Source organism: Setaria viridis, chromosome 2 (genome assembly GCF_005286985.2).
Source record: "Setaria viridis chromosome 2, Setaria_viridis_v4.0, whole genome shotgun sequence".
NCBI classification, from domain to species: domain Eukaryota; kingdom Viridiplantae; phylum Streptophyta; class Magnoliopsida; order Poales; family Poaceae; genus Setaria; species Setaria viridis.
The window spans coordinates 33558391-33630056 of NC_048264.2; the positions used below are offsets into that span (position 1 = coordinate 33558391).

The 71666-nt window shown below is 47.9% G+C and overlaps 3 protein-coding genes and 1 pseudogene across 3 annotated transcripts; 1 reads left to right on the forward strand and 3 right to left on the reverse strand.

Annotated features, from left to right (window-relative positions):
- Positions 1–17358: 17358 nt before the first annotated feature.
- LOC117846043 (protein mago nashi homolog 2) lies at positions 17359–20152 on the reverse strand. The gene is made up of 3 exons (XM_034727140.2): positions 19836–20152; positions 19539–19715; positions 17359–17767 (listed from the first exon to the last, which is right to left on the reverse strand). Exons 1-3 carry the CDS (start codon positions 20052–20054, stop codon positions 17702–17704), a joined length of 462 nt encoding a protein of 153 aa, XP_034583031.1. The 5' UTR covers positions 20055–20152; the 3' UTR covers positions 17359–17701.
- A 7613-nt stretch (positions 20153–27765) lies between these two features.
- Positions 27766–31117, reverse strand: LOC117844288 (stellacyanin). Its single transcript, XM_034725028.2, has 3 exons — positions 30913–31117; positions 30535–30763; positions 27766–27841 (listed from the first exon to the last, which is right to left on the reverse strand). Exons 1-3 carry the CDS (start codon positions 31115–31117, stop codon positions 27766–27768), a joined length of 510 nt encoding a protein of 169 aa, XP_034580919.1.
- A 7910-nt stretch (positions 31118–39027) lies between these two features.
- LOC117844289 (uncharacterized) lies at positions 39028–42364 on the reverse strand (annotated as a pseudogene).
- A 1782-nt stretch (positions 42365–44146) lies between these two features.
- Positions 44147–46166, forward strand: LOC140222000 (uncharacterized). The gene is made up of 2 exons (XM_072291968.1): positions 44147–44361; positions 44895–46166. Exons 1-2 carry the CDS (start codon positions 44356–44358, stop codon positions 45888–45890), a joined length of 1002 nt encoding a protein of 333 aa, XP_072148069.1. The 5' UTR covers positions 44147–44355; the 3' UTR covers positions 45891–46166.
- Positions 46167–71666: the final 25500 nt, after the last annotated feature.

Consider the following 71666-nt stretch of genomic DNA (forward strand, 5'->3'; position numbering starts at 1 on the left):
TCTGATTCTATCCTCTGATCTTTTGTGTTTGTTTCTAAAAATTTTTCCCTGCCGCTACCAAAAGTCCAGGACCTGAAACAATGACTGATTTGACGTCCTTTTTAGTCAGTTTTTCCCTTTTTTTCCGTAGCAAAAATTTTCAGACCGAAAACAACAGGTAGTTTTGCATGCACTTTCTTATTGTCTATATATGTTAAAAACCCTGTCCATATGTCACATATATTAGCCGGTTCTTCATTTTTCTTTCACTTTTATTGTAATCCTTGTGATAATTTACTCCCTTTTTCGTTTTGTTCATTTAAAGGGTTAGGAAAAAAACCTAAATCTATCAAAATCAACTCAACAATTTCAACCATTTTAAAATTTTGTCTCAACAAATTCATAAAAATGTTGAAATAGGTCAGCATTTTCAAAAACTTTAATAAACATTGTTTTAGAACCTAATACAATATTTAAAGTATAATCTACAATATTTTGAATACAACGTTGAGATAATATATGTTGAATGTTCAGCAGGTTCAGCTAGATTGTTAAAATAGTATATTCGATGTTTTGAATTTTTCAAGAAATAAAAATATATTCATATTGGATCTCATTCAGTTGCATTTATCCTAAATAACATCATGCTACAAACAAATTTGAAAAGAATACATTGCATGAGAGGAAAATGAGTTCCGAAATTTGAATCGTAACAAATTTCATCCACACATTTGTCCGATATCATTGAGGCTTACATTGCCGGCTCAAGTCTTGTATTTTTGCGTACTCTGTTGGCGAAGCCGCTACTTATTTTGATATCTCTTTTAATTTATCTAGAATTATGACTGAATTGACTCAACTGGTGAGAACATCAAGAGTGACTTCAAACCAATCCCCTACAAAAGCACATTGTAATTGAGTTTTTTTATTTCTCTTTTCTTGTTCTTGTTTAAATCCGCGAAATTGAAGGTGGAGTCTTGACCTTTTTGCAGAAACTTTTTGTGCGAAGAGTTGCCGTGTAGTGCACAATTATAATAAAAATTTCATTGGATTTGGGTCACGTTTGCTTGAATTTCTAGTTTGGAAATGGCACCTTCCCTAGAACTGTTTTCTTGTTACTCCAATGTAACTTCTCTTATTCATGGTTAATGATAACTTGTCTTATTCATGGTTAATGAAGAGGAAATAGGTGGCGATGACCCGCCTGTTATTCAGTAGAAGCTTGATCAACCAAGAGAAATGAAGTCATAGAAGAAGCATATGATGCATTGTTGATGACATGTATGTACCGTAACCCAAAGTTGTCACGATAACTGGTAGCGCCGAGTGTTGGCGAAAATAAGCCATGGTGACAATCCTTAGCGGTCATGCTAAGTGCTTCCTAAAAACTTTATCCGTTCTCCCTCGGTGCAGGATTACAAGAGCTCTTCTCGGTGCATGCTAAGGCAGTGGCGGGCCCAGGACCCGGCAACCCTGGGCACCTGCTCGGGTGTAACATTCCAAAAATTTAAAACATTAAAAAATCAGAACTTGTTAAAATTTTCTTCTTTTCCCCCTAATAATTAGAATTTATTTCAACATATGCCCACTGTCGGTGCGAAATCTGACCGACAAGTAACTATTTGTAGTTTTGCCATGCGTTAGATCGGATATGGCCTAGCACGTAATGATACAGGATGTATACTGGTTCGGACAACACGCCCTACATCCAGTCGGGGGTTAGTCAGTCGACTTTATTCCTAAGCCCAGGTGCTCAAAGTTTGCAGTGGGGGTACAAACAAGAGGAGTAGAAGAGGAGGGCGCCTGAGTCCTGGCCTTGTTCTTGTCTTAGTGGAGGAGAGTGGCAGGAGCTCAGGCTAGCGCTAAGTGTGTGTGTGTGAGTGTCTGAGAGCACGTCTCTTGTGCCTATCTAGAAGCAGTGGGGGTCCTGTCGAGGATACATCCCCAGTACCCGCAAGGAAGGAGGAAGAAAGACTCCTACTAGAATTCCCCTATAATCCGACTAGGACTAGTCCCGAGTACTCCTACTAGGACTCCTCCTTGTAATCCGACTAGTACTCTGCCCCCTAGAGTATATAAAGGAGGGCAGGGGTACATAGCTCGGCAGGTCAGACCTCAAGGTCATACCTCAACACCCAAGCCCAGGACACCCAAGAACAACTCCAATCCATCAATCCCCAACACACAGGACGTAGGGTATTACGCGATCTAGCGGCCCGAACCTGTCTAAATCGTGTTCCTTGCGTCACCATTGATTCCTTGATTCTCGACGACCCTTACCGCATAAAAGACCACCTAGGGTACCCCCTAGGCGGGTTGCCGATCTAAAACACCGACAGGTCCGTCCCAAAAGGGGACCGTCCTTACAGGTCGGGGAAGGATAATAGAGTGAGTGTACGAGCGCTGCCTAGTTTTATCGAATCCCACGTCGGTGGATATGATATGGCTTCCGTCCTCGGTCCCTGTTCTCCTTGTCAGGCCACTACGTCATAGCGGGTAGGTTTATGGTGCCACTGTGCAGACGTGCGCAGGGCGTGGCGTGGTACGGCTTTGCGTACAGCCGGCTAACCCGGGCACCGCCTTGTTATCTGCCCCTCCTGCTCCTTGGGCCCACTTCGGGTGGGCGTCCCCGGTTGGGAAGATCAATGCAAGTGGTACGACGAGTCCTCAATCGGGGGATTAGGTCGGGAGCACTCAGTCGGGAGTACTCAGTCGGGAGCACTCTGTCGGGAGTCCTCAGTCGGGAGCACTCCGTCGGGAGTACTTAGTCGGGAGTACTCAGTCGGGGTCGGACTGTGACCCCACCCCCGGCTGGCTCCCTCTAGTCGGGGCGTCGACCAGGCCTCCTGGTTGGAGGGGTCGGTCGGCAGCCGGATCGTGGTCTCGCTTGGATGCGCGTAGCTAGGCCGGCCCAGGTGTACGTTTGTTGTTATCCCCTTTATTGGGCCAAATGTCACGGGAAAGTAATCCCGTTGGGGACCCCGGGTCTATGGACCCGTCACCCACATTATGCATTGTGTGCTCTAGAGTCTTAGTTGTGATTCAAAGCTCATACAACAATCCTCAAATTTGAATTTACTTCAAATTTGAATTCAAACTAAATCCAAAACCTTTCAAAACAAATAACTAAACCCTCCTATTTCTAAATGGGCCACCAACTCCCTTTCTTTCTCTTGGCCCGACCAAACTAGGCTCGCTCCTCCCACCAGCCTTGTCCACCACCACCTCCACCCTCCCGCACAGCCTAGTGGGCCTAGCCAGCCCGCGATGCCAGTGTCGTCATCCTCCCTCCCCCTCACGCACTCGGCCATCCATCCCCCCTCTCCGGTGAACCTGATCTCGCCGGATCCACCTCCCCTGGCCACTTCCCTGTTCCAGGACGAGCGTGTTGTACTGCCACGGCCACACCTCACCCACTCCCTCTGTCAAAATCCCCCTTCCCTTCCTCACAACCCCGGCCGCTCGCGGCTGCACGTGCAACGCCATGGCATGGTCGCGACGGCCGTCGCCCTGATCTCCTCACCTCGTCCTCTATTCACTACTTCGAGCAGCGCCTAGAGCCGCCTCATCATGGCAAGTCACCCCAGCTCCTCAACCACGCCTGAAGCACCTCCCTTGCCCCCCTGCACACCCGCGCCAGAGCCCCTGCCGGCGCATTGCTCACCCGCCTGCCATTAATGATTGGCGAGCTTATCTGCTCACCTCCGGCCTTATCTGCCAACCCGAGCCACACCGCGAGCTCCTCCCAGGGCTATAAATAGTCTCCTCCCGGCACCTTCCCACATGTGGCACCACCACCTCGCTTCCCTTCCCTTGCCGGAGTAGGAACCTAGGCTCGCCGCCTCCACCCGCCACTACGCTCTGTCCTCCAGAGCTGGGACGGGTTGAAGTCAAGGTCGACGCGACGTCCTTAGCCTTCTTTCCCACACCACAACGCCACTTTGCCTACCGCTCTGCGTGGACCTGCCACTATCGCTCAACCCCGCAGCCGCCGCATGTCGTCACCTTGCTTCGGCTGTTGCGCTGCCCACAGTAGCACCGCAGGTAACCTCATTATGCTGCCAAAATTCACGCTCAAGCTCCGCCCCCCTCTCCAGCCGTCCCTGCCCATAAATGGTAAGGAATCCATTTACGAGTTCTACATATAAATTAAAAGGTGATAAATATATAAAGAATTCCATATGAAGTTTGTATTTGCTATTTCTCATGCAATATACAATTTACCATTTCACAATTTTCCACACAAATCACATGCATGCATCCCTATTGAGAATTCACATTTCAAAATTTAAAATTGAATTGACATTCACAATTTCACAATTCACAATGAAAAAAATTAAAGAAAAGGAAAAATTCACTATTTAACAATTTATCAATTTCACTAAGTACAATTTCACAATGCACTAAGCACAATTTTGCAAATTCACATTTTCACAATTCACTAAGTGTAATTTCAAAATTTACCAATTTCACAATTCGCAGGTCTACAAAGTACAAAATGAAAAGAACAGAAAATTAAACAAAAGTGATGGTGTACTAGATGGAGGCGGCACGCACGGAGAGGAGGGCCCGGCTGGCAGCATGCAGAGGAGGGCCCAACCGGCAGTGGAGCGGCATGGGGAGGGGAGGCATCGCGGGGAGCTAGGGCGCAACGGCGGCGGCACGGAGAGAAGGGCCCGGCCTCGGCGGTGGAGACACCACAACAGGAGGTGCCGCAGCGGCGGCCGGCGGAATGGGACACGCCGTGATGGGAGGTGGCCGGCAGGGGAAGGAGAGGCCACAGGGAGGGCACTACGACAACGGCTCGTAAGTGGACGGGAGGCGCCCGACGCGGGGCGGTTGGCAGAAGGGGACGCGCTGTGATAGGAGCTGGCTGGCGCGAGGAGGAGAGGCCGTGGGGAGGGTGCCGCGGCGGCGGTTCGTGAAAGCAGGCGCCGCGGGAGGAGGGGAGGAGGCGAGGCGTTGCGGCCCGACGATGGAGGCACTGTGGTGGCGGAGCGGATGGGGGAGGGGAGTGGTGCTGGAGTGGAGGAGGGAGGGACGAGGAAATTTTGGCAGCCTTACGGCGTCCCGCTGGCTTCTCCAAAAATTTGGCTAAGTCCTAGCGGGCGCCACCATATATAGGCTGCCATTTAGCAGGACCGGGTGATGCCATTACCCGCCCTTGGAAACGATTTCGGTTATAGAGAATCAGTATTCGAAAGTTGTAACACTCAACAAGGTCTAAATGTATATAATTATATATAAATAAATGAGTATATGTATGAGCACATGTGTGACTACATATGGATGTATTTTTTGAATACAAACTATTTCATTTCATCTTGGATGAATACAAACTTTATATCAAAATTGTAGAGCTCAACGAGACATCAAACTTTGCAATTGACAACTTTTGCCTTTGAGATCATTTAATGGCTCCAAATTACATTTTAGAAGAAAAATAAAAATGGAGAAATGATTCCAGGTGCGGGTGATGGCGTCACCCGCCCTGGAAATCCTTTCCAAGGGCGGGTGGTGGCGTCACCCGCCCCTACTAATGCCACCCTGTACTTAGCCAAATCTTTTGAGAAGCCTACGGGATGCTGTTAGGCTGCCAAAATTTCCCCAACCCCTCCCTCCGCCCCCGCTCCAGCGCCACTCCCCTCCCTCGCGGGCTCCGCCGCTGCAGCGCCTCCCCGTGATGTCTCCACCGTCGTGCCACAACGCCACGCCCCCTCCCCTCCTCCCGCAGCACCTCCATCCGAGCGGGCACAGCTGCCGCCACCGACTTTCCACGACGCCAAGCTTCCATCAGTGCTGCCGCAGTGAGGCTACCACAGCTTCCGCCACCGCACGCCGCCATAGTTTCCGCCACCACAGAGGAGGACAAGGAAGGTAAGGCAAGCTGTCAACCTTCTCATCATCCTCTAGCTCCTCGACATCCGTCGAGAACAAGCAAGTAAAGGTCATGTCGAGCAGCTGCCCATCGTCGGTACCAAGCCACAACTAGTTCATGCCACTCCCTGTCGTCAACTGCCATAAGTGTGGAATCAGGGTGATTTGGCTCAGGAGCAATGGAGGCTACATCTTCTACAAGTGTCCCAACAACATTAAGGTAAGATTGCAACCCTAACATCATGGAATCAACCGTGTTGGAACCATAGGGTTGACTTGCATTTGTGTTGTTGGTGTAGGGAGATCTAGAACATGTGACCATTACTGGTTTGAGCCTCAGTACTTGAACCATTTGAAGGAAAAATTTCCCCATTTGGTGCCTCCAAACTATCAATTGGCAGGTACTGCTTCAGGAACAACAATAGCTCAGTCAAGTGTTGGATTTCAGCCTCCTCAGCTGTTGGCAAGCACTGGTTTGTTGAATGAGATAAGTCAGATAAAGCTAGCAAATTGTGATCTGAAGATGGAGATGTGTGAATTGAAGATTCAGTGTGGAGAAATGAAAAGGCATGTTAATGAACTGAAGTTGGAAGTGGGAGAGTTGAAGCATCTTCTGGGGAAGAAAAACAAAGCTGCTGGGGGTGGATGCAACATGGCTGCCATTACTGTTGTTGTGACCTTGATTGTAAGTGTCATGCTTAGCTTAGGATCTTTGCCTCAGGAGTAGCTAATGCTAAGTGAAGAAATGGATAGTGTAGTAGTGCTATTTGTCAATGAATCTTGGTTCTGTTTCTATTGTGTGGAATTTGTCATTTGGTTATGTTGAGTTGTGATCTATGAACTTCATATATAATGTGATATGTCTTATCTGTTGTGAGGGATGGCTGTGGGTATGTTGAGTTGTGACATGACTTATCTGTTGGTTTATATGTGACACTTATTTTTGTGAGCTACAGTTTATATTTTTGTGAGCTTATTTCTTGCCATAGTCACATTCAGAAAGGCAGTGAGGCACTATGCCAAGTGTTCTGCTGAGGTTGTCCCTGGTGCATTGATCTAGTATTGTACCCATTTTTAGGGACGGGTCACGTCATCACCCGCCCTTTGAAATAATTTTTAGGAGCGTGTGATGCCCTTACCCATCCCTGAAAATGGGGGCTATTTCCAGATGCGGGCGATGGGGTTCCTCGCATCCTACAAATTGTGATTTCCAGGAGCGGGTCACCCCATCACCCATCCTTTGAAATCATCTCTATTTCTAGAAGCGGTCATCCCATGATCCACTCCTGCAAATGGTTTGTTAAGGAGCCATCAGTCGACAGAGCTTTTCATACACATAGGAATTCGATCACTGTCTCATGTTTTGACAACTAGCTAGTGATCAACAACTAGGAACGGGGATCCATACTCCAGAGAGTCCCTTAAATAATCCTAATATTAATCCATGATGACAACCTGCATGCCAGCTAGCTAACGCATGCGTCGAGCTCTAGCAGCTGCCGCAGCCACCGCCACCACAGCCTCCACCGACGCCGCCACAGCCACCACCGCCACCACGTCCACCTCCGCCGTAACAGGCCAGCGCTAGCTGAAGCTCCAGCTAGCGCAGCGAAAAAAAGGGCGTCATTGTTACCACCAGTCGTCGATGGCGTCGACGAAGTCGTAGTTGTCGCCGCGCACGGCGCGGTGTTAGCTTTCTGCCTTGTTCTTCTTCTTCTCCGAGCGCTGGCCGCAGAGGAGGACGGCTAGCGAGAAGGCCCAGACGGAGACCAGGGCCACGCCCAGCACCCCGAGCCACGGCGGCAGCGGCCCGAAGCCGGCCGCTACGGCTGCGGCTGCAGAAGCACCGGAGGCGAGAGCTCGTGGCATCGTGAAGCGAGCAAGCGACACTCGGCACACCAGAGGCTAGCAGAGAAGGCGCGCGCATTGATACAGTCACACAGGAACAGGATCACTTCACTGTCAAGGCTGTAAACAATTGGGAAGGTGCGCCCTAGAACATAGATCTGCCGGTTTCTATTTATGTGGCAGAGCTCATTACAGATCGAGTCCGACTTATGGGTTACAAACGGGACGTGATTATCACGGACTCGGAACATGGCCGTGTTAGAATACAACTCGTGATTTGCATGAACATCGATCTTGCTAGAGACGAGCTCTACCTGACATACTTTCACAAAGGCTATATATACGTAGATTGTTTGATATTATCGATGTTAGTATATTTTTCTATAATTTTATCAAAATTATAAAAGTTAATTTGATTTAGGACAATGATAAAATAATTTGTAATTTGAAACGGAGGAAATAATAGGTGTAATCCTCTGGTGCTGTGGGCTCTGGCTTCGCTGCACCCAGCGGGCCGTCTCTGCTTGTTATTGGCCTTGGGCTTGTGAATAGCGGCCGCTCGCGGCCCAGTTTGAGCACAGACCACCAGCATCTTGCGACTGCAGATCCATCAGATAGATCATGCAACAGGATTTGTGAAGATCAACGTCGATGCATCCATATCAAAAAACTCGAGCCAAGGCTCAGTGGCAGCAGTGGCACGCGACATAACTGGAGCTTTCCTGGGAGCTTCGGCTGTGGTCACGGAGGGGACAACGGAGCTAGAAACGATGGAGGTTGTGGCTTGCAGGGAAGGGTTGGCCCTTGCTAGTGACTTCTTCTGTGTAGGATTCTGATGGCAAGTGATTGTGCAAACGTTGTCAGGATTGTTCAAGAAGAAGCAATGGGACCATCCGGGAAATCAAGGCAAGATCGACTAGCTTTCAAGCTGTCGAGATTGTCCAGGAAGGGCGGAGGTCAAACATCGATGCGCATGGGCTGTCGAGAAGCTCATTTTATATGCAAACATAGGCAGACGTGTGGTTGTTGAGTCCGCCAGAGGGCGTTTGTATCAATCCTACCAGTGCTGGCCTAAGCTTAGGCAGCGCTTGTAACTCAAAAAAGAAATCAGATAGATCATGCATGGTGCGTCGTCAACGGATGCTTTGCTTATAGCCAAACATGCATTTGAATTTAGGTGACAAGTGTCTCTATAGTTTTTTTTACTGACACAAGTGGTTTAACTTAACACCCTACCACACCTAGGTGTCATAGCATGAAAAGTAAATCCATGACCACATCGGCAAGGACACAAGGTCATCCCATTCATGGTTATTCGTTGGTCAGATGGAAACGAAAGAGTGATGAAGCACACACTTACCTTAACAAAAGTTCAGATAGGCATTTTAGTATCCTATATAAATCTATTCATTCACCTTTCTCGCTGCATCATATCGGCTCTGGACCGCTTGCTTGTGAGGTGCAAACTGCAAAGGAAAGAAGATGTTGCAAAAACCAGCAATTCCTCACATGAATGTGCATTTCATCGTTCCAAATACAGACACACATGACCTTGTTGCAGCCTCGTTCGTCCAACAACGTCTTTTGCATTGTGCAACTGCTCAACTGTACTGTGCGAGTGTGCCTGTGCGGCACAGGTAGCTGGAAGTAGAAGGGGGTGGACGACGGTTCACGGTTGAACCATTGCAGCGTGGCTTTCACCAATTTGTTTTTTTTTTGAACGAATGGGCACGGGATAGTGCCTATTTCATTGAGATAGTAGATAATTACAGATTGTTACGAGAGAGATACAAAAGTTTCCTTTTCCTAGCTCGATTACTCTCTGGATAAGAACAACGCTAGTGCTCTCGCCCCTGCTAAAATCCATGTGTCGGCTTCCGCTTTGATTTGTGCCAGCAGTGAGGTTGCGGCCATCCCTTGATGGTTGAAGATTCGTCGATTGCGCTCCTTCCAAATTTCCCATATGACCAGCAGGCCCATAGAGCAAACTCCTTTCCGAGGAGCTTCGGTCCTTGTAGTCATATTTATCCACCACTCTAGAGCATTGGCAGTTGGGGGCCATTCCGAAGGGTGTAGGCTGGGTTGCGAGGCCCAAGTGGTAACAAGATTCCATATTCGCTTGGTGTATCTGCATTGTGTCAGGAGATGATGTGCTGTCTCTTGTTGTACTCGGCATAGAGGGCAATTTGGTGAGTGCGGCCATCCTCTTCGCGCAAGTCGATCAGCTGTCCATACCCGGTCCTGTAGTATCAGCCACGCGAAAAATTTGCATTTCGGGGGTGCCCAGCATTTCCATATTGTTTTACTGTGCGGTGCATAAGTGGATCCTAAGAACTGTGCCTTGTATGCTGACGCCGCTGAGTATTGTCCATTTTGCGTGAATTTCCAGCGGATTGTGTCTTCCTGTTGTGCTTGGAGGCTTACTGTCGCTACTAGTCGCCATAGTGTGACGAATTCTTGTAAGTGTCGCGTTGTTAGTCCGGCATGGATGTTTATGTCTGTCACCCATCTATTGTTGTGTAATGCTTCTGCGAGAGTTTTATGTTTCCCCCTAGATAGCTTATATATGTTGGGCGCAATGTCCTTCGGTCGGGTACCCCTTCCCCAAGCTGAGTGCCAGAAGCTTGTTTTGCATCCATTTCCCACTGTGATAATTGTGCAAGCCGCGAATAAGCGTTGATCAGAGTCGTCGCATGGAATGTCCATCCCGATCCATGTTTTCCCCAGGGACTCCCACTCATGCCAAATCCATCGTAGTCTCAATGCTCTAGCAAAATTATGAAGGTTCAGCACTCCTAGTCCGCCATTTTCTTTTGGTAAGCAGGATTTGATCCAGTTGACCTTGCATTTGCCACCTGTCAGCAGATTGTCTCCGGCCCAGATGAATCGTTTCCTTATTTTGTCTAGTTCTTCCAGGACTTCGCATGTTGGTTTTAAGACAGTTAGCAGATACAAAGGTTGCGCAGAAAGCACAGCTTTGGCGAGGCAGACTCGGCCTGCTTGTGTGATGTTGCGATTGTGCCACCCAGATAGCTTCTTAGCTGCTTTGTCTATTAGGGGTTGGAAGTCCACTTTCCTTAGGCGCCTGATCGCAAGTGGTAGCCCGAGGTATTTTAATGGAAAGCCGGTGCGAGTGATTGGCCATTCGGATAGGATTTCGTCGAGGTCTACGTTATTGCAGCTGATGGGAGCCACTGTTGTCTTTTGTAGATTTGTTTGGAGTCCTGTAGCCTCTCCGAATAAATGCATGAGTTTTGTGACATTTGTGATGTCTTCCTTTGTTGGCTTTATGAAGATGGCCGCGTCATCAGCGTACATAGAGATGTTAGTGCGCGGCGTACGTCCGCCTAGTTTTTTAAGCAATCCCATTCCCGTCGCCGTGTGTATTAATTGGTACAGTGGATCTATCGCCAGGATGAAAAGGAAGGGAGATAGGGGGTCTCCTTGTCGTAGGCCTCGCCCATGCACAATTGCGTCGGAGGGAATTCCATTTATTAGGACTTTGGAGGTTGATGTGACTAGTAATGCCGTGATCCAGTTACGCCATCTTGCAGGAAATCCTCTATGTTGCAATAATTCAAGCAGGTAGTCCCAGCGGACAGAATCGAAAGCCTTTGAGATGTCCAGCTTCATTAGCAGTGTCGGCATTCTGTGCCGGTGAAACCTTCTTGCCATGTGCCGAACATAAAGGAAATTGTCGTGGATGCTTCGTCCTTTGATGAAGGCACTTTGGCTTGGCGAAATCAATTTGTCCATGTAGGGCTGAAGCCTAGTTGCCAGCACTTTGGTAATGATCTTTGCTATTGCGTGTATAAGGCTTATCGGTCGGAAGTCGTTGATGCTTTCAGCTCCGTCCTTTTTGGGTACCAACACAATGGTTGCTGAGTTAAGCAAATTTAAGTCGTTGCATCTCCCAGCGTGAAAAGCGTTTACTGCCGCTATAACATCTCCTTTGATGATACCCCAGCATGACTTGAAGAACAACCCAGTGAAGCCATCTGGGCCTGGCGCTTTATCTTTGGGCAGGGCAGTTATTGCATTTTGTATTTCCTTATCTGAAAAAGGGTTGTCAATTCCGGTTAAATCCACTGCTGGGAAATGTAGCTTTTCCCAATTGAAGGTTCTGGTGTGAGTAGGAGGAGCAGACATCACGTTGTCGAAGTGGTTTTGGATTATTTGCTATTTTTGTATGTGCGTCACGGCCCAGTCATTTGCCCTCTTCAGTCGTTGGATGAAGTTTTTCCGCCTCCTCCCATTTGCCTTGAGGTGGAAAAACTTAGTATTCGCATCACCTTCTCGTAGGTAGGTTATCCCAGAAGTCGTTTTTTGAGTCTGCTCCGTATATTGTGTTCTGGTTCCGTGAGCGTTCTTGTTTCCTCAGCTACGTCAAGGCGTAGGATGACTTCTTGAGCCATATGCAGTTTTAAGCGAGCGTCGGAGACATGCATTCGGCTCCATGATCTTAGTGCGTGGGCAGTGTTGTGTAGTTTACAGCCCAGTCTATGGAACGGCTCAGTATGGGTAGTCGGCTTTGACCATTCCTGGGTGACAATTTCGTAAAATCCTGGTAGCCGTGTCCAAAAGTTTTCGAATTTGAATGGCGTCGGTTTGCGAGGTCCCGAGTGTTGCGCGAGTACTAAAGGGCAGTGGTCCGAGTGCGAGGAAGAGAGGGCGTGAAGGACGTGATCGTCAAATTGTACATCCCAAGAAGCATTACAGAATACTCTGTCAATTCGCGTTAGCGTCGGCTGATGTCTTGCGTTGCTCCAGGTGAATCGCCTGTTCTGTAGTTGAATTTCTTTAAGTCCGCAATAGTTCAGTGTTGCTCTGAAGCTCCTCATAAGCCTCCGATTTAAGTTGTTATTGTTCTTGTCTCTTGCGCTGTATATTAAGTTGAAGTCGCCCAGTATTAACCATTGAGTGGTGTCATCAGGCGCCATTGCTCGTAGTTGGCGTAGGAAGGCAGGCTTTGCTGAGTGCCGTGATGGGCCGTATACTGTCGTGAGTTGGAACCGAACGTTACTGTGCTTAACTATTGCTGTTGCTGAGATAAAAAACCGACTTGTTTGGATATCCTGTATGTCAAAAACTCCTTCATCCCAGAGTAGTAGTATACCGCCTTTTGTGCCTGAAGCCGCTTGGTATGTAAACTTAGTTAAGCCAGGTCCCCCTAGGAGGTTTGCTAGTGCCGCATCGATATTTTGCAACTTTGTTTCCTGCAGGCATACGATGTGGCATGTTGTCGCCGCAATGGTTTCACGAACTGTGAGACATCTTGCAGGTGCGTTTAGCCCTCTCACATTCCAGCTCATTATTTGAAAATTGTTACTCATTGAAGGTATTTTTGTGGCACACGAAGGTGGAGTGGCCGAATTGCAGTTTCTGTAGCAATTGCTGCAGCCATGGCATTGTGACTTGTAGAGTGGTAACCCCGTGGGTGTGCTTCTCTGTGCTCGTAGTTGCTGGCGTTGGTGACTCATGTTCATTGGCGCATTTTGTAGTAGTGAGAAAGGGCGGCGCAAGTTTAGGTTTGTCGTGGACGGGGCATAGTTTGTAGTTCAGGATTTTTGCCCGAAGGTCGCAGCCAGCAGGGCTAGGGTGAAGTCCTCCCCTAAGGTCGCAGCCAGCAGCGTGAGGAACATAATTATAAAGTGCATAAAGGTAGCAGTACATAAACGGGTAATAAGACGCTTGACGCAGTTGCCGTGGCAGAAACTCATGCAGCCGCATGGTCCATCTGCTGGAGCTCACCCACATCAGCGCCTGCCATCTGTAGAAGCGCTTCATTTGCTTGGTCCGCCGCTTCGTCGTCAAGGTCGAAGAGAGCAGTCATGGCAGATATGATGTAGTCCGGCAGCGCCCCCTGAAACATATTAAGAAAGTCCTGCAAAACCTGTTCAATTGGCATCATCTCATCATTGCCGACACCTAATTTTCTCCAAAGGTTTTGCTGCGCGCGTTCAACTGCTGGCATAGCTGGCTTTTTAGCTAGGCGTGCACTCCGCCGCACTTTGGTCATGTCAAAGGTGCGGCCCCTACGTGTGCGTTGCGGTGGGGGTTGCAGTAGAGCTGGTGGCGGTGGTGTTGCAAATAAGTCATCAATTTGTGGCGCGGGCGTAATCGGGCCTGTCAGTGGCGCAGTGGGGATGGCTGAGTTGGTGTGGGCCGCTCCGGCGGTATGGTATGGGCAGGCATTGATCGGTGGTGGTAATGGACTGGTGTTTGCAGTGTTTGATGGGCCACAATGGCGTGCTCGGTGCTTGGTTTATGGGCCAGCTTATTTCTGTCCTCCAGGCGAGAGGCCATGTGCTCTGGTGCGGGTCGAGATGGGCCGTCGAACTGATCTGGGGCTGCATACTTTTCGGCCGTCGCCTGTTGGGCCTTGTCAGGCGAATCGCCTGGCTGGGCCGCGGCCTGCTGAGGCTGTTGGCCCTGTCCGGCCTCAACGCACAGCGCATCAAAGGCACGGTTGACATCTTGGACTGTCGGAGAAGCCGCCGTCGCCGCCGCCGCCGGTTCCTGTAGCAGCGCCGTGCGGAGCGTGTTGAAGACTTGTGGCAGTGGAACTGGGTCGGACCAGGCCTTTTCCCCCGGCGCCGCCTCCTCGATGCCGAGCCGGTCGGCGAGCCAGCATGCCTTGCGAATATACTCGTCGGCGCCGGCGTGCCAGAAGCGCGTCCTGGCGTCCAAGGTGGAAATGTCAGTCGAGGGTGGTACCTCAATTACCTGGTGCTGGATGTAGCTCTTCAGAGTTGTTGCTTGCGCCGCGAAGAGTGCTTGAAGCTATGATGGGGCTAAGTTGGTTAGCCCTAGTGCGCCGGCTTCACGTCGCCGTCCCTGCGGAGGTGCATAGTTGCGCCGCGGGGGGGAGCGTGTGCGGTCACGGCGCACCGTTCCCGCACACCCCCAGTAGTCAGAGTCGATGTGCCGCCCCTGTCCTGGGTGGTAGTAGTCGCCTTCTTGGTCGTCGTCATCGCCGCCACGGCGGGACGGCCAGATGAACGGCCAGTCATCACAGCGCTGCCGCGCCGGCCGACGCCTGGGACGGTCGTCTCTGTTGCGCTGATCTTGATGGGTGGAGGTGTCGCGCCGATGTCCGCCTTCCCCAGCATCGTCCACAACTCGGTCGCCATGTTCTGTTCTGTAGCCGCCCGCAGGAGCGCGCCGTCCCCCGCTTGGATCCGCACGGAGCGGGTCCGCACTGGTGTGTTCTCTCGGCGGGCGAGGAAGTCGCGCCGGGAAGCGCGACCTTGCATCTGAGGGCGCGCCGTCGACGAGGCCGTAGCGCCATTCATAGCGACGCCTAATGGGGACGATGCTCTGCGGATTGTCGATGGCCTGCTGAAGATCCCGTGCCGCCGCCGAGTAATCCTCCAGAAGGGGCAAGTGGATGAAGACTTCATACCGAGTCCCTTGCTGCCAGGGCAACTGCAAGGGCTCGGCCGAGACTGCAAAGGTGGATGATTTTGCTGTTGGGTTATGAGTGAAAGCTAGCCATACCTTCTTCGGAATTTCGCTCGGATCGACCGTCCAAGCCCACAGCTCAATGTGTCTGGAGTCCGCCGGTTGAAGGAGATCGGTGACGATGTGCTACAAGGCGCACTTGTGGCCGATGACGCGCTCGACGATCTCCGGTGTCCAAGCGTGTGACGGGATTCCGTCGAGGCAGAGTCGAACCCTGTAGAAGATGCGGAAGCCGAGGGCGTGGGTTGGGCTTCGCCAGGTGCGGAGGCAGATGTCAATGCCGGCGCCTGTGAATCTTCCTCTCCGTCGTGCCTCCGCCGCGTGCTCAGCCTGCTCAAACCTGATGAGGTACGGCTCGGGCTGGTGGAGTGTGACGGCAACGTCGCCAGGCCGCAGGTGGAGTTCTCTGGTGAGGAGATCGGCAATGTCCCTGGCGCCGGCATCCGGCGGCAAGTGTAATGCCCACGGGACAAGCGCATAGGCTTCCCAGTCCCGCGCATCATGTTCAAGGTGGAAAGTTGTGGAGACGAACACAGTCTCGACTTCCGGCCGTGTGTTTGGGTCGCCTATGGCCATTTTGGGTGTGGTGGTTCTTGGTTGCAGTGGGTGGTGCTCAGCAATGGGGGGGCGGCGATTGGAGGAGTGGTGATGTGTGGAAGGGCGGGTGTTGTTAGGCGGCGGCGGTGGCCAGAAGCAGCGTCGCTCGGCTTTGCAGGTGGTGTGGGTGTGCGAGGAGGCCCCCGGAAGTCGGATCTCCGTTGAGGTTGTGGCCGCGCTGCTCTGCACTCGCGCTCTCTATGCCCGAAGCGCCGGCATCGGAAGCAGCGCACCGGGTCGCGGCACGCCGAGGCGAGGTGGTTGGGGGCGAGGCAGCGGAAGCAGCAGCCCTCGGTCTCCCGTTTGAAGGCGAGCAATGCCCGGCTTGATGGCCATCTTGAATTGTCTCTGCGGCTCCGGTCGTGTCCGCCGTCGCGTCGCGGCTTCTCGGGCCGCGCTTGCCGCCGCATCCGTCGACTCCTCACAGGTTGCCAGGCATGGAGATCCAGATTGTGCTGCGATGTTCCCATTACTCCGCCGTACGGAGGTCCGGGGCGCGGAGTCACTGGCGTGGAGGTTTGAATGCGCCGCGTGGTTGTCTTGTCGTCGGATTTACTCCATCTCCCATGGGTAGGAGAGCTGTCTTCCCCGTGGTGGCGTAGAGGGGCTCGGGCAGTTGGAGTATTGAAGGTTCTTCCTCTGACGACCTCCGCATAGGACCGTGTCCCGCCCTTTGCGATGGGAGAGGGCCTGGAGTCGGCTGGTAGCAGATCTTGCAGGGGGATCTTCAGATCCAGCGAGGTGACCTGCGGATCCGGTGAGTCCGGCACCCAATCGACCTCGGGCGGCGGCCGCCGGTGGAACCGCGGAGGTGGCGGTGGGGAAGCGTTGGCGAACTGCTCCCAGGCTCTCTTTGAGGGTGGGGATAATGGGGGTCGGGGTCGCGGGTACTAGTTGAGGTTCAGGTTCGTCGGGGCTCCTCGGAGGTGGGCTTGTGCTGACGCCGGCGGCGGTGGGCGGCGCGGCGGCGGCGGAAGGAGGGGTCTGGCGGTGGGGAGGGGGGGGGGGCTCTCATCGTGGACAGATGGACCTTTGCACTAGTGGCTTTCACCAATTTGGAGCTGCGGCTTGGCCGGGCTTCCTAGCCAAATGTATACAAAAGGTTTATTGTGCACAGCTGCTCAAAATTTCCTTGGTAGTGATGGTAGTACTACAAATTATTTTCTTTTTTTGAAAAACCATTCCCCATTTTCTTCAAATAAGTGGTGCACCACCCAAGACATCCTTCTCTCGTGTCATTTCCCATGTCGTGTGTCGCGCTGGGGTAGCGGGTGGCCACTGACATGCAGAGCAGGAGCTCTCTGCAATTCTGTAGGCAAACAATGACCGAACGTTCGGGCTCAGAGATCAGAGACTAGGCATGTGTTTGGTTATGGTTTAGGTATGGAATGGTTTATAAAATAATAATGATCATTTTATTTGGTTATGTGAATTGTACCAACCCATCCAGAATGAAGTCATTCAACTTGATACATTATTCTACTAATAGGAGTGAACCATATGGTACAAATAAATTGGTTGAATCCTATCATCCAGAATCATCCATACATACATCAAGTGATGCATGCAACCAAACACACCCTAGACAAACGGTGCGCCACCAATCTACATTCTCTGATCAAGTTAAAAAGGTGTTGTAGGATCTTTACAAGCAGCCAAACTTGCAAATGAATACTCTATTACGCAATTGGATCGACAAGATAAAAGAGTAAGCGTGGCAAAACCTTAATTAACTCATCATAATAAACTCCACCCAACTGAAAAAAAAACAGGAATATCAGAACTCGCAGTCTGTACAATCCCAGCAATAACCCCAGGCAGGCTCAAAAGGTTGCGCCCAGTGCTCAAGTGCATCATGTCGCTCACAGGATTGTACATGATACAGGGTTCCCGAAAACTTGCAGTGCCAGAACAGAATTAGGGGAGGGAATGTAGCTCAGGACTGAATTGGCTTGATCTTGAAGTGGAGGCTGATCAGTGAAAACACGTAACACTTGAGATCCTGCACGGGGGAAAAAAATGGGGAAAGAAATTAGAATTTAGAAACAAAGATCACATTTAGAGTGTCGTGTGCTGTGCACTGCAAAAATACAAGCACTAACAGAATTTAAACCAGATATAGTCAGGATGGGTTAATGCCTCCAAATCACTACCTTTGGATCGGATGAAAACTACAAAATCCCATGACTGTGACCCAGAATTATAATGCCATCAACCACGAATAGTGTCCATTAAGCAGAACCAGCAGAAGTTTTAAGGATGATAAAAATTACTCGACCAACAACCTAAAAGGAACTGGGTGGCTTTGCGTATTAGAAATAGCACCCAAATTCCAAGTTGAAGAGGACTTGAACTTAGACATGTGGGAGTGTTTTTTTATACCCACACGTCCCACCAACTGAGCTAGGCTCAGTTCCTAAGGTGTACTTACATCTAAACTAGAGGTGTGGATTTGATAAATTAAGGGGAGACATCAAATTAAGATGCACATAGCCAGTGCAGGAAAAAACATGACCTACAGAGTCATGATGAATATATCTTAGCTGCACGCCTCACAGTTGTGAGTTCTTTACATATCCTACTGGCAAATTTCACATACAACAAACCAACTAGCTAGGTAGATGTTTTCTAACCTCAAACAAGTATTGCAATGTAAACGATGCTTGAGCAATGAGAGCTCAATCAAATCTTGGGTGTAAAATTCAGAGCATCTGGCTAAATTTCAAAGAAACAACAGTCCATCCATCATTGACTCTACTTATTGGAGCAACAGAATAATTCCACTTTTACATCTACGTAGATTTTTAGGTTAGGAACAGTAAAGTGGCTAAGTTTCCGAAGTGCTGATACTAAGAAATAACCTGAAGTGCCTATTTTTCCACTGCATCTTATTTGCATTTTTGCAGGATCCAATATCATCTGGGAGGTGCAGTTCAGAATATGTTGATGAAGAGTGGACAGATAGTTTCTTGATAATAACAGTTATTTCAAGGCTACCGAAGGCTCATAGTGCAAATTACAGGGGTGGATAAGACAGCTACTTTGTCTTAGAAAAAAGTTATTCTTGATCAGTGTCACCAAACTGACAAAAAAGAAACATGTGGTACTAGAAATACAACAGCTTTTCAGACCACCAAGTATGTCACATTCAAACAATTCACAGTTCTCTGAAATCAAGCTTTTTAGAACACAGTTTGCTCCTTGTACACCAAAATAAAACAACGCATCCAACCAGGCAGAGCTAAGGTATATTCGTTCACAAAACAAATAAATTCTCAAGTAATCAGGCAGTCAGCAGTCAGCACAGATTGTTGGCTGTATCATGTATGGCAATAGTGCTGTCCAGTGTCCGCCTCAGGGAGCACTCAATTCTTGTTCAGCATTAACTTTCTACGGGTTTTTCTTCATATAGCATGCATTATCTTAGGACTAACTGTACTCCAAGGACACAAGACTCACTAAAGTCATTGACTCATTGCTTATTCGAATACTGAGTTTCTCACCGGTCACACTAATTCAAAATGAGCAAAGGAATTCAATTTATCCCAATGACCACGATCTGCAATTAACTTCCCAGATTTGCTCATACACACATTGCTAACCAGTTGCTTCTTCAGTTCGATTTAACTATTTAAGAACAAGTATCTGCAGCTGGCATCAGGATATTACCCGCATCAACTATCTTACACGATGTATATAGGTGTATTTTTACTTAATTAAAGATCAAGTAGCATCGAAAATCGTAAGGCACGGCAAGGGGATGAGGATAAAACCTGGACGAGGTAGTAGAAGATGCGTAGGCCTTCGGGGTCGTTGCTTGTCTGAATATCGACAAGGGATCCAATCTTGGAGGTGGCGAATGAGATGTGCTCGTTGCCCATAACGATCTCGAGCTCCTGCCTACCAATGTGGTCGGGCTTGGGCCAGTTGATGTCGTCCTCCTTCATAATCTGAGATGCGATTAACCAGTCAATGCTCGCCTTTTCCCTTTCCACGCAAATAAACCCTAGTAGACAGACCGAAAAATCGAATCAGGGGAGGAACAAACTACAAAGAAACCGCAAACAAACCTCCGACTCCTCGATGATTCTTTTGGCCTCGCGGACTACGGAGGGCGAGACGAAGACCTCCTTGCGGATCATGGTGTCGTTCTTGTAGTTGGAGTTGTTGGCGTACCGGAGCTTGCCGTCGGGGCGGAACTCGAACTCGAGGAACTCGTGCCCGAACTTGCCCTTGTGCCCCACGTAGTACCGCAGGTAGAACTCCTCATCGCCGCCGCCCTTCACCATTGCCGCCGGCACGACTGATTCGGTTGGCTTTTTCTCCCAAGTCGAGGGGATTTGGGGTTTTGGCCGCCGCGCCGTGCTCCCTTCTTCTCTTCTCTCTCTCTTCGCTTCCCTTCTCTCCCCTTCTTTTTATATTGGACCTGGGTTCAGTTCGATTCCGGCTTTGAACTCGGCCGGCCCCGTTGACATGGGCCCGTTAATTACAGCCCGAAACGGAGACAAAAACCACACGTATGTCACTTAGATTTTGAGCTGCACTCATAGCCCGTTTTGTTGTAAATATTTACTACTCTACTCAACTCTATTGCAAAAGCCACTCCATTGCGCAAAACACTTACTTGTTTTCACAGATAGTGATTAGTCTTCTTCATCAGTTTTTGCAGTGATTTTTTTTATCATTTAGCAGAACTCGGTGCAACAACGCGTAAACTACCATGGATGATTTTTTTTTTTGTTGGATTAGTCTCCACACTACAGATCACAAGGGAAACTTAGCTCATCAGAAATCGTAGTCCTTCATATCCTTTTTTGGATTCGGCTAGTTCCATTCCACCGTGCACTCCTCTTGGTCTTGGTTGAGGGTAGAGAATCCGTGCACTCCTTCATTGAAGTTCAAAATATGTGTTTATCTAGAGCTTATGGTGATTTTCTGAAATTTGAATTTCATCTCATACGAAAAGAGGTATTTTCTTGTGGAAGTCTTGAATTTTGATGAACCGTGATGATTGTGGCACCCATGAACATGAACATATCCAATAAATTCACCTTATATTCCTGGAATGGGATGGAGGGAGCCTGCATGTGAGGTGCAAAGGAAAGACAAGATAAGGTTGGCATGAGCTCATGAGCATGGATGTGCATTTCATCCTTCCTAATGCAGGCACACATATCAGCTGCCGCAGCCTCCTGCCCCAAGAACGTTTTGATGCAAATGCAATGCAAGCCACCACTGGCACACAATAATAGTTCACAGCGCGCACCGTGCCCTGCAGGCTGCAGCTGCAAGTGTCCTAGCTGTACATGACTACATGTGCGTGGACCATGAACTTGGGAGCTCGAGTGCTCGACCGCTTAAGTGACTGCTAGTTGATTTCTCAGAGCGTGAATCGCCTCAAGAGGAAACAACACGAAAGGGAATTCAGACCGGCCGATACCAGCAACCAGGATGTCAGAGCTAGAACATTTGATGGAACTGGTAAGCAGATGGTCAGTGCTACACTTCATAAAGATCAATAATGAAATCAACACTTGTAACAGTGAAATAGATTGACAGAGAGATGTCAATTGACGAGCTGTTACGTAGTACATCAAAGTGGAGTGGAGGAGTAATGCACATGAACAGGAATGCATTTCCGGGTCCTAGCTAGAAATTTAATCAGCTGGATGAATGAACTAAGCAGGCACGTACACAGCACGGCGCATCACATTTCAGGACTTCAGGTTCAGGTAACTAGACGCTAGCTAGCTCTCAGATGAGTTCCCAGCTCTCTGGGTTGTTGGCTAGCAACATTGATCGATCCCAGTCCTAGAGTCTAGACCCTTCCTAGCTCGGTAGCCAATGCTTTGCGGTACTCCACTCTAGCTCCGAGCGCGCCTATGAACGCCGTCGTCACCTTGGTTTGCTCGTTGACGCAGAAGACGACGATGCCCATGAGATGAGAAGGACGAGGACGACCCCCACGGTCGCGATCCACAGCCATGCCGACGGCGTCAGCTTGAACACGACGATGGTGGCCACCGGCGACGACGCGCACGGCCATCCGCTGGCCCGCCTCACAGCACCCAGCATGCCGCTGCCTCCCCAACACTTAGCCGCGACGTCCCTGCTTCCTCTCCGTATCCTCCACTGCCACCGCCCCGATCAACGTACTCCCTCGCCGCCGCTGCCGTCGCCCCCAGCCCACCGCGCCCGCTACCGCCGCATGCCCTCATCATCAGTGCCGCCTCCCAGCTTCCTCCCCAACACCGGTGCCGCCCCTTCCGACACCGGCACTGCGCCGCCCCCCTCCCCGTCAGCATACACCGTACCGGCACCGCCCCTATGTCCACGCGCCGCCACCTCCCGCGGCTTCCTCCCCGACACTGGCGCTGCGCTGCCCCCCTCCGTCGGCGCTGCCCCTATGTCCACGCGCCGCCGCGTGCCTCCCACGGCTTCCTCGACACCGTCGTCGCCGCCCCTCCCCGGCCCAACACCGACACCGGTGCTGCCCCGCCCCCTCCCGGCCAGCGCCTCCCCACCGCCCGTTCCCTACTGCCGCACCACGCTAGCCGCGGGCCTCGTCTGTGCTAATATAAGCCCGCAGTCGGATGACGTCAGCTTTTTTTATTTCTGAAATTCGCTAAAATAGTATTTTATTTCTAGAATACGTTAAAAAAGTTTAAAATAGCAAGAACGAATAGGAAAAATGTTAGAATATAGAGAAAATAGTTATAAATTGTTAGAAAAACCTATTAATTGTAATTTTTAGCTACATATGTACAACATTGATTGTGCCATGGTAATTTATAGAAAATTCTAGAAAAATTGTAAATTTGATCTATATATGTAGTGCTAGGAAATTTATAAATAGTGTTAGAAAATTGTAAAATTAGTGGAATAGTGCTAGAAAATTGTAAAATTCATACTGCTTCTTAGAATAATTCTTTTTTTAGTCATTTATTGTAACAAGTGTTATTCCTACTAATTCTTAGAATAAATCTTTAAATTCCTACTACTTCTTGGAATAGCTTGTTATTTATTGATTTAACTATTAGTCATTCATTTTTTAGACATTTTTTGTAATTATATGTATAAGTCATAGCCATTCTTTCTACAGTAAATGTGCATAAAATATTAGAAAATTGTTGATGATGAGCAATTCATTGTAACAATTTGTACAAGTGTTTAATTCTTTATTGTAGTCATTCTTTTAATTGTTGCGGCATACTATTTCTTAGAATAATTCTTTTTATATTGTATTAGTTACAATGGCACGATTAGAGGACGAGCAGACTTGATTGGATGAGGAATACCAAATGAACTTGATTGCTCAAGGTTGCACGAACGATCAACCAAATGAAGAGGTCGATCACAACCAGACTGACATCTACCTCAACATGCCTGGTGATGGCAATTAGGAACAACCAATTGCCGAGGGAGGCAACGATGGACAACAAGGTGAGGTATAGCAATTATTATACGTAAACATGATTTGAATTCTCTACTTATCAAGATTGTTGGGAATTAATAGTTCTTTTATTTTCAGCCATATGGATCGAGCAGGCCTAAACAGAAACGAGGCCCGAAGAAGAAGTTATAGGACGGTATCACCATCACGGAACTTAATAAAAAGGGTGAACCATCGGCTCCAAACAATGCTAAGATCAAATTGGTGAATCAAATTGGGTTTCTTGCTAGGGATAACATCCCAATAAGCTTTCAGAATTACAAAAGCCCTAAAATCGATGAGAGCGTGGTCCCCACAAGCAGGGTCCCCATAAGCATGGTACTCGAGAGAGAAGGAAATGATATGGGAGCAGATAAAAGAAAATTTTACATTCAAAGGTGTAGATGAAGAAAAAGTGAAAGATTGGAGCTTTCGGAAGGGTGCAATTGCTTTTCAGACGTACAAGAACCTGAATAAAAACTGCATAAAGAAGGGCCTTACACCAGATTTCACGAAGCACCCGAAGTTAAGAGATCACTGGGATTCATTTGTGCAGTTCAAGCAGTCGCAAAAGAGCGCTAAGGCAACTAAAACCAACACCAACAATGCTCGTCAGAAGAAATACTTTCATAGTCTTGAGCCAGGCGGTTACAAGAAGGGGATCACCAAATGGTAGAGGATGGAAGATGACATAATTGCTAGGGAATAGTACCAGTGACTCTCGAATGGTCGGAGCGAGCAAAGCATTGGTATTATGCTCATGGCGGCACGCTCAATCCCGAAGATGGATCATTTGTGTTCAGCTAAGAATTAAGAGAAGTGGCTACAAGGCTTGTTGAGTTAATAAAGTCTACGGCCGAAGGATCTTCGGCCTTTCGTGCCTGATTGAGAGAAGGATGAGCTAAGTATAGCACTAGATAATCTAGAACACCCTGGACGTTGTCGAGGCAAAGGAGTAATTCCATGGAAGTTTTCCTCTCGTGAGAACATTGATTCCTACAGAAGTCACCAAAGAAGTAAGGCCAAACACACATGACAGCTGCGAGAGTTGCAAGAACACGTAGCTTTGACAGAGGCAATAATGGAGGAAGCAATTGACCAGCATGTGGCTCTAGCTCTTAGCAAACAAGCTAGAGAACAAACAGCTACATCATCAGGGGCTAATGTCGACGTAAACCCCTCTCAGCGTCGAAGCAGTATCACTTCCACAGAAGCCCCAGCTGGAGGATCTTCTGACATGGTTGAGGACAACCAACACCATCCCATGGACGACATCACATGGAGGGCTCCTTGTGAGCTTGTTACTCCTGTGAAAAACAATCTCATCATGGTGGCTTATGGTGTGGCTGAACAACCGACGCAAGGTCAAACAATTCGTGGCGTGCAGGTTCCAGCTCGCGGTTACGCCAAAATTAGGGTGGACCTAATGGTCGACGATTGGGATGACCTCAAACTAGAGGTACTTGGAGGTGATGGGGAAAAGAATCTAGGAGAAGCCATCCACGGTTGGATTCTCTGGCCCAAGCGCTACATAAGGATTCCGCAACCGAATTCCCCGACCTTGGGATCATCTCCTCAGGGCTCAAGGGCAAGATCACCTACACCATCTGCTAGGGCACCCTCTCCAATAGCTAGCAGGGATCCTAGCATGAGTCCACTAGCTGATAGGAATCCTAGCATGAGTCCACGCTCTCCACCAGCTGATAGGGATCGTAGCATGAGTCCACCTTCCCCTATTATGAGCAAGGCTACACGGCAAAAGACGCCTTCAGTTCCACCTACTGCGGCTCCATAGAAGAAGCAGAAGAAGCCAAAGGAGAAGCAACTAGAGCCCAAGAAAGCTTACGAGAAGACTGATGTGGAAATCAACGCAGTAGTGGATGCTGAGGTTAAAGTTCACTTCGCACCAAAGTCTCCCGTGTAGAAAGATCCACAAATTTTGGGCTTTCATTAGAGGCATGAAGTTGGAGAAAAAGAAAAAGTCAGAGAAACCACCGCTATCTGACTACAGCCGCACAATAACAAAGGCTTTTCAGAAGAAGAAGAAAAGTGGGTCAAGTATTCCACAGCTTGGAACCTAATCCAACCAATCGATTGCCCCGCTCTAGGTACCAAAGATACAATTCTTACTGCAGCTCAACTTCAAGGGGAGCATCACATCCCAAACCACGCTGGGGCTGATAAATGGAAATTAGAGTTAGGGAAAGAGCTTGTGTAGCCACAGTTGGTGAACCGTCTTCTAACGAAGATGTACAAATTGCACCAATGGTACATGGAGGCTTTAGCCACCGGTTTACTCATGCTAGGAGTTTGGATTGGAGATCAACATTATTTCCATGGTGATGCCATTATAAATGTGCCGCTCGAGGAACTTTATTTCCTTTACAATCAAGACGCACTTGACAAATCACTCATCAGTTCCTGGGTTCTGTAAGTGTTTAATTTGCTCTAACTTCAAAATCCCCACTTTAGTCATTATGCAATGTCTTATCTCCTATTTTATTTTGTATCGTGTAGGATGGAGATTCAAGCTTGCCGGAAGAAAGGATTCTATGACGTTGGCTTCATGGACCCAAATGTTATAAACAAGGCAACCGTAAGAGATAAACCAAATCAGACTTTGAAGAATATATAGAATTTCTTGGACAAGCAACATTACAAGAAGTACATACTTCTGCTGTACAACTTCAAGTGAATAAGACTAGCATATATGTACAGCTTTTCACTATGCATGTTTCCCGTCTCTTTTATTTTTTGAACTGGCAATTAAAAATAAGACTAAATAGCTTTTCACTATGCATATATGTACAACTTTCACTGGATACTCCTTGTTATCGTGGTTGATCTAAGCATGGTCTATATCCTGGACTCTTAGAGGAGACCAAGAAATCAATACACCGACCTCATAGACATGCTTAACAGAGCATGGGCTCGCTTCCGTCAACATCACTCAGGTGAATTCAAGGAGCAACTTCATATCCACTCTGAACTCCCGGTATGTATTGAATTTGCACATCTCGTGTCACTTACTTGAACACAACAAATATTCCAAAACTTCTTTTGCCACATATATACATAATCCAAAACTTCTTTTGCCACATATATACAGAATCCAGGGAATAATTTATGCGAATACTACGTATGTGAGTTCATCCATGGATTTGTAGGTCCCAAGCGTATAACCGACCACGAATTCAGAGTACGTATACAAATTTCTTAACAATAAATTAATTCTAATTGTGCAGATCCATTGATCTAATATAATAACCTTTGCTAATGATATAGATTATGCACATGAAGGAAGAATTCCTCGAGACGAAAAAATCAGGGCAATTCAAGAACAACTCAGTGGATTACTTCTGGACGAGGTAGTAAATCCAGCAGGAGAGTTACATAATGGTGGATCAAATCTGCATCACCGTCAGGACTCGAGTTCAGAATAGTTGATCCAAAATGTTGAACTTGGAAAGTTGATGCAATGTAATATTATTCATATATGTGTATGTACAATATGTCTATGTATAATATTATCTCAAATGTAATATTATAGATTAAATGCAACTTTATATATATTGCGTATTAGAAGTAGTATACAAATACGAAATACTAATATAGAATAAAGAAATAGAAAAGAAAATGAGAAAAGAAATAGAAAAGAAAAAAGAATTTAGTACCGGTTTAGGAGACCAATCGGTACCCCAATCGGTACTAAATTGGCTGCGAGTTGGTCTCCCCAACCCATACTAAAAGACCCTCTTTGGTAATGACTATTTGAACCAATACTAAAGCGACTTAGTAATACTAGTTGCACTACGATAACGGTTTGGACCGGCAGCGAACGCGCTTTCCCAGCAGTACGAGCCGTTCCAGCGCTTGAAGTCTGCGCGCACACCACGCGAACGCAAGAATACGCACCGGTCACGTTGCTATGAAACGTAAAGGCATGCAAGAAACAAGAACACGCGAGCCAAAAATCGGCGGTGGGTCAGAGCTAGGCCGGAGTTTGTCTTACCCAGGACGTCGCCGACGTGCACGTGGAAACGCTGCCTCTCGGCCCACTGGGTGAGCGTTCCTCGGTGCCGTTGCCGGCCGACGGCACCGTGGTCCACCCCATCTCGTCGCCGACGTCGCGCTGCACCACCGGCGGCGGCGGCGACGCCGAGGCAGCGAGGAGGGCGCAGGTGGCAGCGAAGAAAGCGAGGCGAAGGCTGGCCATGCTGTGCTAGTGTGCTCAGCGCTCGAGCTAGGCTAGGTGTGTGACCTGCTGACCTGTGTGTGGAAGGATATATGTAGAGGGTTCAGAAGAACTTGAAGCGTGTAGGGAACGAGGAATTGGTGCACGTACCACGTCGAATACGTGCAGTCGTGTACTGCTCTGCACTCTGCAACTCTGATTTTAACTGACCCTCTGGTACTCTCTCTTTCAAAAAAAAAATAAACTGACCGTCCGGTCCCACAAGCTAGAGACTAGTCAAACGGTGTGCCGCCCATCGTGCAAGCAATGGCCCAACACATCTTCCCACAGGAACAGCTACCTGAAATCTTCAGTGCTCCACCACACACATCCTCTACTGCAGCCTGCTGAAAACCTGCAACTGACACCTTACAGCAACCTGATCATTTTTAGACTGTAGCGTGCTGCACCTGGTAAAGGAAAATGATGTTAATTGACAAAAGAAAAAAAATGGAAGCCCTTGAATAATTTGCTCACCAGTATCTTTTGGCTCTATGAGGTTGCAACGTTTGAAACTGGTACTTTTTTGTGCTAACTGTAAGTCGCCTGGACTTTTTTTTCCATCTCTTGGTTTCACCCAATTTTGCACATTGTTTAGATGGAAAACAGTAGCACTGAAAATATGCAAATTAGCCACAAAAAAGATATGCAGTTCAAGATTGCTTGCTTATGTAAATAACACAGAAGATCGAGGTTTTAGTGTTGAGATAAGCTCACTGATGCACTTTGAGAGTACCCTTTCAACTTTTTTCCTTTTTGGTGAAAAGTGAACAGGCTCCTTGCTCAGAGAGAGGGCTTCACTAGACTGCGAGCTCCAACAGGAGAAGACGTGACAAACACACAGCACATAGCCGCACACAGCGTACGTATAAGAAACAGCTGCAGGTAAAAAACAGTTGTTCAAGATTTTACTTTACTACTCTAGCTTTGGTGTCGTCCTCACATGATGGTCCTGAATCCCTTGCGGCGTAGTACAAATCTATCTGCGATCTGCTCGGCGTAGTGCAGGTTCTGAATCCAAAATTATCTATGGGACAAGATGAGCTTAGATATCAACGGAAATGGGACACCCGGAGGCAGACCTCGTGTCGTGCAGGATCAGTGCCATACTAATTCAACATCTCGAACTTACTACTAATAAGAATTCAATTTCTTTAATTTTAGCTAATTAAGAAACCATATTTTTCATTTTTAGTTTCTTTTATAGCTTCACAGTTGAAGCATGGGAACTGCATGCTTTGTGACTGTTAAGAGGAGATCAGGAGAGAACGAACAAGCTTAGATTCTGTTACACTAGTGTCCATCAGACTCCAGTACTCCCAGTCACACAGTCCCTCTCACCACTCTCACCACACTACCACAGCTATGTACATTTTGGCACTGGATTGGGCCATGCTAACTGACTTCCCTTCCCCGAGCTTTTCATTTTCGGAAAGTTTTAATTCCCACAACTTTCTTTTTAAAATATCATAACTTATATAAATAACTTTGACGCATAACTTCGTACTACCAATTTTATGGGATAATTTTCAATAAATTTTGATGTCATGCAAAACTTAATTGTACGTACAACTTCTATGTATAATTTTTAAAAGATAACTTTTACTATTTATTTTTAGAAAGTTATAACTTATGCACACGATTTGTACGCACAAATTTTTCCTAACAACAAGTTACGTGATAAATTTTGTAGTATAATTTTCATAATACAAACAATTTGTATGCATAACGTGTATCACAATTTTGACAGATAGTTAAATAACTTATCTACCTAACTTTACCTGAAAAATAAAACTTATCTACCTAACTTATACATGTAAACGATACTAACTTGAGTACAAATAATGATATAAAAAAGAAATAATCAAATGGAAAAAATTGAAAAAGAAAAAAAGTACAATCGCACGCAGCGCCGCATCGCGCGTCGCAAAGCGAGCTGACGCTCGCGTGCGGAATCAGTTTCGCGCACTGGATTGATCTAGGGGTGCATCTCCACCGCGTAGCACGAGAGCCGGAAATGGAAGGACAGGGCCACGAGCCTCTTCGGCCCCTTGCTCCGTGGTTTATCACCGGTTGGGAAATGCAGCTTTTAAGCCACGCGAGGCTTCGAAGTGACTCTGGGCCAGAAATCAATTTTGGTTTCCTGCTGCACACAGTAGGTACATGATATAAGAAGGCTATACGTTCTCCACAATGATGACACTACGAGCGTGCTTGGTCTCCGGCCACAGCTCGCCACACCACAATCTGTGACTGCTGTGACGGAGTACTTTGGCACCATAGATTGTGGCGTGGCCAGCTGTGGCTGGCCACCAAACAAGTCCATACATTTCCTCTCTCTTTATATTTTTTAAAAAATAAGTGGTCTACTATTTTTTTAAAAAATCGAAGTGGTTCCTCATAAGATCACCCTTAGTCTTAAGGATCGGGCCGAATGAGTGATCTATTTGCTTTCTCCATCTCTCTCTACCTTTTTCTTTTCTTAAAGTGGCCCTTCATCTATTATGAAACGCTAACAAAATTTAAATATGATTTGAAATAAACCATGAAATTTAAATTTAATTATTTTCCTCATGCAACTGCATGCAATGTACGGTTTCCTCTTAGAAATGTGATAGTAGTACAGTTTCTTTTAGGGCGATACTAATACAGTTAGTCACGTAGAGGTAATCATGTTTCTTCTTTTTTTAGAGAGAGCCACTGATTAGAACGTACAGGAACCACCTCTTTTTCTGAACACAGTACAAAAGTCAAGGAAACAGGACGATTTCAGAGAATTTAACCTACCAGATCCTAAGAACCAACAGCTACCAAAAGTGCTAGAGGTAGAGACAGAAAGATTTCAATCAGGGAGCAGCACTAGCGTACTATTGGAAAGAAAAGGAGGGAAAAAAAATCCAAGTTCTAGCGGCCACAGTTCACACACAGCCATAGGACCAGCCCTGCCAAGAAACATCCGCTCACAAACCCTAGCCCCGCCGCCACGAAGAGCTTGAACGCGACGGGGATCGGGCGGTCCCCGGACGGTGCACGGGAGGGCTCGTCGTCCTCCATCCCCCCCGGCGTCGGCGCCGGGGCGGGCGTCGGAGCGCCGCCGCCGAACGAGCCGCGCGCGTCCGCGACGAGCACGACCATCCGCAGGCCCGCCTCGCAGCGCGCCGGCACGCCGCTGATGAAGAAGAAGATCCCCGGGTCGCCGAGCCTGAACTTGGCGCCCCCGCAGCCGGCGCCGCCGCCGCCCTTGAGCCGGCTCACTGGGCTCGCCGCGCTGCAGCCGTCGTAGTCGCTGGGGCGCACCAGGAGCACCGAGTCGTTGTTGGAGTACTTGAAATCTGCGCGCACCACCCAGACCAAGCGAACGCAATTCCATCAGGCACGCGCGTCGAGAACAGGTGCACACAAAGTTGTTGGTAGGATGCTAATAAGCTGCATTGGCCAGCTTGCGGTTGCTCGGAGTCGTCGGAGTTCAGAGAGAGCTTACCCAGGACGTCGCCGACGTGGAAGCGGTGCCTGAATGCCCACCTGTTGAGCGTGTCGGTGGAGTTGGCCGGCGGCACCGCCCACCCCATGGCACCGCCGACGTCGTACACCGCCGGCTGCCGCGACGCCGCCGCCGAGGCGCCGAGGAGCAGGACGCCGTAGGAGGCTGCAAAGACGACGGCGACGAGGGGTACGCGGCTCGCCATCCGGTGGTGCAGGTCTCGAGCACGATCGACTCGCGGTCGCGCGCAGCAGGCCACCGAAACTCGATCGATCCAACTAGAGTGCTGAGCTGACAGCTGGGATGACTGGCGCGTTTCGTGTCTGAGCCGGCGGGCCGTCTCCTAGCCAGTAGACCCTACAGCTACGTGCACGCTTACAAAGAAGGGGATGGGAGAAGGCGAGAGGGCACGGAGAGGACACGGGAAATTGCAGAGAAACTGCGCCGTGGTCTGGTCTCCGTGCACCGGCTTCCGGCTATCATTGCACAGAGAGTATTTCGGTGCAACGGCTCTTGCAGCGTGCAGTGCCGCCGCAAGCCTGGAGCTGGTAGGTGTAGGCGGCAGCACATACGCGTTCCGGCCGGGCGCGTGCGGACAGTGTATGTGAGGTGAGCTCAGGCTCAGCTCCAACGCGTGCATCAGGACGGGGTCGCTTTTGCACCGGCGTGCGCTGCTCGGCTTCTTGCATGAAACTTGGAAGGCGGTCACCGTCAGGTGTCTGTCATGAACAGTGCTCGAGCTAGGCACGCCGCACGATACGAATACGATGTCAGTTAGGACAACCAGCAGTAGTTATTATGCTAAAAGGCCGTGTATTGTATGCTTCAGTAATCAGTAGCAACGACAGCCAGCAGGTATAGTGTAAGCAAAGACGGACCATGCGTACGTGGTGTGGTCTCGCTGCTTACTGCGCTAGTGGTAGCTTGAAACAATTACACAGACTAATTAATCGAGATCTACTGCTCGACGCGCACCCCGGGACTTCCTGTTCCGGCACGGCGGCCTTGGCGTGCGGGTGTGCCCCTTCTGTGCGGATGCCCCAGAGGATGTGGAGCACCTCTTCTTCGCCTGCCCCCAGCTCCAGGCCTTCTGGGTGGTCCAGTGCCTCCCGTTGCCGCCCGGCCCAGCTCGCCACACCGCCGTCCTGCTGTTCCTCTGGGTAATTTGGAAGAGCCGGAACAAGATGGTCTTCGATGCCGTCGCACAGCCTGTCGCCTGCACAGCCACGGCGGCCTGGGAGCACGCCGCCCTCTGGATCCACCGTCCCCCCCGGCGCGTTGACACCTCCCCCAGGAAGCTTGGTGCACTGCTCTGTGCGTTTCATAAACGCCCCTGCGAGCGCTGCCTTCCCCCCTTTTTTCTTCTGTAAACACGGCGCCATGGCCACCCTGTAAAAACCTCACCTCCGCGGCCGTTCCCGGCCGTTGGGGTCTTTCCGTCTTTGAATGAAATGTTCAGGTGGGCCCCCCGTTGCTTTCTTCGAACCAAGCACTGCGCGCAGATGGTGCAAAGCTCCCGGAGGCCGTCATCATCAGCTCGGCCAGAGTTCCGCCCGCCGCCGTCGCCCTCTGGCGCGCCCTGACCGCCGCCGCTCGTGGCTGTGGGCGCGTCGGCGTTGTCGCTCCTGACGGCGCCGGCGGCCATCATCTCCAGCTCCTGCCGCGGTGCCTCGTCGCCGCCTTCTTCCGGCGGCGGCTGCTTTGCCGAGCCGCCGCCGCAGAGGAGGACAAGCAGCGACACGGCCCAGACCGAGGCCGCTGCCGCGCACAGCGCCGCGAGCCACGCCGGCCAGACGCCACTGCCGCCACCCGACATGAGGCCTAGGGGTCTCAGACATCGATCGTACGTGAAGAGGCGCAGCAGCGTATGAGACACTAGGACTGGAGGAGCAGTCGAGCTTGCTTTTGTAGAGAGCGCTGCTGGTCGGTCCGAGCCGTTTGTGCTTTTTCGTGTGTGCTTGCGTGCGTGCGACGCCGTTGCCAAACACGGCAACCTTGCTTGCAGGCGGACTTGATCCAACGGAAGCGAGGTGGAGTGGAGATGAGAGATGGGACTAGCCGACTAGCGAACCGAGATCCGGTCTCGGTGCGCCAAAGATATGATCCTGTAGCTGTACGTTGTCTTCCACTATTCCTCCCTCTGCACCAAGCTTTCATGGACATCAGATATTCGCAGCACATTGTGCTAGGCAAAAGCCTATAACTGCTATATGTTCACACGTACGTGCCCAGCAGGGGGCACCCGGCTTCGGTGCAAACACGGATCCTACCCACCCCTTAGTATCCAGCGTCTGATCGAAACCACTTGTTCGGTATTAAATATCACGTCATTTAGTATCAACTAAAATGTCTAGTACTAAATGGGTTAGCCGGTACTAAATGGGCATTTAGTACCGGTCGGTAGTACTAACCAGTAGTAAACTACGAGACAGGTCATGCTGTTACGGACAACAATTTAGTACCGGTTGGTTTTACCAATGGTACTAAATGGTTATTTTTTTTCCTTTCATTTTAATTCGTGGGTTGGTTAGCATTCGTATTAGTGTAGAAGATCCCTTTATCGTATAGTAATATTACACTAATATATATATATATATATATATATATATATTGATCTAGCATATAGTAAAGTTTACATATTATATTTATACAATTTATACACACTTCAAATATTACAAGTTTTCCGTATATGCACTATGCGTTGTCATCCGAGTCCTTGATTGGATGAAGTTGACCCACACTTGTTCTATCGTAATAGAATTCTCCCTTTGGATTTACGACCTCCTTCAAAAGGAATCCACATAGTTGTTCTTGAATTGCCCTGAGCATTCTGGGGCGATGAGATCTTCTCTCATTTCAGCAATCTGTCATGTGCAAATTAACATCATCATTTTAAACCAATATATGTGCAGATTGAAAAATATTGAAATTGATCTGAATTGTGTTTACGTACTTGGTGTTGATGGTCCCTGGCTTTCTTGGGACCCACAATGTTGTGGATGAACTTACAACCAGTAGTATCTACATAAGTTGTTTTCATCCCCCTACCTCAAACACTAAATATGGAAAAAGGAGATATGAAATATTCAAGTAGTCGTGGTTTTTAAAGAAATGACATGCACTAGATGTCCAAATTGAAATCATGCCGGAAAGTTATTGCTGATATGAAGTTCTTCCTTGAACGGTCATGGGTGTTTTTTTTTATGAAGTGAGCCTATACCCTGTTAAGCGCGTTTACGAGGCTTTGGTACTCTGCTTTTGGTTTCCTCTTCGAGCTCAGTACTGTGACGTGGCTTCAATCAATCTCGATAACAAGCAGTATCCAGTGGAACTTGTTCATATACATATACACATGCAATGTTAGATATACTTATTATTAAGTTGAACGGCTGATGAAAAAAGGGATGAATGACTCACTGAAAGTTGTACGGCAAAAGTATGTATTGCATGTGATGCTTTTTATCCAGAAAGTTGAAAATAGTCTTCATGGTCCGATTTGGCCATTGCATTAAGCATTCCTCATTTATAACATGCGGGTCCATGAAGCTGACATGATAGTATTGTTTTCTCCGGCAATGTTGAATCTCCATTCTGCATGATACAAAATAAAAGAGAGGATAAGACGACGCACAATTAATGTAGGAGGTAGGAGTAGATATCAGAGCAAACACTTACATAACCCATGCACTAATGAGGGACTTGTCAAGGACGTCTTGATGGTACAATTACCATAGACTTTCAAACTCAATCCATATGTCATCTCGCCCTTTAAAATAATCACAATCTTGAACCCGAGCAGCGAACATGATCTGTCCATGTGCAGCTACCTCCATGTACCATTTATGAAATGCATATATTTTCGTTGGTAGGTGAGGCACCAACTGTGGCTGCACAAGAGGTTCCCCCAACTTAAACTCCCATTTACCGGAACCTGGGTGAGTTTTGACATCATCCCCCCTCCCCCAATAGGAGTTACTCTTTTGTAAGATTGGTCTCAGCAATCCATTGAGCTAGAATCTCATCTTCTTTTGAAAGCACTTTGAGCGGATCGATCGATTGTTGAGATTGTTCTTCGAGCTGGGGAATGGTGGATCGTGATCTTTTTTTTTCTTCTCAAATGAGGGGATTTAAAGTATTTCTTCGTTGCTTCATATGGTGGTTCCTTGGACTTGTTCTTTCGCCCGAAGTGATCAGCAACCTCAGCCATAGATATCGCATGATTTTCCTCCATAGTTCATTCATATGCAAGCTTCAGAGGTGGATGCTTTGCTTTCTGAGGAAGGGGGTTCTTCTTTTGCTTCGGAGGTGGCAGGACCGAAGCCTTCAAGTTTTTCTTCTTACGAAGTGTAGGCTGAGGTAACGATGAACTCATGCTTTGGTCCCTTGTAGCTGGTGGGGACGATGGACTCATGCTTTGGTCCCTTGGAGCAGGTGCATCCCTGGATGGTGGCGTTGGTGATCTGTGCCTTGAGCTCTGAGGGGATGATGCGGGAATTGTAGCTGCTTGCGGAAACCTTTTGTAGCACTTGGCCCAACAAATCCAGGTGTGGATGACATGTTCTAGTTCTGTTTCACCATCGCCTCCAGGGATCTCGAGGTCCAAGTCTTCGCATCCTGTTCCTACTCAGTCAACCTGGACTCTAGCATATCCTTCAGGAATCTGCACACCATGAATTGTCCCGCCCGGTACCAATACTTCAGCAATACCGTGAGCCACTACTTTGACCGTTGTCCTCACCGGAGTAAGAAGATCACATGGGCTCCTCACAGTGATGTTGTCGATAGGGTGGTGTTCGTTGTTACTCGCAACCATGTCAGACGATTCTTCTACTGGTTGGAACTCCGTGGAAGCGACGCTGCTACGACACTGGGAAGCGGGGCTTATTATGTCCACATTAGCACCTAATGGAGCTACTGCTTGGCTAAGTGCTAACAGCTCTTGAAGGTGATCCATTCTTTCATTAGTCGAAGCTACTTGTTCTTCTAGGATACGCAGCTTCTCTTCTGTTTTGGCTTTGCTTCTTCTTCGACTTCTGTAAGACTCAATGTCTTCACTGAAGCCTTTCTTCGATGGAACTACACCCATGCCTCTGACACATCCAGTGTGTTCTGGATTCCCAAGTGCAAAAATTAGCTCATCTTTCTCTCAATCAGGTTTGAAATTTCCTTGCCTTTTATCCTTTAGTGCATCTTCCAACCTGGTGAATTCTGCTATTAATGAATCGGTAGTAATAAATGATCCATCTTCCCTATTTAGTGTGCCGCCATCAGCGTAGAAAAAGTTCTTTGCTCGCAATGGCAATTTGAGAGTTGCCGGCATGATTTCTCTTGCCATTAGGTCATCTTCCATCCTCTGCTATTTTGGCATCACCATCTTATAACCTCCTTGGCCAAGATGATGATAATGTTTCCTTTTGCTCACATTATCTTTAGCTTGTACAGCTTGCTTTTTGGCATCTTCCAACAACTTGTATTGCTTGAATGCTTCCCAATAAGGTGCTAGCTTCTAGAACTTGTTCTCCAAATCTGGTTTGATGCCCTTCTTGATAAAGTCTTTGTGCAAGTTTTTCTTGTACGTCTGGAAAGCAATTGCCATCTTCCTAAAGGCAAATTCCTTTAGTTCTTTTGCTTTCGCTTCTGGATATGTGAAGTGTAGTATCAACTGATGCCAGTACAATTCCTTCTCTCGCTCAGGGACGAGGTCTTCAAGTGCATCAGTAAGTGCAGTTGCTCTCCATTTTTTAATGCTTATGGGGATGTTTTCCCAAACAATATACCCACATTGATTGACAAATGTCATTAACACACCGGGGGGAGCAATTGGTGCGCCTTCCTTATCCACTTCTGTGATGATGGTACGCCCCTCCAACTTTTTCTTCTCGCCTTGTTTCCGTATAGGCCTCGACAAGGATGCAGATGGCTACAAAAAATATGCATTAATAACCATTGTTGATAGGTAGGCAATTGAAATCATGAACATGTATATGGTGATTCATATACCTCGGCAATTTCTTCCTCCTCTTCAACTGGAGCATCATCACCACCATCACTAGTCATATTTAAGTACTGGTTGCCATCATCCTCTTCGCCTGAAGCATCATCTACTTCTGCGTTGTAATTGCTGCCTTCATTAATAATATTTTGAATGAACTCCTCTTCGTCCCTATCTCCCATTTTAACTAGTACAAGAAAAAACAAGGTATTTACAAAGTAATTCTAAATGAATGAGTTCTCAATGATTAAGAAATAATTACTAAAATAAATAATTACTAAAATAAATAATTAAGAAAAAACTATATTTTTATCTTCCATATTAACAAGTAATTCTAACCCTTACTACAAGGAATAATTAAGAAAGTAATTGTAAATTGAATGAAACTCAATTCAATAAAATAAATAATTGTTGGCATCATGTAAGTAAGTTTCCATGCCATTTTCCAGTAATCTCAATGATTTCTACCAATTTCCTATATTTTGTAATAGTTTCTTATATTTTTATCTTTCATATTAATGAGTAATTCTAACCATTACTAAAAGAAATAATTAAGAAAGTATTTGTAAATTGAATGAACTAAATTCAACAAAAGAAATAATTCTAGGCATCATGTATGTAAGTTTCCATGTCCTTTTCCATTAATTCCAATGATTTCTACCAATTCATTATTTATTTTCTAATTTCTAGTTGCTGACATCATCATGGGGCTTGCTGACGTCAGCAATCTGGGTGGGGGTTGGGGGCTTACGTATGCTGATGAAGGGCCGAGGGTGGCGGAGGCCGGAACGCGCGCTCCTGGAGCCGGCCGCGGTGGCGAAGGCCAGAGCGTGGAGTCCACGATGAGGGCAGAGGCAGTCGGGCCTGGGGTAGCCAACGCACGGTGAGCACGGGGGGCGGTTGACCGGGGTGGAGCAGCGGTGGCGTCGGGGAGCCCGGAATCCTACAGGGCGGAGTGTGGCGCGGTGCCGGGGGAGCTCCGGGTGCGGTCGGATGTCAAGGATGTCAAGGAGGAGCTGGGGCTGCGATCGGCGAGGAAGAGGGCCGGCTGGCCGGAGCGGTGGGCGGTGTGGACATTGAGGAGGAGCGTGGGGTGCATCATGTCGGAGTACGTTGCGCTGCTGGGGAGCGCTGGGTGCGGCCAGACATCGAGGAAATCGAGGAGCCGGGGCGGCGGCCGACGGCGAAGCGGGGCGGTTGGCTGGGACGGCGGATGGTGTGGAAGTCAAGAAGGAGAGCTCTGTGTGGCGGGGCGTAGTGCGCCTCAATGTTGTGGATCGCCGGGCGCGGCCGGACATCGAGGAGGAGCCGGGACGGCAGGCGACGGTGGACGATGACGGCAAGGGCGGCGGAGTGGCGGCAGGATTTGGAGAGGAACGAGTGAGCGGCTAAGTGTTGGAGAAGACGACGTGTGGGATTTATGTAGGTTAGGCTAGACTAGTACCGGGCGGAGGCCTTGCCCGGTACAAAATGGCTTTTAATACCGGGCAAAGCTGCTGCCCGATACTAAATTGTGTCATTTAGTACCAGGCAAGGCCACTGCGCGGTATTAATTTGGCCAAAATGGCGGGAGGCGAAACTGGGGAAATTTAGTACCGAGCAAAGCCTCCGCCCGGTACTAATCTTCCCCAGCATTTCATTTCCCGTCAGCATTCTATTTTCTTTTCTTATTTATAAAATTGTTGTTATATTAGTTTTATGCTTAATAAATGGAGTAAACTTAGGAAAAATAATTGAAAAATATTTTATACCTTACTGTTGATTATCTCTACACCATACAACAATATATTTATATAGTAAAATTAGAAGTTTTTAATTACTAATAGGATATGAAATGTTTCCATACTGCTGGTATCCATAAAAAAGGAAAAAACTACTATTTTGAACATGCAAAAATATTAAGAAATATTACCTATAATAAATTTGATAATTATGCCATCAATATACAATGTATTTGTATAATTGCCTCTAATTTAATGTTTCTAGACTTTTGATGAGCCAAAATAGTATCATTAATCAAGAGAAATACCACATAATTGTTTGAATTGTACAAAATACATTACATAGTTCATCACATGACCACATAATACCACATAATATTAAAGTTCTAAAGCAACTCATCATTATTTAATGGGAACATTGATAATCTTCTTCTTGACGAACGTCCCTTGGTCATGATCGCGGCATAAGTACAGAGCGTCTTCTTTGGATAATAAGATGCTGGGATCAATGTGAACTGAGAATGGAGGATGGTCATCAAACTAATCAAAATCTTCTGACTTGTCCGAAATGTCCTCAACTCCAACGATTTTTCTTTTCCCTAGCAGAACTATGTGGCGTTTTGGCTCATCTTCTGACTTTTTACCAGCCTTCGTCTTTGGTTTGCTTGACATGTCCTTCACATAGAAAACCTGACTCACATCCTTGGCTAGGATGAATGGTTCATCTCTATATCCAATCTCGTTGATATCCACTATTATCATCCCATAACGGTCTTTTGTTACACCTCCTTCAGCAACACATTGGCAGCAAAACAGAGGGACCTTCAAAGGTCCATAATCAAGTTCCCAAATATCCTCTATGAGACCATAGTAATTGTCCTTATTTCCATTATTGTCTATTGCAATTATACGAACACCACTATTTTGGTTGGTACTCTTTTGATCTTGGGCTCTCGTATAAAATGGATACCCATTTATCTCATACCCTTAGTAATGCAATATTGAGACAGATGGTCCCCTAGACAACCATTGAAGTTGTTCATCAATCGTCTCGTTACCCATGAGGTGTTGTTGGATCCATGTTGCGAAAGTATCTATGTGATGTTGTATAATCCATGCCTCAGACTTCCTCGGATTTTCAAACCGTACAATATCTTTGTGCTCCTCCATATATGGAGCCACCAAGGATGAATTCTGCAGCACTGTGAAGTTTGCTTTCCGGATTTCAGTCTCATGTATGTTCATGTTAGCTTTCTTTCCAAGTGTATCCTTTCCCTTCATATGGCCCTCATGTCGTGACACGGGGACCCCTATCGGACTAAATCCATCAATAAAGTCAACACAAAACTACATAACCTCTTCTGTTCCATATCCCTTGGTGATGCTTCTTTCTGGACGGGCACGATTGCGAACGTACTTCTTTAGGATCGATATGAACCTCTCGAAAGGTCACATATTGTGTAGGTATACTGGACCCAGAATGGTTATCTCTTTAACAAGGTGAACCAAGAGATGAGTCATAGTATTAAAGAAGCAAGGTGGAAAGACCATTTCAAAACTAACAAGACATTGGACCACGTCATTCTATAGGTTTATTAGATTGTTTGAATCGATGGCCTTCTGCGAAATTTCATTCATGAACGCACATAGCTTTATGGTTGCCAATCTCACATTCTCTGGTAGAATACCCCTCAGTGCAATCGGAAGCAACTATGTCATCAGGACATAGCAGGACATAACAGTCATGTGACTTTAGATTTGTGAATTTCTTCTCTTTCATATTTATTATTTCCTATATATTAGAGGACTACGTGGACGGGACCTTCATACTATTCAAGCAAACAAACATGCTTTCTTTTTTCTCTTTGCTAAGAGTGTAGCTAGCAGGACATAAATAGTGTTGTCCATTCTCTCTCTTTTCTGGATGTAGGTACTCTCGTTGTTCCGTACGTTTCAAGTCCTGCCTTGCTTCCAATGTATCCTTTGGCACCCCATAAACACTGAGGAAGCCTAGCAGGTTCATGCAAAGATTCTTTGTCAGGTGCATCACATCAACTGTGTTGCAGATCTCTACAATTTCCTAATAAGGTAGCTCCTAGAATATAGGCTTCTTCTTCCACATGGCTGCACGTCCGTTATCATCGTTCCGAACAGGTTGGCTACCGGAATTCTTACCAAAGACTACCTTCACATTCTTTATCATAAAAAATACACGCTTTCGTTACGGTGCAAAGGCTTAGCACGAGTGTCGGGCTCCCCTTTAAAATGCTTTCCTTTCTTTCTTAAAGGGTGATTCGCAGGAAGAAATCGACAATGACCCATATACACCACCTTCCGACAGTGTTTCAAATACATGCTATCGGTTTCATCCAGACAATGAGTGCACGTCCAATATCCCTTGTTCGTCTGTCTCGATAGGTTACTAAGTGCAGGCCAATTATTGATGGTTACAAAAAGCAATCCTTTGAGAATGAAAGTCTCTTGTTTGTCCTCATCCCACAAAGGTATACCTTCTTCCTTCCAGAGTAGTAAAATTTCATCAACCAACGGTCTTAGGTACATGTCAATGTCGTTGCCAGGTTGTTTTGGGCCTTGGATAAGGATTGGCATCATGATGAACTTGCGCTTCATGCACAACCAAGAACGAAGGTTGAAGATACATAGGGTCACAGGCCATGTACTACGAGCACTACCAAACTCACCAAATGGATTCATTCCATCAGTGTTTAAACCAAACCTTATGTTCTTTGTGTCCTTCTCAAAGTCTGGAAATTCTTTATCAACGTTTCGCCACTAGGAACCATCTGTGGGGTGTCTCAACTTCTCATCTTGCTTACGTTCTTCTTTGTGCCATTGCATCAACTTATCGTGCGCCTTGTTTTTGAATAAGCGCTTCAAACGTGGTATTACAGGGAAATACCACATCACCTTTGCTGGAACTCTCTTCTTGACAGGCTGCCCGTCAACATCACCAGGGTCATTTCGCTTGATCTTATACCGCAATGCCTCGCAAACTGGACAAGCATCCAATTTCTCATATTTCTCGCCGTGATAAAAGATACAATCATTAGGACAAGCGTGTATCTTCTGTGCATCCAATCCTAGAAGGCAAACAACCTTTTTTGCTTCATATGTGGTTGAGGGCAGTTCGTTACCCTCGGGAAGCATATTCTTTACGATTCTCAATAGCTCCCCAAATCCCATATCGGTCACACCATTTGCTGCCTTCCACTGCATCAATTCTAATGTGCTACCCAACTTTTTGTGGTCTTGTTTGCAATGGGGGTACAACAACTTTTTGTGATCCTCCAACATCTTCTCAAATTTCTTTGTCTCCTTCACATTTTTGGAGTCTTTCTTTGCATCAAGCAACACCTAACCTAGTTCGTCAGCTGGTTCATCTTCTGCAAAATGTTCTTTAGCCTCGCCCATTTCCAAATCTGCAAAGGCACCACCTTCAGCCAAGTCAGCTGGAATGTTGTTATCATCAACTTCTTCACCGTCTTCTATTACAACTCCTCTTTCGCCATGCTTCGTCCAAAGAATATCGTTATCCATGAAATCCCAACTAAATATGTGGCTGTGTAGAGTTTTTCTATTAGAGTAATCCTTGTTATTTTTGCACATTCTACATGGACAGCACATGAAACCCTTCCGCGACTTGTTGGCCTCTGCCGCTTTGAGAAAAGTCTTTAGGCCATTAATGAACGGCATGAAGCACCAGTCACCGTACATCCATTGCCGATCCATCTGCAAAAAGTTTTTAATTTACTTCTCCATTTGTAAAGCAACAAATGTAAAAAAACACTTTCTAAAAAATATTGCTGACCTTTTATATATGGACCACTTTCGATGAGCAAATTAAATCCCTACAAACTTTGTGGGGAATTTCGGCAGCAACTCCCTTTATCCCGAATCGTCGTTAGCTTGAGGTCAACTATGTTATTTATGTAAAGCAACAAAAGTAATTAACACAACACATATTTGTCAACATCCGATACGAATTTCTCAATATCGAACGGACTTTCATAAGTAAAAAATTTACATTCTACATGCATGTATAAATTGAAAAACTCTCCATTCATCTTCACTCTAAAAAAGCACAAATTTCTCTAGCTACAAAGCATAAAACATAAAATACTAATTATGAGAGAAGGGAGGATGCAGTTCCTAACCTTTAGAATAGTTGGAAGAGTGAAATCGCGCCAAATCGTGGGAAAAATAGGCAGCACCTTCCCTAGGTTGCCAGCTTATTTTATAGTTTGTACATTAGTACCGGTTGGTGGCTCTAGCCGGTACTAAATTATGACATTTACTACCGGCTGAAGCTAACAGCTGGTACACATGTGTGTGAACACTATTTAATACCGGTTGAAGCTACCAGCCGGTATTAAATGGCTTTCAGGAGAATCTAGCCGTTGGTCACCTGGTCCCCATGCCACTATTTAGTACCGGCTGAAGCTCCAAATTGGTACTAGAGAGGCTCATGTGGTACTGTACGTGACGACCGGTACTAACGCACGACGTTCGATACTAATGCGTTGGACGAATGCTCAGCTTTCCGGTAGTAAAAGCACCCCTAATGCGTGGCGAGCACCCACCCATTGTATCGATTTGAGATGTACAGTCTGTCAGTGTGGTCATTTTCAGACCGCAGTCGTTGACTTAACCAACATAAAATGGATCATAGCCTGATGCCCTGACAGAGTAATTCGGCTCGTTATACAGGAGGTGCACTGCACCATGTAACACGTCGCAGCGTCATGTCCATTTCTAGGTTGCATTGCTTGCGGCCATGAGCAGCGACTGTGAATCCTCGACACTACGGACACATAAATCATGCTGACTGTGGCGTCTAGAGTTAGTCTTAAAACCAAAAAAAAATGCTGCTAGAACTCGATGCGTAACTTTGGCTAGATCACTATATACTGCACCGTCTAGTAACATGTTATTGGACATGCTAGCACAGTACTTGTCGCTATTTCATCTGGGCGATCGAATTGTTTTGCATCGATCGTGGAATGCTGCTCGATCCACACTTACACTCGCAGGGTCTTTAAGTTTTGCACTGCCAAAATGGCGCTGGAATGCTCGTAGGCGTGCATCTACACCGCCTAGCGCAAGAACTGGGATTGGAAGAACAGGGGCACGAGCGCTTTGGCTGGCCGCTGGCCCTTTGCTCCGTTGTTTTCACTTGTTGTGACATGCAAGCTCTGTAGCTTAGTAGCTAGGGGTGGGCACTTTTTTACCGAACCCTGAAAACCGAACCGAACCGAACCGTTTTCGGTTTTTCGGTTCGGTGTCGGTTTCCGATTTTAGGAATCTCGGACGTCGGCTTCGGCGTCGGTATTCACCTCCGACGGAACCGAACAACCGTAAAACCGATCACTCCTTTTCTCTCCTGTATTAGCCCACCTCCACTTCAGGTCAGCCCACTATACCTTGGCCCAAAGGCTCAGCCCACAAGCGTACATACATGAGCAGGCAGGCACACACACAAGCATACACACACGCGAGCAGCTAGAGGCCCAGAGCCTTGAAGTCCACCGTCAGCCATCTCTCCCGTTGCCTTATCCCCTCGTATCCCTCGCCGGCGGCGCGGTCGTCCTCAGGCTCGGTGACGGCGGCGACGGAGGCGAGGGCCGACTTCCCGGCTTCAAGATCCTGCAAATCAGCAACGACGGATGGCGCTCGGTGCTCAGCAGCTAGGCGGAGCGGCGGCACCCACGCATGCGAGTAAGCTTTCCTTTCGCTTCATCGTTCGCTTCAGTGGTGAAGTCGTGAAGATTAGTGAGGACTGAGAGGAAGGCATGAACTTCGGTTAAAAGCCGAACACCGAACCGAAAATACCGACACCGAAATTGTCGGTTTTTGATTTTGCTATGCACCGATCGGTTCTTGATTCTGCAACACCGAAATTTTTCAACACCGAACAAACCGAACCGATTTGTCCTAGCCAAACGTACACATCGATTTCTCTCCTCATTGATTCCGCTCTTAGCTTGAAAATAAATGGTAATTCATTCTCTTTTCAGAAAGTGGTAATTCATCCCCACTCCCTTTTTGCAAACTAAAGGTGTTCGACACCCCTAGCCGTTACCTAGCTAGAGATCCAACCCAAGGCCCAATCTTGTGACGTGACTTCTCCACCACTGAACGAGTTCACTTCAAACTAGCCTGTCTTTTTTTTTTCACTTTGTTTCTTTCGAAATGTGGTCTGTCTCTGAATTATTATCATAACAATCTGCCTTTTAAACACAAAATTGCAGAAACGTAGTTCCCAATGGCCAATTCCCATTGCATACTCATTCAAAGGAGGTGGGGGGAAAAGGATGGATTTCAGAGAATTCTGCCGAGGTCTCAAAGAACAGCAGCTACCAAAAGCAAGTCAGAAGTTGAAGGTTTGCAACCAGCAAGCTAGCGCTGGCGTGCTACGGGAAAACAATCCGTGCTCGGCAGTTCTAGCCGCCGCAGCATACACAGAGCCATACGATAAAATATGTCAAGATAAATCCGGCCCCGAACCCTATCGCCGCCGCCGCGAACTGCTTCTGCGCGAGAGACAGCGGCCGTCGGTGCGGGGTGTCGGAGGTCAGGGTCCCCGGAGCCGGTGTCGGCGCCGGTGTCGGGGCGCCGCTGGTGAGCGAGCGCCGGCGTGCGTTGACGACGCGCACGGCCATCCGCTGGCCCGCCTCGCAGCGCGCCGGCGCGCCGCTGATGAAGTAGAAGAACCCGGGGCGGCCGAGCGTGAACCTGGTGCCGCCGCCGCCGCCGCCGCCGCCGTCCGCGAACCGGCTCACCGGGCTCGCCGCGCTGCACCACTCGTAGTCGCCCGGGCGCACCAGGAGCACCGCGTCGCCGTTGCTGTACTTGAAATCTGGAAGGACGCAGATCAAGCGCGCGCGCCGATCACGCACGGGACCAAGAACGCTAGCTACAGGGGCTTGCGGCTAGCTGCTCAGCGTCGTGAGATGGGGCTAACACATACCCAGACGTCGCCGACGAGGAAGCGGTGCCTCGCGGCCCACTCGTTGAGCGCGCCGGTGGCGCCGCCCGGCGGCACCGCCCACCCCATCTGGTCGCCGACGACGTACATCGCCGGCGAGCGCGACGTCGCCGAGGCGGCGAGGAGGAGGACGGCGCTGGTGGCTGCGAAGAGGACGGCGAAGCGGAGGCCGGCCATTGGCGTGCGGCGGTGCGGGTCGATCACGTGCGATGATCTCGTCGTCGCAGGCCACCGAGCTCGAACTAGTGCTGGGTTGTGATTGGGGTTTTGCTGCTGCGCGAGCCGAACGCCCAGACGCGCCTGCACATGAGTCTAACGACTCATCGGCCGGTACGGGCAGGGTCGCAGGGACGCGACGTGGGTTTAGCTCCTAGGAAACCGGACGGGTTGGTCGGTGTGTGCCACGCAAGATTGCGTGGGATATATTGTTTGAGCCCCTTGGACTGATTATATAGGAGTACATGACTTGGAGGGCAAATAGTCTCTCCTAGAAATAAGGAGGTTATCCAGGGATTACAATCAATCCTAAACTAACCATATCCGAAGTTGCCTAATATACTCTAACATCCCCCGGCAGTCACAGCGGGAGGGCGCAAACGATGAGATTGGAGAATAAGCCGAAGAGATGACATCCCTCGCAGTCGCAACCGTTGATGCGTCGCAGATGTTGTGGCTGGAATGGGAGCCGAAGAGGCTTGTCAAGCAGATGGTAACCCCTTAGTGCCGAAGTGGTCAAGGTCGAGGTGGACGTGATCAAAACCGTGGAGGAGGACGTGGGTCCGAAGCGTCAGCGAAGGCGCCCGAATCCACAAAAGCAGCAGCTTCTTGTCGACAGGTACAACAGGAAGATGAGCCGAGCACGATGGTAGATGGTGCAGCTAAAGAGCGCAATTGCATCTTCCTTCAGCAGCGTTAGTGGCGGTGTCCGCGAGCATGTGACAATAGGCACGGACTCGGACCGAGAGCCAGCGTGACGAGGACCAGCAGCATGGGTGGCGCCACCGCCTGAAAAGGTGGTGTCGCTGACGAGGATGGCTTGATCACGAGCGTTGCCGCAGCAGCCTGAAGGGTGCAATGACAGCCTCGTCTTCGGGAGCGTCGACGATGAAGCGACGACGGGACGGCACGGTGACTCAACCCGATCTCTGATCGGGAAAAAGGAAAAAACAGCAGCAGCAATAGGACGAAGCTTCACGTAGAGCACCGGGTGCTCGTAGCAGAATCCCAACCCGTCCAAGCCAGTAGCTGCCGCCCCTCACTCCCTCTCTCCCGTGATGCCTCCACCGCCGGTGGCGCGACCAGGAGCCGCGGGGGCACAGCCTGGAGGGGCACCCGCCGCCGTCGCCGAGGGCCGCTGCAGTCGGGAGGCGCACTGGCCACCGCCGGGGGCCGCCGCGGCCTGGAGGAGTGGAGGGGTGATCTGCTTGCTACTTGACCACGATCGGCATGACGGATTAGAGGGAATGGCTGCGCATTCTACGAGGGCGCTGCTCCCGACGGAGATTGATCTCCCCGGGGGTGGCGCGAGCGCAGCGGAAGCTGGAGGCTTAGAGTATGTAACCTAGACTCGTGATACCATGTAAGATTGTATACAATGCGTGGATATATTGCTTGAGCCCTTTGGATTGATTATATAGGAGTACATGGTTTGGAGGGCAAGTAGCCTCTTCTAGATATAAGGAAAGTTATTCCGAGATTACAATCAATTCTAAATTAACCATATCCGGAGAGTTGCCTAGTATACTCTAACATGCCAAAAGCTGCTAGCTTCTGCCTTGTGCAGGTGCCGAGCATCCAATCGAGAGCGTACGTTACGTGTCGACCTCTTCGTGCGCGAGATGTGCCGCAGCTACAACAATTACTGTATCTGGATTGATGGGGAGACCTTTTTTACCTTCTCCACCGGCATACTTCTCTCTGCTCATGTGAATTTTGCATCTAGTTTATGGTAATTTTGAGGCTGCAACTGCAATCATTGTTGGGATTTACTGGGCGAGGCAGGGACAGTGAATTCGAGTACTACTCTCGCCAGTTGCGACGACGACGTACATACTGTGGATGGAATGATCCATTACACTACACGGCGTCGGCGTTTACTGTGGAGTATATATACTTCGTCGTACCTTGTCATAACTAATGTTGCAGTTCACAGTGTTAATTACCATGCTAAACACTCTAATACAGTAATACATGTGACGAGTGACGTGCGTAAAAGGAAGACCATTCACATGCGCCAGTAGCAGCAAGCAGTAGCTAACCATTCATAGTTTGGAAGAAATGTAGGTTTCACTAACAGCAACGAACCAGTAAAAGTACCAGAGGCCATAGTTTAATTTCACCGAGCTAGTTCTAGCTAGCTTAAATTCAAGCAACAACTAGTAGTGCTTGACAAACCGAGCTCTTACTACCTGCTGAAGAGCTACAACAAGAATGCTGACATCGACCGCACTGGAAGAAAAATAACAGAGGCACCAAACACAGAGGATGTGTTTGGATGGTGGGACGAAGTGAGATGGGACGGGATGATCCTATTATCATGGTGTTTAGTTCAGAGTCACGTGGGATGGGTTCATCCCTGAAGAGGAATATTACCTCGATATTCGGGACGACTCCATCCCAAAAAATGAGCGGACGGGGGCATCCCCTCGGTCCCCAGTCACGAGCCGTTTTGCTCCGTCCCTCACGTGGCACAAGGAGAGGCGGGCGCGGTGCGAGTTGAAGGCAGGTTCGGGCGAGCTCCACGAGCAGCGTGGCCATGGCCAGCTGTGGCGAGCTCCACGGGTGTCCAAGGGTGGCGGGGGCGAGCTCCATGGGCGGCGTGGCCATGGGCGGCGGGGGCCGAGCTCCGCGCGTGGTGCTTGAAGGGACGGCAGGGATGGTGAGGGCGGCTAGGGGTTCGCGTGCTCCGCCGCGGGCACGGGCGAGCTCCTCCAACTACGACACGAGCTTCTTTTTTATGAGCTACGCGAGCTCTGGCTGTGAAACCTGATGAGCTTCTGCTCATCTATTTTCACGGGGATTTTGATGAATCTCCGTCAAACCATTAAGCTCCAATCCAATTACAGGCAACGCACGGAGCAGAGCTGTGGGCCGACGTGGTCAAGCACAGGTGCGGGGGAGGATTGGAGGCGTGTGCGGATTGGCGAGCTCCTGGCCGCACAGAAAGAGGATAAGGGGAAAACATCTTTGAGAGATAAGCCGGCCGACCGCGTCGCCGGCCAGGGGAGCAGAGCTCTGCCATGGGCCGCGCCGCCGGTCCGTCTCTAGATAGGATAAATCGGAAAAAAGAAAGAAGCCACAGACGATGACAGGTGGGACCATGTAATGACATGTGGGGACCCACGAGTTACTGCAGCTGACGGTGTTAAAAATGCCATCCATCCTATTTTTTCGATCCCTCGTAGCAAACACAGAAATAGAATGGACCATCCCCTCAGCCAAACACCAAATGGGAGTTCCATAAAATAAAATAGAGGCAAGACCGTCCCATCCCATCCCTCATTGTCGGACAAAACACAACACATCCTGAACAAACAAACACACTTCGATCGATCATCTTGTTCACCTGACGAAATGCTAACACCGAGCAGACAACCTAAGGTTAACCCACTAGCTAGAGGCTAGACCATGATTATTCGAAGTAATTAGGAACTCCTCGGCGCACGGTAATGCGCGGGACGGAGGACGACGCCGACTGTAGTAGAAGATTCAGAGGGAGCCAGAGGCTCATAGCCACCAGAGCGCCTGGCGCCGTCGCCGCAGCAGCCTGCCGCCGCCGCCGCCGGCTGTGGCCGCCGCCGCGCCGTCCCTGACGACGGCCATCTCCAGGTCCAGCGGCGGCGCCTCGACGTCCACCTCCCCCGGCCAGCCGCGCCGTCGAGCGCGGAGGAGGACGACGGCGACCGAGGCGAGCCAGGCCGTGGTCATGGCCCCGAAGAGCATCGCCAGCCAGAAGGAGTCGTCGTCGGCCGCGCCGTCGCCAGAGGACCCGAGGAGCCTTGGCATTGTGACCTTGTGGGGGCCGGGAGCCGCGACGCGACGGTCGAGCTAGCACGCAGGCACATTGGAGGGGAGGGAGAGGGAGCAATCGACAGGCCTGGGGTTTTCACTCGCTAGCTAGCACGGAAGCCGGAACTAAAACTGCTGCGTGAGCTAGCACGGCGCGATCGAGCCGAGTGCCCTCTTTTGTGGAGCGCCCTGGGCGAGATCAGGCCGAGCCGTTGTGCTTTTTGTCCGTGCCGCGGTCATGGTCATGCATGTGACCCCAAGCATGCTATGCACGGTAACCTGACGCGCCGAATCATGTGTGCCGCTGCAGGTGACGAGATGGTGTGAATGTGCGACGGTGAGGTTGCAGACTATGACTAGTATGGTAAAGGTCGTCTGGGAAGACACAAGAGCGAACCGGCCGGTCGATCGCTATGCCAAATTAAAGGCTATTCCATTGGCATGGCGCGGAGGCGCTGCAGTGGAGAGAGACCTGCTGATTAGCTAGCTTGCTGCTTTGCTTTTGATGAGGTAGCAGGTACTACCTGGAAACTGGAACAGGAAGCGAGTGAGCTCGAAGGAAGCCGTGTGGTTTTCTCTTTTCTGTGTGGGAAACTCTGATCTGAGCAGTGAGCACTGAGCGGCAACTGCCGCCGAGGCCCCCTTGTGCTTTTTGTGCGTGCCCGCGGATGCATGTGACCCCGTTGCCAAACATGGCAACCTGACCCTAGCTAGCTGCTGAATCATGGGTGTCGCCTGTCGCGGCAGAGCCGTCTGCCGTAGTGCCATGTGGGCGCGCGGCGCGCGGCGCGCCATTGCCGTTGCCATGCCACGGAAGAAGCTAATAGGTGACCACTACGGGAAACCTCAAAGTTGCCGAGTGTAATTGCTTCGCCGAGTGTATTATTGCGGGCACTCGGCGAAGGAGCGGTTTGCCGAGTGCAATCCTAGAAACACTCGGCAAACATAATACACTCGGCGAAAACACGATTTGCCGAGTGCCACCAAAAAAACACTCGGCAACCACCCACGGGGCACTCGGCAAAGATGGGGCACTCGGCAAAGTCTTGAGCACGTGACTTCCACGTGCCGCGCTGGGCTGCCGCCGTGACGGACATTAGGCTTTGCCGAGTGCCCCCCGTCGACACTCGGCAAAGCTACTAGTTTGCCGAGTGTCGTGATGGGACACTCGGCAAACCTATTAGTTTGCCGAGTGTCGTGATGGGACACTCGGTAAAGTGGCTAGTATGCCGAGTGCTAGAGCGAACACTCGGCATACTTTAGGGTTTGCCGAGTGTTTTTTGACACACTCGGCAAAAGTAATTTTTTTTCCCTCCTCCACCCTCCAAACTTTTTACACTCCACATGTATGGCATTTGGCACTGCATGGTAGAAGGTGGACTATTTATTGACCTGTTTGCTATATTTAATCAATTAATTTTATTTAGAGTAATTTTTTGATTTAAGTCAAATTTGAACTGCAGGTGATTGGAATAATGGAATAATATGAGTGGAAAAATCATATTCATGTTAGTGAGTCCAAATTGAGGTCTCACCCAGAAAATGAAAAGAAATTTCGAACATTTTGCTAAGGAAACACGACTACGAACGTGTGGCCAGATGATTGTTTAATTCTCAAAAATACAAACGAAGTTTGAAAATCACGAGATTTTGCAAGATGTTATGATTTCATATGCAGAGGCTGTGGTAAAAAATTGACAAGGTTTCGCACAAGTTTTGACATATGATGTTTAGAATTCGAAGCATCTCCGGAGAGGATTCGTAGAAGTTGGAAGGATCCGGTAAGATTTTGAGACGAATCGATACTTGAATTTTTCATTGAGTCCCAATTTATTTTTATAGGCTATAGAGAACATAGATTGGTTCATGTCAAATTTTGGGAATTTTTCGGATCCGTTTGGTAATTTTTATTCATTAATTGCACGTATATGAATTTAATAGATATAAATTTAATATGAGCTATAAATCCATGAAATAATGGAATAATATTACTTAAAAAATGAAATACGCAATGTTTAGTGAATTTGACTAGGTTTTTGCAAACTTTACATACTTTTAATTAATAAAACCAGTTTGGACATGAAATAATAGTACCTATTTGCCGAGTGTCAAGGTATGGCACTCGGCAAAGAGCCTATTTGCCGAGTGTCAACCCTGGGACACTCGGCAAACGTCGCCACGGTCCACCTGTCAGCCGCAGTTTGAAATCCGAAAAAAAAAATTTAAAACAAAAAAAAAATTGTTTGCCGAGTGCTCCTGATCTAGCACTCGGCAAAGGCTTTGCCGAGTGCTAGATCAGGAGCACTCGGCAAAGGCTTTGCCGAGTGCTAGATCAGGAGCACTCGGCAAAGCGGGCGCCCACCACACTTAGCGTCTCACGCGGACAGGCACAGGCACAACACGCACACGCCCCGCGCCGCCGCCGCCGCCGCCCGGCCGCGCCGCCGCCACCGCCCCGCGCCGGGACCCGGGCGCCGGCCGCCGGCCCCCCGGCCTCCCCCGCGCCGCCGCCGGCCGCCCACGCGCGGCCGCGCCCGCCCCCGGCCGGCCGCCCGTGCCGGCCCCCCGCGTCCGCTCCGGCCGGCCCTGGTCGCCCCCGTCCGGCCGCCGCACCGGCCCCCGGCCGCCCCCGCTTCTCTGTTCGTGGCCGTCGCCCCTCCGTCACCCCTCCGGTAAGTTTCTATGCCGCTACACATCATAAATTAGAGTAGGCATGAAATTAGAAATTAGAAAATGTTGAAAAGACTAGAGATGTGGTAGGATTTATTTTAGAAATTAGAGGCATGAATTTAGAAAATTAGAGAAGAAGGAAGAGTGGAAATTAGAAAATGTTGAAAAGAATAGAGGTGTGGTTGGTTGTGGTTGTGGTTGTTGGCCATCGTGCCAACTCTTTGGTGAGATTGTGGTTGTCGGCTATCGTGCCGTTTATTATGTTGCAGGTTTTGGAAACCTCCCCGTGCAGGGGAGGTGCTACCAAAATTTTGACTTAAATAGTGCTCTGTTTCTTTTGTTGCAGGAGAGGCTTACAAGGACCGTCCTCGACTCGTCACTTTGCAGGATAGCAAGGTGAGGCATGCTACACCTCTCTTTCCGTATAATGTTCGTATATCACGTAACCTAGTTAGGCGTCTCCCGTTCGAAAGAGATACGTTTTGAAATATGCAGATCTTTGCATATCTATAATCGTATCTGTTTCGAATTGTCCACGTTTTTTGGACAGCCGGAGGATGTGTAGGTGGGTTTAGTATCCATGGTATATTCCGGTTCGAGATAGAGTTTCGGCAGCACCTTCCTGTTGTTCTCCAGATACACAATCTCCTGTCAAGGACGTGTATTTGGAGAACAGCGGGGAGGTGCTGCCGAAATTTTATCTCGGGTCGGAGTAGACCATGGATACTATACCCACCTACACATTCTCGGGTGGGATTAGGACCTATCTTTACCTAGTAGACAATATAGGAACGTGTATATGTAATGTGAATTTTGTATTACTCGCTTAAATGGTAGATGATGGAGGATCGTCAGTGGATGTACACGGGTCGCAGTAGTCAGAATACGTTGACCAATGAATGGATTGACAAGACGGATGCTTTCTTGGAACGGGCGTTTGCAAGTGTCAAAGGAGCTCGATCGACTTGGTGTCCGTGCAGCAAATGTGGAAACATGCGTCGGCAAACCAAGCTAGACATGGGCAAACATCTTGTGAAGAACGGATTTACGTCAGACTACACCAGGTGGATCTACCATGGTGAATCTGACCGTGGGAGAGAGGAGGTCCTGAGACAACGCATCGAGGAATTTGATGATGATGCCGGGGTGGGAGACACGTTAAATGACTACCATCAAGCACACTTCGAAGAAGCACGTAGGGAGGAGGAGCCAGAGGCTATCGCTAAGGCTTATTACGAAATGTTGTCTGCGGCACAGCAACCCCTTCACGGCCATACCAAGGTTTCCCAACTAGATGCCATTGCACGCCTAAAGGCTGTGAAGTCTCAATTTAGTTTGAGTCGAGACGCGTTTGATATTATGTTGACAGTTTTTGGAAGCCTGCTCCCGGTTGGTCATATCTTGCCAAAGAGCATGTATGAGGCACAGAAACTCCTTCGTGCACTTAAGATGCCATACGAGCATATACATGTTTGCCCGAAGGGATGCATCTTATTTAGGAAAGAGTATGCGGAAGCAAAATACTGTGTGAAGTGCGAATCGTCTAGGTTTCTGGAGGTTGACTGTGGTGACGGTCAGAAAAAGCAGCTCGCAATTCCTGTGAAGGTTCTACGGTATCTTCCTTTCATACCGAGGATCCAACGGCTTTTCATGACTAAAGAATCCGCGAAACAGATGACATGGCACAAAAATGGCCGTCGCTATAATCCTGAGAAGCTGGTACACCCATCCGATGCTGAAGCCTGGAAAAGCTTTGATGCGATTTATCCTGCAAAAGCTCTAGAGGCCCGTAACGTACGCGTTGCGTTGGCAACTGATGGGTTCAATCCTTATGGAATGGCGGCCGCCCCGTACACCTGTTGGCCCATTTTTGTTATCCCCCTGAATCTCCCCCCCGACGTCCTATTTCAACGACATAATATATTCTTGTCGTTGATAATTCTAGAGCATCCGGGGAATAATATGAGTGTGTACATGGAGCCTCTGATTGATGATTTGCTCCGTGCTTGGGAGGAAGGGGTATGGACATATGACCGATCCACAAAGACAAACTTCAAGATGCATGTTTGGTACCAGTACTCACTGCATGACTTGCACGACAAACTTCAATTATTTATTGTAACGTTCAGTTCTACGTAATTTTTAATGATTTTTTATTTTGCCGCAGTCGGCGTCACATGATGGCCGACCTTGCTCCCAGCTCAAGGCATGGGTCCTCTCCAAAAAGGGCAAGGCGACGGCCGATATAGATTTCAACCCAGACGACCCATCCGAGGCGTACAGCCACCCTAGCATACACAGCCGCGTCAGCGAGTATACAAAGATAGCTAGGGAGGTTCACGGGCCAGACTTCGATCCGAGCTCCGAGGACATTGATGGAGAAATCGTGATGAGGGTGGGAGGAGGCAAGAAGCATGGCCGATATTGGATTGGCGACGGCGTCCTCGACACGGCCACTACTCCCACTCTCTCCCAGATCCGAGCTAGGAGCACGGACTCAAGCTCGGCGATACGGCCACGACCCACCGCTGCACAGTTCCAGATGGAGGCTCTACAGGTTCTTTCTCTTCCATTCATCGTTCGTTTGTTGTTATACTTTAGCTTTGCATTATAACATTGCAATGAAATATTGTAGGCCCAGGTGGAAGAATCAAGGAAGAAACAAGAGGAGATGGCGGCGCAGATGGAGGAAATGCGGCGGAGGATGGAGGAGGAAAACCGGATTAGGATGGAGCAGATGTTCCAGTACATGCAGAACTTTGCTTCGAGCATGGGACAGTCTTTGCCTCCGCCACCGCCGATGATGTTCCCTCCGCCTCAGCCACCCACGACTACTCCTGTGAGTCACTTGACACATTGTGCTTAAGATTTAATACTTTAAATTTGACAACTTTAGATGTTAGCTCAGAATGTCCTATCCTATGTGCAGAATCAATCGGCGGCTTCGAATAATGAAGATCAAGATTTATCGCAGTGGTCTCCTTGGCCTCCACGGAAGTAGACTTGGTTGTGAACAATGTGGAAACTAAATTGTGACAAGAACTTGGATTTATGGATTATTTCGTGCTTATGTTGAATTATGCCTGTGGTGTTTATGAATTATGCCTGTGGTTGTGAATTATGCATGTGATTGTTTATTACAAATGCCTGTGATATGTGTATTGTGAATTGAGAGGGGTCCGTTATACGTGGGAAAATGTCGAAAAAGGGGGGGTTCTGGTCACTTTGCCGACTGTAACACTCGGCAAAGAGGGGCCTTTGCCGAGTGTTTTGGCTTTAACACTCGGCAAAGGGGCACTCCCAGGTCGAGGCGCGGCTAGTTTGCCGAGTGTCATGGACACGGCACTCGGCAAAGGGCCCATGTTTGCCGAGTGTCAGGGCCACGGCACTCGGCAAACACCCTGGGTTTGCCGTGTGCTGACACTCGGCAAACAGGGGCACTTTGCCGAGTGCTGAGTGCTGACACTCGGCAAACATGGGAACTTTGCCGAGTGCTGACACTCGGCAAAGCCCTGGTGTTTGCCGAGTGCCTCCCGTCTGGCACTCGGCAGACCTGCCGTTAAACCCAACGCCGTCATTGCGTATTTCGCCGAGTACATCTTTTCGCCGAGTGTTTTTGGCCGTCGGCAAAATGTTTGCCGAGTGCTCGCGTTTTGACACTCGGCAAACTAGGCTTTGCCGACGGAAAATTTGCCATGTGCTCTTTGCGACTCGGCAAAGCCTTTGCCGAGTGTTTTAGGGCTTTCGCCGAGTGCCTCTGGCACTCGGCAAAGCTTTTGTTTCCCGTAGTGGACGGTGTGATGGTGAGGTTCGATTGTCTGCTATAAAGATCGTCGTGACAAGACTAAAGTAAGGGGCCTCAAATTTGACCCTTTTCTCTTTGCGCGAATATATTTCGAAATCACTCGCCAGTCGCCACACACCGATGCAGCTGTACGTCCAACTGGTTAGTATGGGCATGGTGCTCTATCAGATATGCACTACTACTACTGCTAGTCTAGGCACACTAGTAGCTTGAAAACACGAGAGATGAGGCAGGCCGTGGCCGTCGTCCAAAAAGTTTGATCAGGGCATGACACAAGGAGCGCATCACTTCCTAGACTCGAGGACTTTATTAGGCGATCAAGAATAAACTGTAACTGGCTTGATGTTCGTTGCTCAGAGTTAGAGACGAACGAGTATTCGCATGCACCACAAAATGGTTATACTTTGTACACCATGACACGCCAACCTACTTGTTAATGGCTCTTGTTCTTGCATGGGCCAGCTCTAGCCAACTTTCCACTAATCACATGGACGTAACATATGCAATCAGCAGTGGATGCCCTTTGGGTTCAGCGTTCCGCGAACAGGAACCTGCTGCAAGCATGCAGTCGTTGACGTACGTCCAGACACCATGTTTTGGCAATTTGTTGCAAGGCAAGCATGAATCATCCGCGGCCCGCGGGCGCATCGATCAACAATGCCGGCGATCCCTCGTTGAACGCAGCACCAAGTACCATTCCAAATTATCCAAATTATGGGTGGTTCTTTTCTAGATGCATAGATATTATAGATATAGTGTATATCTAGATGCATAATAATATCCATGAACTCAGAAAAGCCACAACAACATATAATTTGGAAGAGGGAGTACTTTCTTTTACATGGCAGGCTACTCGTGGTCATTGCCCTCCATCTACCAGCTAGCTACTCTCGCTCTGAGCGTTAATTAAACTGCCTAGTCACACCTTGTTGGTATGTCATACTCCATCCATCCGTCCTAAAAAAAAAAGTCATTCTAGGTTTATCTTAAGTCAAACTTTCTCAACTTTGACCAAATTTATAGAGAAAAGTATCAATGTTTATGGCTTCAAGTAGGTATGTTATAAAAATATATCTTATGATAAATCTAATGGCACTTATTTTATATCATAAATATATGTAGTTTTTTCTATAATCTTAGTCTAACTTAAAAAAGTTTGATTTGGGACAATCCTAAAACGACTTGTTTTTTTAGGATGGAAGGAGTATGTGCTCTGTGATTTGACTATTTGAGACAACTGTTATGCATACGAGCCTTTTGTTAACGGTTGTTAACACGCTAAGTTGTGAACCGCAAGCGCACGGATCATCGTAGCTTTTCCCTTAGAGTATTCTATCTAAGATTATCAATCCGTGGATCAGCAGCGAACTGACTAGGGTTCTCTATCTAGCTAAATGGATCTAGTCCTATCATGAAGCATGAATTGCATATAAAGATAAACCCAATCGAGAGATAAGTATTATAGACATGGTAAATAGATCAGATCCATATATACGAGGTAACACAACTAAAAGTAGCATGAGCCTATTGTCTTGTTGTAGTTCTAGCCAAAGTGGTAACTAATCTATGTAGCACCTTGATAAAAGAGTCATCTCTCAGAAAGGCGGCTCGCAAGCATCCTACTTTCTTGTGGTCGCCACTGCAAGATGCGTGTTGACGCCTCCGGTTTCCTAAAGCTTTACCTCAACAACTCCCACAATACTCACCATCGATCCTACTCAACATTACGCAATCGTTCGACCTTTTCCTCCCGCATGCCGTCACCATGCAAAGATAATCACACCTATTTCCTACGCACTACTAAGATGTATCCGCAAGATATAGACTAATCACCATGATTACATCTATTTCTACTAAAGGCATATGGTAGCTACACATCTGAAAATAAGCATGAATCATAGTAGATCAAAGTAAGCACAAGATTATATTGATATCACCATCGTGTGTACATAAACCTTGATGATCAAGGCTCGGCTCCAGAACTCCACCATGGTTTCGCTGCTTAGGGACGACCATGGCGGCTAGGGTCTAGCCTAAGCCATCTCCTAGACAACCTCGAAGACTTGCAGCATCCCTCAGCTCCCTTTGGTGTGTGTCCCTCTATTCGTCGACTTCTGGTGGATTGATTTGCGTGCTCGATGAAATATTGGAGTATTTATAGTCTAGAGACAGCGTGGCAGAAATTGGAAGGCGAGAGGAGCAAGGAAAGCCCCAGGCCGATCGGCCTGGGAGAGGGTCCAGGCCGATCGGCCTGGCCCTTCCTTTTATCCCCTCATGCCCAACTTCATCACCAAGTCTCCTCTGATCGTCAAGTCTCCTCTATGTTCTGGAAGCTTATTTTTGTATGCATGTGGGCATGGCACGTCGATAGCTTCGAGATGAGATTGATCTTTGATAACTTTCGAAATCTCCGCTTGATCTTCTTTGGTTCCTCTTTGATCCCGAAGTGATACTTGTCATATTTTCACAATCTTATTTTCACAATCTTAGCCCTTAAGTAATCTTGGAGGAGTGCTTGCTAAAAATGAGCGTCGGAGGGGGCCAGAAGACCCCTGGTCGATCGGCTTGGGCTTCACCAGGCCGATCGGCCTGGGCTCTTTCTGAGCCCACTGGCCTTCATCTTTGACACCTTCATCTTTGACAGGTTCGAAGCTTGTTGGCTTTATCCAAAAATATGATTTTAGGTCCAATTTTCTGAAAAAAATAGAATGTCCTCCAAAATACAATGCATATGCGAAAACGGAGTTATTTTAGGTACCAAGTGGCGGGTTAGTACAAGAATACACATGAAAATACCACTTAATGGTACTAAAAGTGTGTGAATAACGAGCGTCAACACCTTTTTATACAGTCCATAGAAAAGGTAACATGGGGTACCAAAACCATACTACATCGAACAAGCATATGAACAAAGATTGATTCCAGTAACAAGCAGTAAAATCAACCAAATTATTAGGCGACCGTACACAGATTCATAGTTTCCTCGGTCATAGGTTCAAGTACTAATCTCACAAGGAGCTCCAACAACAGTTCCCCAACGAAGTTGACCGACATGCGTTGTTCCATCAAAATAGAAAGCCTAATACAAGACACACATTGCCTTTGTGTGACTGATCCGATCGAGAAGATCGACATCGTACCACAAATCCACAACACCCAAAGCAAACTACCATAGACAACTGATGGAGAGGCCGGCTACACTACGGTAACAGACAACAACACGTACGCGAGAATAATGGCTACCACGAGAACACTGACCAGAGTACGCAAGCTCCTTCCGATCGGGAGCGACGACGGGAGCAGTGAAGCTAAGACGCTCGCGAACATGCAGCGACAACAGGGCCAGCACACAAGAAACGCCCGCACTCACCGCAGCCGCGCGGACTCGCGGTGATCGCACCGCCATCGCAGCAGCAGCAGCAGCAGTCACCGCCACCGTCGCCGCAGCCGTCGCGTGCCGGGCCCGCAGCCGACGTACATGCAGCTGAAGCTGCTCTGGTGGTCGTGGCCGGCGGTTTCTCCGTTCCGCGGGCACGCGCCGCCGTTGCGGTAGAGGCGGCAGTAGGCGAGCGAGACGACCAGGACCAGGGCCGCGAGCACGCCCACGAGCCATTGCGGGCAGTCGCCGAGGCTTGCCATCCCGATAATGACTGGCCGGATGTGGGAGACGAGGTGGGGAGGTTGGGATGAGCTCGAAGCAACGAAGCAGTGCTGGCTCAGCAGTTGCTGGCTTGTGCAGCTATAGCAAGCTTGCAGCCAAGCACTGATTAGTGATTACTGATGGGTGGAGCTGGCAGGGGCGAGCCCTTGTCCGCCTTCCGTGCGAGCGTGGCGGGCATGTGACCCCGTTGCCAAAAATGGCGGCCTGCCGTGATGAGGCCATGCTGCTGCAGCAGGCCAGCGGCGCCCTGGGAGCGAAGCACCAGAACAAGCAATGTGATGGTGATGTTGCGAAGCTGCCCACCAGCTCAACATTATGGCAGCTAAGCCATATGCATCAACCGTCATGGCATCCCAGAAACAGAAACAAAGTTGACTGCTTACTCTCTGGAAAAGAAATAGAAATAATTATCTACTGCTATACCGTGATGCGGTACGGCCGAAAAAGCAGTGCTAAAACGAAGCAAGCCATGAATGAACAAGCACTAATGGAAAAAGTGCCTCCAGGACCGGTTGCGCAACCGGTCCTGGTCAATCGGTACCAGAAGGGGGCCTTTTAGTACCGGTTCAAATAACCAGTACTAAAAAGTACCAACCGGTACTAAAGGGATTCCCACACAACCGGTACTCATATTTTTTTTCCTTTCCTTTCTTATTTTCTGTTCCTTTATTGTATATTCGTATTTCATATTTATTTCCTTTACGTATACTAGTTCTAATACACTAATATATGTAAAGTTTTATTTATCTTTAATATAACATTTAAGATAATATTATATATATACATATTGTGCATACACATATCGTATTTAATTACTATTCTGAACCCGAGTCCGGTTTGTGCACTAGCTGAGATCCATTATTATGAAACTCCCCCGCAGGATTTATGACCTCCTCTAGAAGAAATCCACATAATTATTCTTGTATTGCCTTGAAAACTTCGATATCGATGAGTCTTTCCTTCATGGTCATTATCTGTGTCATTGGCAAATGAGTTAGAAATACTTAATCTAAATTTTTTGAACAATTGAAACTATTTTGAAGTACAAGCAAATGAATTGAAATACTTAATCTAATTTTTCTAACTATATACGTATGGATTGGATTTTGAAGTAAAAGCAAATGAATTGATTTTTTAAGAATATACAGATGAACTAATTTATTGTTGAGAATTTTGTATACGTACGGTTAATTGTTGGTCGGTCATATGCTTCGGATGCACAAAGGCATGGATGCAGTCACAAACGTAGTATCCGCATAAATTAGTACCATCCGGTTGTCTTGTGCACTATATATAAGGAAAAATGTTATAAAATATTTGTTGTGTTAAACGAAGTGTCACGAGATGTGAAAATTCAGCACATACCGAGAAATCTGTCTTCCAAACAAGTTGCTCCTTGAATTCACCCGTGTGCTTTCAACGGAATCGAAGACATACACAAAGCTTATATCTGGCACAATAACAAGGAGTATCCAATGGTAGCTGTACATCCAAATTGAAACTAGTTAGTATTATGTTTAACTGCAAGTTCGGAAAAGAAAGAGACTGGAAACACGCTCACTCGAAGTTCCACGGTAGTAATATGTAATTCTTGTAGTAATTCTTCTCGAGGAACTTAAATATATTCTTCATAATCTCCTCTGGTTTATCCCTTAGATTATCTTGGAAAATAATTGAGGGGTTCATGAAGCCTATGTCATGGTATCCCATCTTGCAAGAAGTTTGAATCTCCATCCTGCACGATACAAAATCGAATAGGAGTTAAGACATCGCAAATTGACTAGAGCGGGGATTTTGAAGTTAGAGAAATATACTAAAAACTTACAAGACCCAACAACTGATCAGTGACTTGTCTAGTGCATCTTGATTGAATAGCATGTATAGTTCCTCCATTTCTACCATTATGATGTCATCGCCACGGAAGTAATCTTGATCACCAACCCGAACTTCCATCACGATCAAACCATATGTTGTAGCCTCCATGTACCATTGGTGCAGTTTGTACATCTTCGTTAGGAGATATTTCACCAAGCGCGGCCACATGAGCTCTTTACCATACTCATATTTCCATTTAGGAGGCATAGGGAGCGTTGGTATGTCATCCTCCCCTCGAAGTTGTGCTGTTGTCAGATTTGTATCTTTACTGAATTCCAGCAGGTTCTTCTCAAAGTCAGAAAGCACCACAAGTGGGGCAACCGATTGGTTGGATTGTTGTCCGAGTTGAGCAATAGATTTCCCACTTTTCTTCCTCTTCTGAGCTGACTGCTTTATTATCTGCATGTGTAACCAAATAGCGGAGGTTTCTCTGACTCTTTTCTTTGCTCCGCCTCCATTCTTCTTATGAAAGACTGAAGCTTACGCTTATCCGGTGGTGGCACCGGATTCTATTTCTTCCTCCATGCTTCTTTACAAGCCTTTTTCCATGTTTCGTACTCAGCAGCCGCTGCAGCCTTGACCTCCTCATCTATCATATCATAAGGTAATTTATTTGTTGGTACCTTCTCCTTCTGCTTCTTCTTAGGAGGTGGAGGAGGAACTGAACACTTCTTCATAGGAGGGGGAGGTGGACTCATGCTTGGATCCCTTCTAGTACTGGACTCATGCTAGGAGACCTATCTGGTCGTGCAGAGGGTGCCCTGGCAGATGGCGTAGGTGATCTTGCCCTTGAGCCTTGGGGAGATGATCCCAAGGTTGGGGGATTCGGCGTTGTAATACTTATGTAGCGCTTGGGCCACTGAATCCAACCATGGATAGCTTCTCCTAGATTCCTTTTCCCGTCACCTCCAGTGATCTCCAGTTCCAGGTCCTCCCAACCGTCGGCCACTCGGTCCACCCCAACCTTGACATAGCGAGCTTGAATCTCCACGCCATGTATTGTTTGGCCTTGCATCGGTTGCTCAGCCACACCATAAGCCACCACTATGAGCTTGTTTCTCACGGGAGTAACAAGCTCACAAGGGGCTATCCCTGTGATGTCATCCATAGGGTGGCGTTCCTCAATGATCTTTGTGGATCCTCCAGCTGCGGCTTCCGTGAAAGCGACACTGCTTCGACACTGAGTCGGGCTTACATCGACATGTGGCCCTGATGCTGTAGCAGCTGCTTGTTCACTGAAATATTTGCTCAGAGCTAGAGCCACACGTTGGTCTATTGTTTCCGCCATTCTTGCCTCTGATGTTGCTACTTGTTCTTGTAGCTCTTGAAGCTGTCGTGCTTGGTTGGCCTTGCTTCTTTGGCGACTTCTATATGATTCAATATGCTCACGAAAGGCATACTTCCATGAAATGAGTCCTTTGCCTCAGCATCGTCTAGGGTGTTTGGGATTTCCAAGTGCTATTGTCAGCTCGTCCCTCTCTCGATCAGGCATGAAGGATCCATCGGCCGTTTTCTTGACTCAGTCATCAAGTCTCGTAGATGCTTCTCTTATTTCATTGCCGAACACAATTGATCCATCTTCAAGATTGAGCCTACCGCCATGAGCATAAAACCAATTCTTTGCTCGCTCAGGCCATTTGAGAGTATATGGTACTATTCCCCTGGCAATTAGCTCATCTTCCATCCTTTGCCATTTCACGGCCCCCGACTTGTAACCTCGTGTCCCAAGATGATGGAAGTATTGCTTCTTCTAGGCATTTCCTGTGTTGGTCAGAGTTGACGACTAGCTTTTGCTCGTCTCCTTGAACTGTACAAACGAATCCCGATGATCTGTTATCTTTGGGTTCTTATTGAAATCAGGTGCAAGCCCCTTCTTCATGTACTCTTTGTGCAAAGTTTTCTTGTATGTCTGAAACGCAATTGCAGTCTTCTTTAAGCCCCATTCTTTCAATTTATCTTCGTCTACATTTTCAAACGTGAAGTTATCTTTTAGCTGTTCCCATATCACAGCCTTCTCTTGGTCAGGTACGTAAAGGAGCGGATTTGTGCCGATCGGGACGTTGTCAGGTTTGTTCCAATTCTGAAAGCTGATTGGGATGTTATCTCTGACAAGAAACCCAAGCTGATTCACCATCTTTGTCTTAGCATTGGCAGGGGCAATCGGTTCACATCTTCAGCAATTTCTGTGATAATGATACGGCCCTCTAACTTCTTGTTCTTGCCTCATTTCTTTTGAGTCCTTCTGCCCGATCCAGATGGCTAAAAAATGACAATTGACATATTGCGTGATTGGAATGTTGTGTGATGATGTTTCTTTTGATAAGAAGAGAATTCAAATAATATTTACGTATAATACTTCCTATACCTCGTCTTGTTGCCCATCATTGCCTCCCTTGGCAACTGGTTGCTCCACATTGCCTCTCTCGACAATTGGTTGCTCCTCGATGCCCTCACCAGCCAGGTTGAGGTACATGTCAGCCTGGCTGTGATCGATCTCTTCATTTGGTTGATTGCCGCCTTCAGCAATGTAACATCCACAAAATCTACTAGCTCAAATCATCCGCTAAAAATTCATCTTCAAAATCTTTTGACCGTTGAGCTCCCGAAAAATCTTTTCCTTCCCGGTGACTTCGCCGTCCCGGCACCCAACGCCGGCTACCACCTTTTCTTCCTCCACAAATTTCACCACGTGCCCGTCAAAATCCGTCACGCATGCCCAACTGTTTTCCACATTTTTCGCCAACTCTCCCTCTCTTTTCCCTTTTTATTTTTCCCCTTCTCCTTTTTCCCTTCTCTTTTTTCTCCTTCCTCTTTATTCCTTTCTTCTTGTTTCTTTCTTCTCCTTTCTTCCTGGCGCACGCTCCCGCGCCCGCGGCTCCTGGCGCATGGTGCCTGGCGCCAGCGCCCGGCCCCGCACCCCTGTGCCACACACCACCTCATGCGCGCTCCCTCCCGCACGCCAGCGCCCAGCCCCTGGCCCACCCGTGCCCTTCCCTGGCGCGCCTCCCCACGCGCGCACCGCGCGCCGACCGCCGCTCACCGCCCCTTCCCTGGCGCACCTCCCCATGCCGGTCATCGCCCCTTTGCTCCTCGCCACCCGAGCCCAGCACCACCACACCATCCACGCGGAGTTCCCTTCCCGCACGCCACCGGCCGAGAACCCTGGCCGCCATTAAAAGCTCGCCGGCCACCGGCCCCGTCGCCCCTGTGCACCGCTCGCCCCGCCGCCTATAAAAGTGGACCTGACGCCCGGAACTTTGCCACTCCCCTGCGCCTAAGCTCCTCACCTCTCTCGCACCCAATCACTGCCATCACCACCGCCAGAAATGCCACCGCCGGAGCCGCTCGCCGCCCCCTCTCCCATCACCCCCTGCCCAAGGTGAGGGACAAAATGGGTCCCCCACGACCCCCTCTACCTTCCCCCGCTGCCAATCCTCGCCACTAGCGAGCCTAGGCCAGCTGGCCCCCACCAGTTTCCCCTCCTCCCCATCTCCATGTCACGGTCCAAGGAAGAAGAAGGCAAAATTCCCCCTACTTCTGATCTAACCCCCTCCTTTTCCATATTCACAAACCAGCCCTCCCACCTCTATCAAAGTTCTCTTGCAGATATGCCATTCACCTTCTAGAAATATTTGTGAATAGGTCCATGGTCTCGCAGTTTAGTCCTAAACCTTATTTTAAGCCCCTAACACCCCGTTAACTTGTCATTTCATGCGCCAAACTTCCTCCAATTAATCCCAAATTCGACCACGGCATCCTCCAATATACTTCCACCAAATCATCTCCAAATTTCATGAAAATACTCATTCCTTCTATTTTCTGTTCGCGTTCTCTATTCGAGCTCAACGGGTAAAGCTTTAATTTTCTTTTATTTATTGTGTGCCCGATTGTGTGTGCCATAGATCGCGGAGTACCCGAGGAGGACCACGAGGAAGAGTTTGACCGCAAACCCAAACTCGAAGACCAACACCACGAGCAGGAACTCCTGTAAGGCTTTGAGGACGTCAAGTCCAATCTCACCCTTTGATGCATATTTATCCTAGTTTTTTAAACACAACCGATTGGCCTATTTTATAAATTGCATATTGTTTTACCACTGAAACATGGTTGGATAGCCACCCCTTGATTATTATGATTATTCCTTGATTGTCCTATAATTATCTCTAAATATGACTTGCTCTGTTTGGATGATAATTACTGCTAGAATGCTTAGGATCTTGTTACTCAATTCAATCATGACTACAATGTGTTTTGTTAAAGAATAAATGTGTGAGTGTTTTTAAAAAGTGAAAATGGGTTTCCGAAAATGAAGGAAAGACATGCTTAGATAAGATGGATGGGTGTTTCTTGTGTGAAATGCCAATAAGTTGGGCTCGTACCTTGGTGGTTGAGCAAGGTTGGGAGATATCCATCTTGTCGCAAATTAAGGACCGAGTTGATATGTCATCATGCCTAACCCAACCATCGTGCAGCCACTCGACCGTTGTATGCGGTAACGGTTTAGCATAAATCCCACTAGCTAGACTATTAGTCATCAGAAGAGCTGGTGAGCAACGGGAGACCATGGAGAAGGAATAAGAACTGTGTGAACTTAGGTCCCGGTTAAGACCTCGTTGGTGGGTCAATAACCCCTTGGTTTCTTCCGTGTTGACTAGTCAGGCTTAGCTAAGGTGGGTAATGACTTTGTTAGGATCTGCACCAACACTAAGGTGATCATGTTGCGGTACCCTACTTGTGAAAAAAGTGTACAACCTCTATAGAGTTAAAACCTATCCGGGTAGCCGTGTCCACGGCATTGGACGAGTTACGGCTTTGGTCACATAACTAGTGCTTGGAGATGGATGATTTTCATGGCGTGTGTTGGATTTCGGAAGTGTCTGGCAGTTGTGTCGTGAGCTATTGCGGACGGGGAGTCCGGTAGCATGAAAACTTGGATCCTTTGTGTAGGATCAACACCACTTAATGATTCAGTTACCAAAAGAAACGCTTTGTGAAAACTCTTTTGAAAATGAACCCTTGCATGTGTTAAAATCTAGCTTTACTGCAAATAAACCTTAGCCTTATCCTTGTTATATCTTGTGCATATTCTTACTTGTATTCCCCCTCCGTGGTTGGGGTTGGACTTGTTGAGTACTTTTTGTACTCACCCTTGTTTTGTTGCTTCAGAGGAAGACCCGGACATCGTCGCCAAGGATTTCGAGTAGGAGGTCACTTCCGCACCCAACGCTGCCTGTGGTGTTGGCTTTTGCAGAATGCTACCGCTATCACTTAGTTTGGATTGCAGCCCGGGGTCCAAATGGACTGCAACTTGGATCTGTATCGTTGTTGATTTGTTTCTCCTTTGGGTGTGGCTTTCCCGCCCGCTCCTTCGGGAGTTGTACGGTTTTTGAACCATCTGTTGAATAAATGTGTTATCAGCCTCCTGAGACTGATATTTTTATATAATTTCCTACAATTTCTAGATAATTTTCTATAATTTTCTAGCTATTTTCAACATTTCGGTAATTTCTAAGTATTCCAATTCATGGGAAAAATCAATTCTAAAAAAATAAATGGCATGACTTCAATTTCTAAGTATTTCAATTTTCTATCTAGCTACTCCAAAAATTTTCTATAATTTCTAGCTATTCTCTACTATTGCAGAAATAAAAAAATAAATGGCATGATTTCCGACACTTATACAAATTTTCTGAAATTTTTCTATAACTTCCTACAATTTCTAGACAATTTTCTAGATCATTTTCTATAATTTTTTAGCTATTTTCTATAATTTTCTGGATAAAAAAATATAATGACGTCACGGCGGCCGTGGGCTTACGTCAGCCGCGAGTCTGCAGGGGCGCCGCGCGCTCGTCGGTCAAGGTTGGGACGATCGGCATCAGGGGCACGGGGCCAGGTGGCGTCAAGGGCGCGAATGGCCGGCGAGGCGGCAACGGCGTCGACGGGGCGGCGTTGGGGGCGGTGGTGTTGGGGCTAGGGCACGGAGGGGGAGGCGATGACTGCGTCGGGCCGTGAATGAGGAGGCGATGGAGGCGGCGACGACGTCGGAGGGAAGGCGATGAAGGCCGGCCGGGGTGCGCGTCTCGGGGGCAGCCCCGGGCGTAGGGGGTGCAGACGGGGAGGCGTCGGGGGCGGCGGGATCAAGGGGCGGCGTCAGGGAGGTCGGCGAGGGGATCAAAGGCGATGGCATCAGGGGCAGAGCGAGGAAGACGAAGCGCGATCTGTGAAAATGGCTAAGTGTGGAGCACTGGGCGGAGCACTAAGGGGCATTTAACCTCCGCCCCTCTAGTACCGGTTCCATAGAATACCGGTTGTTGTTTACACCCGGTACTAGAGGGTCTCCCCGCAAGGGAAATGAAAATTGTCCCCTCTAGTACCGATTGTTGTTAAGCACCGGTACTAGAGGGATTGCATGACCCTGTTTCAATTTCCCGCCCATATTTTTATTTTTCCTTTCTTCACAATTTATTGCACAGTAAATTAAATAACAATCATAAAAAATTGTAACAACAATTTGGTAGCTTCATGTTTATTAGATATACACTATAATAATGTCAGATGCGGTCAAATATCAAACATGGTAAAGTTATTAATTTTAACTTAGTAATAGGTTATAATGGTCATAATACTTATATTAACTTTAAAATTTGAAAAAATAGATTTTTTAACCATGCAAAAATTTAGAAGAATAGTACCTCTAGTGTTCTTAACATGTTTACTATGACTTAATCATGTTCCTGTTTAATTTTACGTAAATTTATTATTTAATATTTAATGGTGCTTAAAAAATCAAAATATTTGATATTTTAACTATGCAAAAATTATTTCTTATTTAATAGGGTGAGATTTTTGTAAATAGTATTGTTTAATCAACTTATTTAAATTGGTTGCATACTTCTGATTGAATTGGGACATGCATGTATCTTTTGTACCTCCAAACAGTGCGTGCAAGCTCGGAATCCCTTGTTTGACTGTCCGGACAGATTACCAAGCACCGCCCAATCGTTAATGGTTACGAACAACAATGCTCGTAGATTAAAAGTCTCCCTTTTGTCCTCATCCAACACACGTACACCTTCTTCCTTCCATAACAGTAGAAGTTCATCAACCAACGGTCTTAGATAAACATTAATGTCGTTACCAAGTTGTTTTGGGCCTTGGATAATTATCGGCATCATAATGAACTTCCGCTTCATGCACAACCATGGCGGAAGGTTGAACATACGTAAGGTCACAGGCCAAGTGCTATGACCACTACTGAACTCTCCGAATGGATTGAATTCATTCGTACTTAAACTAAACCGTATGTTCCTTGCATCCTTTTCAAACTCGGAAAATTATGTATCAACTGTTCTCCACTGGGACCCATCAGCGGGGTGTCTGATCATTTCATCTTGCTTACGTTCTTCTTTGTGCCAACGCATCAACTTTGCATGTGCCTTGTTCCTGAACAAGCACTTCAACCATAGTACTATAGGGAAATACCACATTACCTTCGTAGGAACTTTCTTCTTGATGGCCTCCCCCTCAACATCACCGGGGTCATCTCACCTAATCTTATAATGTAGCGCTTCGCACACAGGACAAACCTCCAATTTCTCGTATTCCTTGTCCCGATAGAGGATATAGTCATTAGGACATGCATGTATCTTTTGTACCTCCAAACCCAGAGGACAGACAACCTTTTTTGCTTCGTACGTTGAGGACGGCAATTCATTCCCCTCGGGAAGCATGTTCTTTATAATTTTCATTAACTCATCAAAACCCTTGTCAGAAACTCCATTTCTTGTGTTCTATTGCAGCATTTCCAGTGTGGTACCCAACTTTTTGTGCCCCTGTTTGCAATCTGGGTACAACAATTTCTTAAGATCATTTAACATACGCTCAAACAGTTTTGACTCCTTCGTATTCTCGCAGTCTTTCTTTGCATCTCGCAACACTTGACCTAGCTCATTGAGAGGACCTTCTGCCTCACCCATGTCTTCTTCAGCCTCGCCCATTAGAGCATCTGCAAAGGCACTTCCTTGAATCCAGTCAGGAAAAAATTCTATATTTTCCACATAATTTACTTAGCTCAAACATAACACATAGATGAAAATTTTCTCCATTGTAGCTTATTCTAAAAATGACTAATTACGTACCTCTATTTGAAAAGTACTAAACTATGAAATTATTCCTCTAACCTCATATCAATTTTTTTGACTAGTACGAATCATGGCATCCAAAATTTTTTAGCTTATTCTACAAATCACAAATATGAGCTCTAAATAACACATTCATATAAATAAAAAGTTTCCCCATTGTACCTTATTCTAAAAATCACAAAATACTCTAGCTCTTAAGCATAAAACTTAGTATATTGACCATGTATCAAGGGAGGATGAAATTTAGAACACTTGAATGAGTGAAATCCCCTAAATAACACATTCATATAAATGAAAATTTTCGCCATTGTACCTTATTCTAAAAATCACAAATTACTCTAGCTCTAAAGTATAAAACTTAGTGTAGTAACCATGTATCAAGGGAGGATGAAGTTTCTAACCTTTAGAACACTTGAATGAGTGAAATCCCCAAGAAATGGTCACAAATCCGGCAAAACCTCCCCCTATGGCGCCATGGATAGGGTGAAGCTCGAGCTAGAAGATCTGGATCGGGCTAGAGGAAGAAGGAGGGTATTTAGAAAGGAAATTACTACCAGTTGAGGTCACCAACCAGTACTAAAGGGGTGCCATATAGTACCAGTTGGTGCCTCTAACCGGTACTAGAGGGGGGCGCCACACTAGTACCGGGTTGGGGCAGCAACCGGTACTAGAGGTTACCCCCTTTGGTACCGGTTGATACCACCAACCGGTAATAGAGGGTGCATGGAGCATTAGTACCAGTTGGTGGCTACAACCGATACTAATGTGCACCCTTTAGTACCGTTGTTGCCCCCAACCGGTACTAAAGGGGTCCTTGGGGCACGCTCCAAGCACTATCCTTTGAAACTGGTACTAATGTTAGCATTAGTACCGGTTCCAAATGCAACCGGTACTAAGGCTAGGGATGAGAGATCAGTTTTCTAGTTGTGAAGTATCAAGCCCATCAGTCACATACGTAGGCCTGCTAGTGGGGTGGGGGCAAATGGGGATTTCGGGTTGGGTTCTTGCGTGAGGGTTCGTTTGCATGGGTAGTTGTGGGTTTAGAGGCCAGCGGGTCGGAGCGGGGTGGGTCTGCTGCATTTGCAGGTCGGAGCGGGTTAGAACGGATTTTGTTGACCTCGCGCAGCGGCTCACGGGGCCACGGGGCACCTCGCGTCGGCACGTCCTTGCGCCCGCAAGAAGAAGGTGACGCTGCCGCCGGCCGCCGTCGCCACCGCCCCTCCTCTGACGGCCACGGATCCAGGTACGCCTGTTGCATCTTCCCTTCTAGTCCCCTCCTCAATCTCCTCCGCCGCTGCTGCATTTGCTCCCGTGTGCAGGAGCTGAGGGTGCCACGCTCCACCAAGAAAGGCAACACTGTCGCCGCCAGCCGCCGCTGCTCCTGCTGACAAAACCCTGGATCCATCCGCCTTCAACCAGCACGCCAACAGATCCCATTTTAGAACCACCTAGGTACAAACAGCCTTTGAACTCACATTGCAGAGTATTTCCCCAAAGTCCCTAGTGATGGTAGGAACAAATTTGTTGCTACAATGAAGAAAAAGATTGTAGATGGTTCATTCACCTTTAATCATCAAAGAAGTCATGACTTGATGATTGCATGGTGTGTTAGAGCTGATGTAGCATTCAATAAGTTTGATGATGAAGGCGTTGAGCATGGAGTCATTGCTACCCCCATTTAGCTACATATGGCGACAAATGATTCATAATGAATGTGTTGCTAATTTTGAGAGAGCAGAGACAAAATTACGAAGTGAAATTCAGAGACTTAACTCTCGCATATGCTTCACATATGATCTTTGGACATCAAACCAAAAGTTGGGATATATTTGTGTGACAGCCCACTATATTGGCCCTGATTTTGTTTTGAAG

Bases quoted from the DNA above. Each gene is read 5' to 3' on its own strand.
- LOC117846043 (XM_034727140.2), bottom strand. From the start codon at position 20,054: ATGGTGAAGGGCGGCGGCGATGAGGAGTTCTACCTGCGGTACTACGTG. The intron at 19,716-19,835 runs GTTTGTTTGCGG...ATCGCATCTCAG, and splicing joins GAATCATCGAGGAGTCGGAG to ATTATGAAGGAGGACGACAT. The intron at 17,768-19,538 runs GTTTTATCCTCA...TCCCCCGTGCAG, and splicing joins TCTTCTACTACCTCGTCCAG to GATCTCAAGTGTTACGTGTT.
- LOC117844288 (XM_034725028.2), bottom strand. From the start codon at position 31,117: ATGGCGAGCCGCGTACCCCTCGTCGCCGTCGTCTTTGCAGCCTCCTAC. The intron at 30,764-30,912 runs GTAAGCTCTCTC...TGGTGCGCGCAG, and splicing joins CCACGTCGGCGACGTCCTGG to ATTTCAAGTACTCCAACAAC. The intron at 27,842-30,534 runs GTTCGGCGGCGG...TTCCTTTACCAG, and splicing joins GTCGCGGACGCGCGCGGCTC to GTGCAGCACGCTACAGTCTA.